The sequence below is a fragment of the Eleutherodactylus coqui genome, chromosome 7, assembly GCF_035609145.1.
Source record: "Eleutherodactylus coqui strain aEleCoq1 chromosome 7, aEleCoq1.hap1, whole genome shotgun sequence".
Lineage (NCBI taxonomy): Eukaryota > Metazoa > Chordata > Amphibia > Anura > Eleutherodactylidae > Eleutherodactylus > Eleutherodactylus coqui.
In genome coordinates this window covers 179,226,127-179,284,722 of record NC_089843.1, presented here as the reverse complement: position 1 = coordinate 179,284,722, position 58,596 = coordinate 179,226,127, and the positions used below count along the sequence as shown (strand labels likewise).

Sequence of the window (58,596 nt, the reverse complement as noted above, 5' to 3'; positions counted from 1 at the left end):
AACTTGCAACTATAAAGCTTAAGGCTGCTTTCATATTTGCGGCGGGGTTTCCATTTTCCTGCTCCAGTCGGAGAACAGCAAAGTGGAATCTCTTTGCTGAATGGGTCTGTCTTATGAAAGAATCGAACAGCACCAAACAGACCCCGTTGACTATAATGGGGTCTGTTTGATTTCAGCTTGGCTGGCCGGCACTTTACTGGAAGAGAAAGCACTGCATGCAACGCTTTTTATTTTGCCATTTTGTGCCGAATCTGCAACGGAAGGTTCCAGAGCAGATGCGAAAGCAGCTTACGTCATACAATCTCTTCAGGAGTTTATCATACACAAGACATTTCAAGAAGTCCTCCTCTCACCTATGATAACATTATCCCATGGGCTGGGTGGTGCCAGTGGAGTGGTCGGAGTGTTAGTCAGAATAGTAGTCCAATACCCATTAAAGCCTTTGGCCATCTGCACATGGTCGCTGACAAATTTGAGAACAGCCGTATTCCCTGTTGTGTTTAAGGTCTGCGGTAATTTATTGCCACAGAACTGACCTGCAATGCAAATAAAAAGATGTAAACTATTCATCTGCCATAGATTAGATTACTTAGCAGGACATATAGGATGTGATGCCATGTTGAGATATGCAGCATTTGCTGCAGGGGTTTACAAAAACTCATTCACAAGCGGCAAAAAACAGCAAGCAGCTTTAGGCCATTTTTCTGATTTTTAGATCAACAATATATTGCATATGTTGTACATTTGCTGTGAATGAGTAAAAGCAAATCTGGGACGGGGGTGGAGCTAAGTGCCGGTCTGCCACGCCTCCTGCCATTGATGGCTATGAACAAGGGTCAGGAGAGGGCATGCACTTAGCTCCGCCCACGTTTCGCCCCTTGCCATCGATGGGAGGAGGCAGGGTGGATCAGCGCTTAGCCCCGCCCCCTCCCATTGCAGAGACTGAGCGGGGAGGAGATGTAAGCCTGCACGGGGAAGGAGAGGAGAACAGAGGGAGGTCGTTTAGCAGCCAAGCTGCTAAAGCCAAGCTCCCTCCCAGCCAAGCTCCCTCCCACCTACGGCTGCTGCCATGGGCTCCCATAGGAGCCTATGCAGCGCCCCGACGTATTCCAGCCCAAACATAGTTACAGAACTGTTTTGGGCTCAACATAAAATGCTTGGCGCTATATTGGCTGGCAGGGCGTTTTTATGCCTGGCAAATACACCCATGTGATTTGATGCATTGGAATCCAATGCATCAGATCACGGCGCATAAAACGGCCGGCCGATATGCACTCGTGGGAAAGAAGCCTCAGGCCACTTACTTGGTCATATGAGGGCTCATTCACATGAACATAAACATGTGCATGTTTTTTACGCACCCAATATTTTCAGTAAGTTCATTCACAGCTGCATATTTTTCAAGCGTTTTTTGGCCATGTTAAAAAAAATGGTGCTTTGGTGCGTATAGCCCGTTGAAATCAATTGGTTTGCGTAAATATGTGGTAAATGCACAGGAAACCTGCATATTTGCTATGTACTTCCACAAAAAATCAATGGGATTTCTTGCATTTTTAAAAATGTGTGTAAATACAGAAATATGAAGAGTATTCACGGACCAAAATATGCAATACGCCTATGTGAGCAACCTCCTAGGGTCCTAATATATGAGGCGTCCTGTCAGGCACGACAGTTTGTCCCAGCAATGATCGTCCCTATGCTTTTGCACAGGAAGATTCATCACTAGTGAATGGAGGTGTACCGGGCCGGGATCGTTCCAGCCCACCCGTCTCTAATTACAGTAAACAAGCAGTTGTTTGTAGATGGACCACAAATTCAAACGCCTATTTACACGGGCCAATTGTCATGCATGCATGCAGAAACTGAACAACGAATGAGAAGCAAACATACAATATTGTCGCTCCGTGCCCTGTTGTGGTGGTTGGTTGTATATGGGACAACTATCACCCACATTCACTGCATCATCGTGTACGCAAATAAGTGAATTGTGACAATAACTGGCTGGTGTAAGTGGCCTTTTGTTGCAGAGGCTCTTGCCAATTACCGCTGGGCATTGTAACTGGCAGCCTTTGTGAGCAGCCCATTCACAAAATACAGGCAGCTTAAAAGAAAAAAGGGCTAAACTCTGCGTGGACACCATACTTACCAAGTTTTTTGGCCCCAGATTTGTCTCCATCAAAAACTTCCACAAAATCCTGACATCCTGTTATCAAGTTTGCAGCCTGCAGGCTGAAGCTTGTAAAGACAATGTGGATAGTCTTGCTGGGGTCAACTGTTATTTTCCATGTGCAAGCTGTGCTACTTGGATAAGTGGAATTTGGCCAGTTTGGTGACATAAACTCTCCTTGGTCAGCACTGAAATGACCTCCGCAAGTTGCAATGCCTGAAAAAATGCATGTGTATTGTAAGAAGTTCAATACAAGAAGTACAATTAACATTCATGTATGAATTACGATTTATAAGAATTAGAGATGAGCGAACGTACTCGGTAAGGCCAATTTCGCAATCGAGCACCGCGATTTTCGAGTACTTCACTACTCGGGTGAAAAGTACTCGGGTGCGCTGTGGGTGAGCGGGGGGTTGCAGCGGGGAGGGGGGGGGGGGAGAGGGAGAGAGAGAGGGCTCCCCCCTGTTCCCCGCTGCTACCCCCCACTCCCCTCTGCAACCCCCGCCCCACAGCGCCCCGAGTACTTTTCACCCGAGTAGTGAAGTACTTGAAAATCGCGGTGCTCGATTGCGAAATCGCCCTTACCGAGTACGTTTGCTCATTTCTAATAAGAATGTAGTTGAATAATTCAAAGAATGGTGTATTCTACTTTCGGCATTGATCGGGTCTGGCACTCTGCGCTTCTGCCTAGAACCTTGAATGCCTGCCGCGACCAAATAAATCAGTCAATGTACTCACCGGCAGAATAATGAAGGATGAGGCTATCTTATGTAGGTATTTATTGTCCTGTTACTTCCAAGTGAACTAATTAAGTGAATTCTTATGAATAAATCAGTATAAATATATAGTCAAACCACTAACTGGGTTTACTTAATTTCACACTAGGTGGCAGCAGATTCTCAATATCATATCCTAGCATAGCAGTTGGAGGATTTTTTGCTTTAAAGGTTATGGCACCATTGAACTCATTTTTATTGCATTTCATGTACTTTTACAAATAAGGAAGATGGAACAATACCTCTGCAGCGCCACCTACTGGATGGCAGCAATTCTGCAAATCAATGTTCGACCCTTTATAGGTCTTAACAAAAATTGGGAATTGAAAACCAAGCCAGAATACCATACACAGACTGCTGCTTCAGGGGGGTTTACCCTCCCGACTCACGTCATAGGTCTCTCACTAGCAAAGCCAGAATCCTACTGGACACAAACAGTTGTCTGTGTATGGATTTTGGCTTGGTTTTCAATTTCTAATCATTGTTAAGACCTGTATAAAGGGTTGAACATTGATTTGCAGGAATGCTGCCATCCAATAGGTGGCGTGCAGAGGTATTGTTCCATATCCCTTATTTGCATATTACCCAGAGGAGCATGCATGGCCTTATAAGTCTACCCACTCACCTTCTAGGTGCTCTCCTCAAGGAGAGTCAATACCCTTCCCGACTTTCACAAATACAAACCGCTCAATGCCATTCTGATATCCGCTTTATCTGTAGCCCCTCTCATCTGTCATCAAAGCTTATCTAAGCTTAAATCTAAAAAAAGTGTAAAAAGGCCCTTACACTTACTATAACAAACCCCCTGATGGCATATCTATAGAGGACCTATGCATAACTAAGAACTAACTGTTTGAAGACCATTGAGTATTTAGGTCAGTGTGAGAAAACCAAGATTGGCTTTGGCTTACAATATTAATGCATAATACTGCTGCATGAAAGTGGCCCTAAGTGTCACTGCTGCCCGCAGCATCCAGTAAGATTTCGGTTTTTCTAGGGTGGCTTTGAAAATGAAAGACCTGATTGGTTCCTTTGTGCACTACGGCTATTCAAGAGCAAACTCCCTTCAACTAATGTAGAGATTGACTTGTTCTCTGCACTAATCGTATGCAACCTATTTATACACTTGTAGTTGTCGGTGAAAGAGCATGCCATACGTCATGATAAATGTTAGGGTGGGACAGCACCCACACATGCTTCACCAATTCAGTTGTTTTCTTGTAACTGATGAGAAACCCACAAGTATAATTCAACTTACTCGGTATTGAAGCTGGATCTATAAAATCCCAAGTTGCTTTAAATCCGACATCCACCAACCTGTTGTTGGATCTGAAGTGCACAGATAACTTGTTGCTGAAGCTAACTAGATCAGCTGGCACAAAGTTTCCACAGTGGGCACCTAGAAAGGAAAGGATAAGCAGTAAAATTGTAGCACGTCCTATTCTGCTGCGATTCACAGATGATAGTAGGACATGCAATGTCCACTCTCCCACACATCAGGGTGCTGTCTGGTGCAAATCATACTCAACAATCTCCGGCTCAACTTGAACATGGCCATCCGAATACGGCATAAAACGTCATTCATAGTATTGTTTTCCTCCTTTGTGGTTGAGACGCCATTGTTAGGCTTATTAATGAAGTGATAGTAATGCAATTTTACAGTATTAACTTCATACCATGGTATCTCTAAAGATTGAATCAAAATCTAGATGTACTGCTATGCACACAAATGTATTGGATGATTGGATGTATAGCTATGCACAAACCGGTAAAGGTGTGGCAATAGGAGTCGCAGGGGTTGCAATTGCATCTGGGCCCCCTCCCCACCAACACCACTGGACTTCACTCACATGAACTTACAAATGAGACATTTGTGCTGCCTTCTTCCTATTAATGACTCCCATCCTTTACCAGAAGGAGACGGCTAATACCACTGGCCAACCACTACTGGTTACATAACCGGACAGGCAGTGTGAGTGTACCCCTGCTAGTTCTCAATCAGGAAGGCTGTGTGTTCTTAGTGCTCTACAGGATAGGTGATAAAATTATGATGGGGAAGGTTGAATGGAGCGGTGACTGAGCAATATTATTATTAGTCCACTATAAGAAAAACTAATTTAGTTGACTTACCTACAATCCCAAATTCATCCGATATAGCAACCCTGTCATTGGTGCAGGCATTACTTTCCTCAATAACAAAGCCGTCAAAATGCAAATGAATGACTTTATCAGCTGGGGCAACAATATTCCAAGTACAGTTGGCATCATTCTTGTATGTGGATGGGTACTGCATAGAATTAAAGTGCCCAGTTGGGTCAGTGAGGTCCCTGGCATTGCCACAGCCCGATGCTGGAGATTTAAAAATGTACAACTTACTCAGTTAACTTAACAGATTTACAAAATGAGTATTCACATGGGGAAATTAATCTTTGAAATAATAGAAGAATAACAGCAGTAAAAGACCACATGCTCCATCTAGTCTACCCTTATAATATTTTTTTCCCTCTTAGGATAAATACGAATGTGCTTATCCAAAATAGGCTTAAAGGGTCACTAACTTTTCAAACATTTCAACTTTCACCTCATTTAGCTAAAATTACGTTTTAGTGTTAAAAAATCTTTCCGAAGTGCTGTTTTCCTTCCCCATAGCTTGATGTCCACTATCAGCTAGCTCTTGATTGACTGGTGGGTGCATTAGGACTGAGCAGAGTCCTGCTCACTGAGCTGCATGCAGAGAGCAAAGAAGATGGGGAAGGAAAGATACTCACTGCTACAAGTTGAGCTAATGGTGAAATCTTCTGCTGTTTTGCCATACTCCAAAAATAAGGCTTAGCTACACTATAATGAAGAAAAAAAGCAATACTCACCTAGCAGGCATTGTCTGGGTCCCTCTCGCTGGTCTCTGGCAGGATTCCGTGCAGTCCTCAGCGCCGACAGTCATTGAATGGCTGTTATTGGTTCTTCGAGTGCTGGCTCTGATTAGCTGAACCGTGGTGCTCGAGAACCAATCAGAGCAATTGCTTGCTGGAGGCAGGGGTTTTCAAACCCCCATTACCAGCAAGCAATGCTCTGTCAGCACTGAGGACTGCATGGAAGCCTGCCGAGTAGCAGAGACCGCGAGAGGGGCCCAGATGGTGCCTGCTAGGTGAGTATAAGACACCCCTCGAAAATAAGACCCTGAGCCTCTTTTGGGGCAAAAATTAATATGACAGGGTCTTATTTTCAGGGAAACACGGTATATAGCATACATGCAATAAAATGGGGAACAAATCTGGATAGCTCTACGGTCATATAATGGCCTAAAAGAGGGTTGCTTATCATGTACACACTAAACGGCTTATTCTGAAAATTTGGTGTGGCCTGAATGTTCACCTGATGTGAGCCTAATCAAGCATTTATGAGATGTGCTGGAGAAGTCCATTCACATCCCAAATCCTGCACCTACAATTTCCATGGAGCTTCGGGTCCCTAACCAGACAAAATTGCTCAACATCCCTTCAGACATCTTCCATCCACTTGTGAAATCAATGCCATGTTCAGTTGCTGCACTAGAGATGGGGTCCTACACAATATTAGTTTCTGTCCCATGACTTTTGGCACATCAGTTTATGTCCTTCTATATTTAAATAAATATAGTATTTGACTATTAAAATAATACTTGTAAAAGTCCCCTGGTGCAAGCACCGAGTCGTGCCCGACTCCTAGGGTGGCGTCACATTGTGACGTTTTCTTGGCAGACTGTTTTTGCGAGGTGGTTTGCCATTGACTTCCCCAGTCATCTTTACACCCCAGCAAGCTGGGTTCTCATTTTACCAACCTCAGAAGGACGGAAGGCTGAGTCATCCTTGAGCCGGCTACCTGAACCATGCGGGGATTGAACCTGCAACTGTCAGGTTGTGAGTGAGAGCTTAGGACTGCATAGTGCTGCCCTAACAATCTGCACCCTACTTACATTATATCAAATAAGGCTTTATTCATTGGTAATGAAAATATGAAAATAATGTGGAGGCTTGAGAGCTATGCTGAACACCCTTTTACGAATAGATACCATCAAATCAAGATCGAGCCTTTTGACTTTAACCCTTTCCTATCCAATTTGTATCCTGGTTTTCCTAGGGGGCTTACTCTTTTTCTACCGTTATACAATGGTGCTATCTGCTGGCTAAAGCTAGTACTGCATGAGGTGACCTGTTGAATAGGCTCCGACAGCAGAGAGGCTGCCAATATACAGTAAGAGAACCCCGATGGATGTCTTGCAACATTGGAGCTGTACAGCCTTAAATCATAATGTCTTAAGACGTCAGTGGATTGGAAAGGGTTAATGGAGTAAGTCAAGGTTCTTGCATTTTTCAGCAAGAATAGCACTGCAAACTGCACTATTATGCCACCAAAAATACTAGAAAAGAGAGAGAAAACCCCGATGGAGACTCTGAGTGCTAGTATGAACAGGGCTGAATTTATTTTTGGATATAATATAAATATTGTAATAGTTTTGTAATTCTTGTGATATGACATTTGTTTTCCTTTCTCTAGACATCACTGAAGGTAAGAATTCCCTGGAGCTAGCTCTGCAATGTAACTCCTGCAGGTGAAGATATGCTACTTTGTCTCTAGAGAAGATCCTTTCATATTATGTAAAAAGCTGCTCAACCGACAAACAAGCTTCATCAACACAGGGACAAAAAACATTCAGCCACAGATGTGAAATACTTCCATGGATGCTGACGGGAAAAGACATTGTAGCAGAGAACACTGACTTGCCTCTTCTAATTGAATCTGTCAGGCTAGTGCTATTTATATCATATGTGCGCACTAGGGAAGAAGCCTGCTCCCATATGATTCATGCAGCAGAGACCCAAAGCAATGTTTCATATGCAAAAGTTAAGACTTTGTGGTAATAACTCCCAAATGGGATTTCGAACTTTACAAAGCATGATTCCAAACCGCTCCCCACAAAAACAAGATTTCTGTGAAATGTAAAAGGTAGAAGAATTTAACACGCCATGTTTGAGTTGTTCATTTTTGTTTTTTTTATCTGTACTTTCAAAAAAAAAACAACAACATAACTTTTTCATTTATACATCCACATAGCCAAATGAGAGCTTGTGCTTTGTGTGACAAGTTGTATTTTTCAATAGTACCATATAATGTATTGAAAATCTTTAAAAAATTCTAAGTGGGGTGAAATGGGAAAAAAGCCACAATTACACTATCTTTGGTTTGCGTGAGGTGTTTTCTTTGTTTTTACAGCATTCACAAAGCTGTAAAATTGCATGTTAACTTTATTCTGTGGTTCAGTATGAGACCAAATTTTTAAACAGATGTAGCAAAATGTAATCCGACTCTGATAAATTGATGCAACAAGTTATCGTAACACAAGAAAAGTAATTGAAAAGCTATTGAAAAGGCAAAAAAAATTTCTGTCACACTTTATATATTGCATTAAATGCCAAGTTAAACTTTGCTATATCTGCAGTTTTTTACATAAAACATTTTGCTTTTTGTTTTCATATTCTGATATTCAGAACTATATTATTTTGATAACTATATTATATTCATAACTATATTATTTTTCTTCTAACAGGACATGTTGGGCAAGTTGTTCTTTCTCTTGATATCATTTTGGGGTACATAAGACCCTATGAATTTTTTTTATGGGCAAAGGTGGGTGTTAGACTGTTTAATATTTTTTGAAAATATAAAAAAAAACAACTAACTTATTTTAACTTTTTTGATCATTCCTATAATACTTTGCAATCTTCAGTATTGCAGTATAGGGTACATTTTTGATAGACTGAAATCTATGGCAGGACTGGGAGCCTCCACTAGGCTCCAGGCTGTAGTGGCAACCAAATGGCATCCTATCATCTTGTTGGGGAAGGGGAGCGATCAGTGGACAGAGAGAGTCCTCATTCTCTGTCCAGCCACTGAAACTAAATGGTTAAATTGATAGGATCAGAATAATCTCTAATACTAGCCACTGCAAATGGGTTTTGACTGTTTTACAGATCGCACCCGCTGCCTGATTTTTAGAGTTTCATATCAAAGTCAAATTCTTCTGCATAGATACCAAATGTATCATATGATACCATATGTTTGCTCATTTATCATCTGGTCCCTGGGATGTTTACATGGGGCAATCATTGGGAACAGATGATTGTTTGAACATCTATTCAGCCAATCACTGGGCCTTGTAACAGCCTTTTGTCCACTCATGTTGAATGTAGTCAAGAACCCCATTGGAGTATTTGTTTCATCATTGGAAGACTGATTAATAGATGGCAGGGCCTAATAGGTTTCCATACATAGCCAACCTGGAGGCCATTGTTGGGCCACTTGTTGCCACAGCAACTCATCAGCACCTCATAATTGCATTGTAAGGACTGATGGGGTGACAGAGGGAGTCCAATCCTTAGATGCTGTCATGGCTATTGTAGAATATATGTGACACAGATACATTACACAGGATGGGTTTCCCAGCTACAGTTGTGATGCATGTAGCCACAGCATGGAACATATAGGTGATATATTGCAGAGGTTGGGAGTGAGACAATTTTTATATGTAGTAGTTCTCAGCTGTTTGGGATGCCGCATGGATGAAAGGAGTTTTATTAATTAATGTACATTTACTAATAAAAGTTAGACAGTACCAGCTAAGACAGACAGTCTTAAAATGTGCCAGTTCATCACAGAAACTCATGCTAGTCTGAAACAGTCCTGTCTAAGTTTATACCACCTATTAGTAGGCTTAGATTATGCCAAAAATTGCACCAAAATTTTGGAATAATTTTTTAGCAATTTTGCCCACACTCCCTTTTCAAAAAGCTTCTCCCTTTTTTGGGCGAGTCCAAGAAAGTGTCTGAAAGTGTCTAAAAACTCATAGCAAATGTGGCGTAAAGCATGTAAGACGATTTTTTGGCACAATTTGTGCTGGGAAACTCACATTTTGAATAGTAAATCTGCCCCATTAAATTTAAAAGTTTTCCCATTCTTAAAGAATTTGAGAACTAACTAAAATATAACCTTTAAGAGCCGTGTCAGACATCATATAAGACAACAGAGGACTAACTATGATTCCTAAGTTCAAAGCATCAGAAAAATGATATAAATGAGCACCTACTGTAAATATCGTATATATTCTTTTTGATGATTGTATCTATCCAATCAAGGTGAGCAGATGTACGGGTGAAAACACTGGGCTTTTTATTCATAATACAGCCAATGGGTCCAAAACTGGTGATACCATGAACTTCCCAGATTGAGCTCTGAGTAGTAGAGGGGCAAACGAATGGTCCTCCTGAATCTCCCTGGAGCATTGGAAAGAGAGAGTCAAATACATTATTTTAATATATTCTAATTGTGAAACAGACAAAACACGATATACAAATGATCTATTAAGTTTTTTTTATATAGCCAAGAGTATATAGCACCAGTGGCCTAATGGGTAAGGCACTGGGCTCCTAAACTAGGGATTGTGGGTTTGAGTCCCATCTGAGGTGTTTGTGATGGAGAACTTGATAAAAGAGTTCAAAAGGGGCCTGGATGTCTTTATTGAGTGTTACGAGTTAATTAGTGACATGTTATAGTCACTAATTATTTCAGAAGGATCACCAGATTGAAGTCGGGAATGTTTTTCCCTTAAATGGGGAAAATTGGTTTCTACCTCATTGGTTTTTTTTTGCCTTCCTCTGGATCAACATTGGGGGTAATAGGCTGAACAAGTATGTTTTGACCTAACATACTATGTTATGTTATAATCTATATATAATATAATATATTCTCTTAGAAGTATTAACTTAAATGTTGCGTACTTTTTTACCATCCTGTTGAAAATTTTTTCAGGAAATTTTAATTAGCTGTAAATTACATAAGTAATGGGACCTGGATGAGAAATGTCTGGGCTCCTGTATAGTAAGTGGTCAGGGCCCCTTCCCATATCTACCAGCTACCACACTGAATAAATGAGAGATAAATACTAACCTGACACACAGACTTTAACTGTTCTGGAAGAACATAGCCAGCACAGATCATTGACTGCTTTATTTGGAACCACCAATATTGAGGTGTTTTGCAGACTTCATATGCAATAACAGGTAGCGCCACCTGATTTAATCCTTCAGCCACTTTTGGTGCCAATGAATTTCCTACATGAATTGATATTACAGAATTCTTACATATATATCCTCATTTACCGACCATTTTATTTATTTGCTCTACTGTAGAACAGTATTTTAACACATGGAATGAATAATATATAATGATATATACTCATTATTCTTGATACTTTGGTAATATTACCTGTCTCATCTCCCCATCCAGTTGCATGACAGCGGTAATGTTCAACTAAAACCTGATCGCGTGGCGGCAGACAAGCAAAATCGATATAGTCATTGGCCACCACTTCTCCATCTAGCCTTACCAAAGCAATGTCAAACTCTAGCGCTGGTATTTCTGGATAGACAAAACCTTCATGACGGTAGATACCAAGAACTTTGTAGCACTTTTCTGTGGGTTCAACCAGAGTTAAGTTGTGTTTCCCAACACACATTTGCCAGCGATGCAATTCATCTGCATAACTTAAAATATTAAAAAGATTAAATAGTGCAAACTATTGAATAGAGAATCTCAAATGTAATGAAAATGTTAAATAGCTAGACAAGTAAATCAAAAATAAACTGAAGACATCAAGGAATACATATATTACCCTTCTAAGAAGAGTTCAATAAAGTTGTCCATTAAAGGGGTTTTCCAGGCATTGACGACATATACAGAGGTCAGAGCGGAAACCACTGCTTCGACCCCTGCGTAGGTGTGGGCACTCATAATTGCAGGCACAGCTTTCATTGAAATCAATAGGACCCCAGCCTGCAATTTCAAACACAGCTCCCATTGATTTCAATAAGACCTGCCTCTGCAATTACAAGCTCTGGCCACTACACAGAGGTCAGAGCAGCGGTTTCCGGTCCCACCCTGGTGTATTTAACCTATCAAAATAGTGCAATACGCTGCACTATTTCATCCTGGATTTTGTACCAGATCTGTGTCAGAGAGCTTCTCACACGGATGTGAACATAATCTAGTCTTATAGTTTAAGTACGATAAAGTTGAAGGTTCTAGCCTATAGAAAAAATCCAAGAACATTTAGATACATAAAGTTAATAAAGAGGTGCTCCGGGAGATTTTACATAAAGCCAAAATGACAGTAAATAAAATTTAAAAAATTCTTCTTTATACATTACAAATTTTTGACAGCGTGGCTTTAATGCTGAAACATTTAGGCTGCCTGTCCACAGGCGTATTTTCATTGCGTTCCCCGCGGGGAACGCAGTGAAACCCTTTCCATAGCATTGCTATGGAAAGCGCAGCCCCCCTGTCCACGAGCGGAGAACCACAGCGATTCTCCACTTGTGGCCAGCAAATTGTAGCATGTCGCACTTTGCCGCGATTCTCCGTGGTAAGCCTATCTGTCAGATAGGCTTAGTGCGGAGAACCGTCAGCTAGCTCCTACTCCCCAGCAGCGGAAGATCTCCGCCGTGGGATATTGCTATGCCCATGGACGGCAGCCTTATAGTCTGTCTCATGAAGAGAATGCTGCCGTTGGCGGCACTGTGGGTATCAATATGCCATTTATGGTCGGGGGACTAGCCATCTGTGACAAACGTCAGCCATCTGTGACAAACGTCAGTTGGCTGTCCACTTACTTCAGGAAAGACAGACTATAGCACCAAAATAAGCAAATGAGACAGGAGTTTAATGCCCGCATGGTGTCTAAGACATTTACTACTGTCAATTCAGTGGTCAATGCTTAGCAGCAAAACAATCACCTAAGGATTGTTAGGTTGTGCAGCTGGGACATGTGGCTCTACAGGTTTCCATAAGCACACCTTCACAGCTGAGGGTTAATTGAGCTGGCAGAGTGTGGTATTCACCAGCCAATCCCCCTGGTCTGCACATAAATACCAGCTTCTCTTGTGAGAGAATGCTAGTGATTTGAAGTGTCTAGTTTGAAGTGTCTCTCTTACTTTCCCTGAAGATGGTCTGGACACCTGTATTATATGCAGACCCCCTCTCCCCTTTCCAGGTGCAGCCTCCAGACATCTGATTTCTTATGTGTGTGTTAGATGGGTTATGCCTGACACTGTTCCCGGTATGTCCAACTCTTTCCTATTGGTGTGAGGACACTTGCGCTAGCAACGTGTTATCTGAATGCATGGGAGCTCTGAGTGGGATTTCTGTGTTGGGTTTCTCTGTCACCCAAGGGTTTTGCTTTTATGCATAATGTGTGATGCGTGTCTGTGCAGGTGGCTGGACATGTGTGTGAACAATGATGTATTAATTGGGTCTGTGGAGGTGCCAGGCAAGGTGTATGAACAGTCCTGTTCTATCTTGCGTGCAAGTCCCTGGGGTATTTGTGTGAACAGCGACATGTTCAGTGTCTGTAAGTTTCCAGACATCAGGTGTCAACAGTCCTGTTCTGTGAGTTGGTATGAGCTGCGCCCTGTCCTGCTGTGGATCGTTTGCCATCCAGGGGTAGGTAGTTCCCTAGGTTCCAGCACAGGGACGTCCTTATCAGGAAGATCGCCCTGCTTACAGGCAGGTTTTCATGTGGTGTTTATCTCCTTAGAGTAGGGATATATTATGCCTGCCCATGAGTTCAGTATGCAGTCCTACGTTTGGTGTTCAGTGTGCATTGTGTGTGTGCTTCTGGCGTTTGTGTGAACGCCACCTTGCATCTATGCTGAGGCTTTGTACCCTGGCAGTGCGCGTAACAAGAACAAGAATATTGGTGTAATTGACAGTTTTTAATAAATAAATTTACTTTTCAGGAAACACTAGAATTATCTTTAAAAATGATCTTGAAAGCAAGTTTATATGAAATGAATGATAACCTTACTTAATAAAGCAATGGGCTGCAGTAAGGACCCAATGCTTGTGAATCAGAGTGCCTCCGCATGTGTGAAAGAAAATGGTTTCATTCCGAGAACTTGGCCAAACCTGAAAATGCAAAGCATAGAAGTAGGGAATCAAATATATTCTGGAAAAGGGTCTCTACATAAGTAAGAAGAAGGCAGAAGCAGAAAAGGGCTAAAATGCACAAAATCTATTGAGATAAGAATAAAAAGGCTATTCTATCAGGAACAGGATAATTTCATCTGAGCCCGTGAGTAGTGAAATGGGTGCAACTGGGGTTTTTTGATAGTCTTTTTCCTTATTATTCTTGAACTATCAGGTTTTGGAAACACTTGAAGAGTTTGGATTCCAAGAGAAAAAAACATGTGTAAGACTTCTTCCAGTTGCAACTCACCTCAGCACACTATTCCTATTCTGCCGCTACCCCCCTTTAGTGCCCCTTCATAGTAGTAGCGCCCCCTCTGTGGCAAAGTAAAAATACCCACTCTGTGCACCCACAAAGTAATAGTGCCCCCTCTGACTCAGCTCTGCACACTATTTCTAGCTTAAAGGGGTGGTCTCGCGAAACCAAGTGGGGTTATACACTTCCGTATGGCCATATTAATGCACTTTGTAATGTACATCGTGCATTAAATATGAGCCATACAGAAGTTATTCCACTTACCTGCTCCGTTGCTAGCGTCCTCGTCTCCATGGTTCCGTCTAAATTTGCTGGCAGCTTGCTTTTTTAGACGCGCTTGCGCAGTCCGGTCTTCTGCTCAGCGCGAGCCGCTTCAGTGTGTTAGACGCTACAGCTCTTCTGCGCATGCGCAGACGAGCTGTAACCTCTCGGGAGCGCGCTGGAGCAGAAAGGTGCAGAAAGTTCAGCAGCCCAGCCGAGCGGAGACGAGAAGCCCAGCCGAGAAGCCGCCCATGTAAGTCGCCTGTCCCCGGAGCCCACCGCCTGCCCCCGAGCCCGCCGCCGTGCTGCCGGAGCCCACCGCCTGCCCCCGGAGCTCACCGCCTGCCCCCGGAGCTCACCGCCTGCCCCCGGATCCCACCGCCTGCCCCCGAGCCCGCCGCCGTGCTGCCGGAGCCCACCGCCTGCCCCCGGAGCTCACCGCCTGCCCCCGGAGCCCACCGCCTGCCCCCGAGCCCGCCGCCGTGCTGCCGGAGCCCACCGCCTGCCCCCGGAGCTCACCGCCTGCCCCCGGAGCTCACCGCCTGCCCCCGGAGCCCACCGCCTGCCTGCCCCCGGATCCCACCGCCTGCCTGCCCCCGGATCCCACCGCCTGCCTGCCCCCGGAGCTCACCGCCTGCCTGCCCCCGGAGCTCACCGCCTGCCCCCGGATCCCACCGCCTGCCCCCGAGCCCGCCGCCGTGCTGCCCGAGCCTCCCGATGCTGCCCGAGCCTCCCGCCGCCGTGCCCCCGATGCTGCCCCCGATGCTGCCCGAGCCTCCCGCCGCCGTGCCCCCGATGCTGCCCGAGCCTCCCGCCGCCGGGACACACACACAGACAGACACACACACACAGACAGACATATATATAGACAGACACACAGACAGACAGACACATATATATATATATATATATATATATATATATATATATACACTACCGTTCAAAAGTTTGGGGTCACATTGAAATGTCCTTATTTTTGAAGGAAAAGCACTGTACTTTTCAATGAAGATAACTTTAAACTAGTCCTAACTTTAAACAAATGCACTCTATACATTGCTAATGTGGTAAATGACTATTCTAGCTGCAAATGTCTGTTTTTTTGTGCAATATCTACAAAGGTGTATAGAGGCCCATTTCTAGCAACTATCACTCCAGTGTTCTAATGGTACAATGTGTTTGCTCATTGGCTCAGAAGGCTAATTGATGATTAGAAAACCCTTGTGCAATCATGTTCACACATCTGAAAACAGTCTAGCTCATTACAGAAGCTACAAAACTGACCTTCCTGTGAGCAGATTGAGTTTCTGGAGCATCACATTTGTGGGGTCAATTAAACGCTCAAAATGGCCAGAAAAAGAGAACTTTCATCTGAAACTCGACAGTCTATTCTTGTTCTTAGAAATGAAGGCTATTCCATGCGAGAAATTGCTAAGAAATTGAAGATTTCCTACAACGGTGTGTACTACTCCCTTCAGAGGACAGCACAAACAGGCTCTAACCAGAGTAGAAAAAGAAGTGGGAGGCCGCGTTGCACAACTAAGCAAGAGGATAAGCACATTAGAGTCTCTAGTTTGAGAAACAGACGCCTCACAGGTACCCAACTGGCATCTTCATTAAATAGTACCCGCAAAACACCAGTGTCAACATCTACAGTGAAGAGGCGGCTGCGAGATTTTGGGCTTCAGGGCAGAGTGGCAAAGAAAAAGCCATATCTGAGACTGGCCAATAAAAGAAAAAGATTAAGATGGGCAAAAGAACACAGACATTGGACAGAGGAAGACTGGAAAAAAGTGTTGTGGACGGATGAATCCAAGTTTGAGGTGTTTGGATCACAAAGAAGAACGTTTGTGAGACGCAGAACAAATGAAAAGATGCTGGAAGAATGCCTGACGCCATCTGTTAAGCATGGTGGAGGTAATGTGATGGTCTGGGGTTGCTTTGGTGCTGGTAAGGTGGGAGATTTGTACAGGGTAAAAGGGATTCTGAATAAGGAAGGCTATCACTCCATTTTGCAACGCCATGCCATACCCAGTGGACAGCGCTTGATTGGCACCAATTTCATCCTACAACAGGACAATGACCCTAAACACACCTCCAAATTGTGCAAGAACTATTTACAGCAGAAGCAGGCAGCTGGTATTCTATGGGTAATGGAGTGGCCAGCGCAGTCACCAGATCTGAACCCCATTGAGCTGTTGTGGGAGCAGCTTGACCTTATGGTACGCCAGAAGTGCCCATCCAACCAATCCAACTTGTGGGAGATGCTTCTAGAAGCGTGGGGTGCAATTTCTCAAGCTTACCTCAACAAATTAACAGCTAGAATGTCAAAGGTGTGCAATGCTGTAATTGCTGCAAAAGGAGGATTCTTTGACGAAAGCAAAGTTTGATGTAAAAACAATGTTATTTCAAATACAAATCATTATTTCTAACCTTGTCAATGTCTTGACTCTATTTTCTATTCATTTCACAACGCATGGTGGTGAATAAGTGTGACTTTTCATGGAAAACACAAAATTGTTTGGGTGACCCCAAACTTTTGAACGGTAGTGTATATATATATATATATATACATATACATATATACACACAGACAGACATATATATATATATATATATATATATACACAGACAGATATATATATATATATACACAGACAGACAGATATAGATATATATATATATATACAGACAGATAGAGATATATATATATATATATATATATACACAGACAGATAGAGATATATATATATATATATACACAGACAGATAGAGATATATATATATATATATATATACACAGACAGACAGATATATATATATATATATATATATACACAGACAGACACACACACAGACATATATATATATATATATATATATATACACACAGACAGACACACACACACACATATATATATATATATATACACAGACAGACACACACACACACATATATATATATACACAGACAGACACACATATATATATATATATATATATATATATATATATACACAGACATATACAAACACGTGTGGGTATATATATATATGTGTGTGTATATATAATGTGTGTGTATATATACACTCACGAATACGCGTATGCGTATACTCGTACACACGTATACTATATATATATCTCTCTATATATCTATATCTATATATAGATATATAGAGATATATATATAAAAGATGTGTACACGCATATATACACACACACATTATATATATATATATATATATATATATATATATATACACATACACATATATACACACGCATATAAAAAAACACGTGTGGGTATGTGTGTGTATATATATATATATGTGTGTGTGTATATACACTCACGAATACGCGTATGCGTATACTCATACACATATATACTATATATATCTATCTATATATATAGATATATATATATAAAATGTGTACACGCATATATACACACACATATATATTTAGGTGAAAAAACTATTTCATCTAAAACAGTGGAAAGTGAATTGCAGGGAGGCATTACAGTACCTTCTGCTGAGAATTCAGCATTGGACAGCTCCCTGCTATTACGAAGCCTGGGTTACTTGTGCAGGGGGAAAGGATCAGCACTGGACAGCTCCCTGCTAATACGAAGCGTGACCGGCGTCTCGGGAGCGAGTACGTCGGGCTGAAGCAAGCGCAGGGAGAAGAAGCGGCGGCCATCTTTGGGAAACTTTTTATAAGTTCATGAAACGCCAGAACTGTAAGTAGGAACCGGCTTTAAAAGCCATTTACATTGGTACTTAGTAATGTATGCTGAAGAAGGGGGACTGGGCAAAAAAAATATTTCACTGCTGCCTCGAGACATCTCCTTTAACACTACTCTCTCCCTCATAGTATTAGTGCTCCCTTTATGGCCCCACAAAGTAATAGTGCCCTCTATGTAGCCCCAAAAAGTAACAGTAGCCTTCTGTGGCCCCACAAAATAATAGTGGCCCTGTTGACTCACCACTGCACACTACTCCTATCCTGCCACTACCCCCTCTTAGTGTCCCACATTGTATTAGTGCCCCCTCCAAAGTAATAATGAAGTGAGATGAAAGCACTTCAGAGCGAAGGCCTGAATCCAAAGCACTTGCGTCAGCGGCATGTTCATATTCTCAGTACTGCTTCTGGTAAAACCATGGACACAAGTATGATTATACCCTGCTCCATCACCCCTACCTAGCACAGTCAGCGGTTGTCCATTAGCAAAATTACTGATAGACTCCCTTTAAAAGTGTGCTGCCGCTCAGTATCAGATAATTGGCTACAACTGTAATTGCTTCGTGACAGCAAGTAATAATGAAGGAAGAGCTTCAAACACTTGCTGGCTCAGTGAGACATTGTTATGATGCTGTTTTAAAAAGTAAAGGCTAACCCTATACTATGCATATGCCATAAATGACTAAGGTTGGAATACTCCATTAAGGGGTTAAACAGTTATGGCAATTGGTGTATTAGCTGTGTCAACCAAAAAACAACAAACAGAATACAACAATATAATAAATATCTCTGCACTGGCATTTTGTGATTGTTTAGCAATAATACATGACATTATGTAGATTACATATACTTTCTCTCAGTCATAACAGAACATAATGTATGATGTACACAGTGCAGTAAACTGAGTGATTATATTACCTGTCATAAACTTTTAAAAGTAGCTTTATCATCATGTCTTCAAAGGCTGAAAGCAGTTATACTTCTGCTACAGCTTATTAATACAAATACATCACAAGTAAGGCAAATAGACCTGCTTTGTACTCATACATATTGGTTACAAATGAACTGAGCCTTGTTTTCCTTCAATTTCTCTCTCATCACAATAACTCTTAGAAGCGATCACAGTATTTATCACTAACTAGCTTCTTTTGATCATGCCTGAAAAATATCATCAATTTGGATGGTATACTGAAACTAATAAAATGTAAAGGCTTTGTTCACATGGGACTGATACACTATGGAATGTCCGCTGCGAAGTTTCATAGAATCATAGAATGGTAGAGTTAGAATGGATCTCCAGGGTCACCAGGTCCAACCCCCTGCTCAGTGCAGGATTCACTAAATCATCCCAGACAGATGTCTGTCCAGCCTTTGTTTGAACAGTTCTATTGAAGGAGAACTCACCACCTCCCGTGGTAACTTGTTCCACTCATTGATCACCCTCACTGTCTAATATCTAATCTGTGTCTCCTCCCTTTCAGTTTCATCCCATTGCTTCTAGTCTTTCCTTGTACAAATGAGAATAGGGCTGATCCCTCTGCACTGTGAAAGTCCTTCAGATATTTGTAGACAGCTATTTCTGGCATACAATCCACAGCATTTTGAAATCCCAGCTAAAAAATTACGCAGCGGACATTCCGCAGTGTATCCATCATGTGTGAACATAACCTAAAAGTGATTTTCCCCTTTCAGCCCTAACACTTATATAGATTAATGCTTGCTAATCCTTCCTGGGGTTATGCAGAGAATATGAGTCTTATCAGGGTCACACACTTGTATACTATTTTCATGCTCTGTATCCTACCTGCATGGACACTTGCCATGGCCAGGTGTGAGGTACTGCGGGTTCTCCGTTGACAATTCTAGATTGAATTTGGGGAGGAAATATGGGCTGTCCACACTTATTTGGCCATTCTGAAAAAATAAAATAAAAAACAAAGAGAAAGGGTTATTTTGGGGTCTATACAATTGATGACCTATCATAGAGGGGCTGTACCAGAATTAACTTTTATCACCTATCCACTGGATAGATGATAAAGTCTGATCAATGGAGGTCACCTCTTCTCATCACTTCATCACTGTGGCTCACTGCACCCACCTACAGTGACGTCAGATTGTATGGAGTGGTAGTCGTGCATGCGCAGTCACTGCTTAATTTATTTTATTTGACATTGCCTCAGATCTCTGCCTATTCACGGACTCAACGCACCGTGCGTGTGTAAAGTACATCGAGTAAAGCCGTACTAAATGTGGTACACCACTTGCGTCACATAACTTCTCTATGCGCCTAGCACCTCTGTGAAGTGCCCTGCCATTCTGGTACATGGCTATCATTAACTCTTGCATAAACTTAACCCATGACAACTTGTCAAATTCATCCATCATAGTCCACAAAGTGTGCACACACCGGTCTCACGTGTCTGGCATCTTGATACCAGTTGACGTCGTCCTCTTCCAGGACCAAGTCCCATTTGGGAAGGGAGCCTCCCTCTCCTTCCATACAATGTGTGTCTTTTGGCCTTGTTCATCAGGCCCTCTTTTACGTCCGGTGGTTTAGTGCCCTGCCATGCCTAAATACCGGTCTCTGCTCAACTCTATGACCGCAGCCTGGGGACAGCACATTGGACACTACACTTACTGGTCGCTGCCATGTCCTCTTTCTGTGGCTTCTGTCTACACTCTCACAATCTGTAACTGCTGCTCACAGGTTCTCTGCTGCATCTCTTTGCAGCACACACATTGCTCTCTGTCCTGTGCAGCCCCTTCTTCCCTTATGCCACAGCTGCAAAAGCTTTTATACTGTCCTTTAGGCCTGCTAACTACCTTGCAGTACCTGGCACTGGGGCAGGCTTAGCTCTGCATTATGTCCTATGGAGCAGGCTGATCTTTTGGCCTTTGATGTTTTAGCCACGTCACTGCCTGCATCATCATAGGGGCAGAACACCTCTCTGTAGCCTCATGCACAACCCAACAAAATGGCGCCCATAGCACTTGTCACAGCTCTCGTTTGTCCCCTTTGGCCATGGCTCTTGCCAACATAAGGGACCTCAATGCTTACTAGTGCTTATCAGTGCTTCTCAGACAGGTGCTGGCAGGAGCTAGTAGTCTCTTGTCTTACTGCTTTCCCTACTAGCCAGGTACCCAACCGGAGGGGGGCAGGGCTTAACACTCGGCACTTCCTGATTTCTTCTTGCACGCTCTGTTGAAGAGCTGTGTATGCAGCAATAAGTTGCAAACAACTGAAGCCCTCAAAGACGTGATATGGAGGGATGAACCTACTATTACCTACATTAGCAGATGTCTTCACCAATATGTAGACTCGCATACAAAATTCTTGGATGCTAGAGGGGCCATTTTCAGCATATGCTCTAGGCTGACCTTGTTTTGCAACATACCATGTAAATACATATACATTTTCAATGGTGGACATATAAAAATTAAAGAGTTATTGAGGGATGTTTGGGTTTCTTAGTGAAAGCATCACTCTGTATTTCAGTCAATATAAATAAAGCAGTGTCAGATTGAGCAATATATGGTACCTATTTGGATACTGTCCCATGGATTGGGGGCTCGAGGTGCCTCTGTTGGAGGTGCCTGCAAGGAATTAGTGGTCCAGTAGGCTCTAAACCCGTTGACTCTGTGAAAAGGTCACTGGAGAACCGGATTGTGAGGATGTTACTCTCACTAGTGATTCCAGCTGGCAGTGTAGTTCCACAGAAAGGACCTACAAAAAGTGAAAAGGATCAATAATAAGATATAAAGGTTCATGTAACAGATGTTTATCTTGATAGTAGTCTCAAGGCAATAAAATGCATAGAATATTACATTATACTTTTGCAAAAGATGACAAGGAACGCTGCGATATCGTTGTGTTTTTTTAACGCAATTGTCAACGGGACTTTCTAATGTTAAAAACACAACGCAAGTTTGTTCTTTGCAATTTTTGTGTGACGCGATTATTTTAACATTAGAAAGTCCCATTGACAACCGCGTTAAAAAATGCAAGTGGGTAGGAGGCCTAACTCTTCTCTGAACTTACTCCAGTTTGTTGATGCCTTTTTTAAATTGGGGTGCCCAGAACTGGACACCATATTCCAGATGAGGTCTGAGTAAGGAAGAGTAGAGGTGGATAGGGGGAGTAGAGGGTGAGTTGCACCTGAAGGACCTGGTGCAACTCACATGAGACAGAGACAATGCACATTCCAGGAGGGTCGTATGTCCTATTTCTTGTCCATGAAACAAACAAGAATAGGGCATGAATGAGTTTTTTCACATGAACCATCGGATTGTGTGAATAAACATCAATGTTTATAGCCTCATAGACTATAATAGGGCCATGTGCTGTCTGTGGAATTATATGGACAGCACATGGTCTAAAAGTATGGCCATGTGCACCTAGCCTAAGCACCAATATCTGCCTATAAGGGGAATCTCACTTACATTAATTAAAGTTTTTGTTAACTTTTTGTTCTAAATACCACGATATAAAGGAGGATTTAAAGTCTCCATTAGGTTGATTCTTGATTTACTGAAAATGTAATTTTCTAGTAATAAGACAGCTTTTTGGAATTTTGCAAAATGACCCGTTACAGACCAATACAAACATACCAGCTCAGACGAGTAAAAGATGGAAATGTAACAAGAAGTGTTGCTGCTGGATGACACTTCCAAACTTGCTATAATCAAATACCGTATTTATTGGTTTTCCCATTGCTCTCTTCGTATGCTGCCACATAATCATAACACTGCTTATTTATTATGCCAGCATCTTCCAAGTCAAAGTGAGTGAAATTGACGATAATCTTTTTCCCTTCAGGTACTTGAAGATGCCATACACAGAATCTGTTAGGTGCATAATTATTAGGCCACTTTGGGCTTTTCATCACTCCATTCTCCTCAGTGGATCCACCACCACATGACTGGATTTCTGCAAAAAATATATATTCATTTTCTAAAGTAAACCATAAAATGGACATATGGGAACAGTCAAGCAAGATAATATTGTGTATCCAAATATCTATGGGGATAAGCTATGGGGATAAGCTTCTGTGTAGAGTTTCTATGTTCTCCTAGTGTTTGCGTAGTGTTTCTCTGGGTAAGGCTGCATTCAGACGAACGTATATCGGCTCGGTTTTCACGCCGAGCCGATATACGTTGTCCTCGTGTGCAGGGGGGGGGGGGGATGGAAGAGCCAGGAGCAGGAACTGAGCTCCCGCCCCCTTTCTGCCTCCTCTCCACCCCTGTGCACTATTTCCAATGAAAGGAGGTGGGCGAGGCTAAGCTCCGAGAATTAGCCCCGCCCCTCTCTCCCCATTGCAAATAGTGCAGAGGGGCGGAGAGGAGGCAGAGAGGGGGCGGAGCACAGTTCCTGCCACTGGCTCTTCCATCCCCCCCCCCTGCACACGAGGACAATGTATATCGGCTCAGCGTGAAAACCCAGCCGATATACGTTTGTGGGAATGCAGCCTAATACAGTCTCCTTTTATTTTCCCAAAATATACTTATAGGTTAATAGGCTTTCTAGGAAATTGCCCAATGGTTTGGTTTAAAATAGGGAAATTAGGGTGGTTGCACATCTGCATAGGGGGTTCTGTTTTCCTGCTCCGTTTGGGGGCCAGGAAAGGTGAATCCACATGGCTGAACAGCTCTGTCTTAGGACGGAACCAAAGAACGCCAAACGGACCCCATTAGTTATAATGGGTTCCGCCCGCTGTTCACCAACTTTTAACTGGAAGAAAAAGCGCTGCATGCAGCATTTCTTCCAGTATTTCATTCCAGATCTGCAAAGGGACCTCCGACCGGAAGTTCCAACACCAATGTGAAACCACCCTTTGACTTTGAGCGCCATTGTCTATAAATACTTAGTGATTACACAGTACAGCTCTGTAGATTGGCACTATAGAAGTGAAAGTAAATTGATAACCAAACAGATTTATCATGTAAACTTGTGGATGTAACAAGTTCCACTGATTTAGTATACAGAATATGATGTGCATCAGTATTATTAGAGTATGGAGGTATAAACTGGTAGCGAGCTTTGGGGACATCATAAAACTGTAGTGCTGAAAAAGGGAGACATCTGCTCAAAACTTTGGGATCATTTTATCAGACTGCCCTCTAAGAAACACTCCACCTTTTTGTCTTGGTTGATCTTTTTTTTTTTAAACTTTGTCTTTATTGAACAGGTCATGACAAACACTTGGCATTACAGTGAATTTGTTGGGTATCTTCTCTTTACATGGATGTGCTGTCATAGCCTGCCTTTTTTATATTATTTATGTTAAACATAACAAACAAAACATTAAAACAGGTAATTTACATACATTAATTCAAACTCTTGACCCATTATGACTACAGATGTTTTTTGGTCTACTGACCTGTATCTTGAAGATCTTCAAAATCGTGGAGTTCCCGCATGGCTACGGCACGACCTAGATGTGTCACCCAGAAGGGTATGTCCCCTGTTATCATTTGTTCCTGGAACCAACAAGTGTAATAGAAGCAGTCTCTTAGTTTGTCTTTTACCCTTTGTGGTAGTAATTGAATAAAACTCCCCCAGGTTTCAAAAAAGGCTTGTACCATCTTTTCCTTGAAAAGTGATGTCTCCGCCCAGTCCATCTGGAACAGGAACGCTAGTTTGTCCAGGAACAGCCTGAACGGGGGCCCTGTTGGTTGGATCCATGTTTGTAAGATGGCTTTTAGACCTGCCGCTGCTATGAAATGTAGTAATTTCCTAACGCCTCTTGAGCACCGATATGTTTCAGGGTCTAAGTACCCAAATATTGCCCATGTTGGCTCTTGTGGGCAGAAATTCGTCAGGTGTGCTTTTGTGTATTCGCTAATTCGTGTCCAGAAAGCCTGTATTACGGGGCATGTCCACAGGCTGTGGTACAAGTTTGCATGAGGTGCCTGACATTTGAAACATTTTGAAGTGGCATAAATTCCTATATGGAATCCCCTGCTTGGGGTTATGTATGACCTGTGGGCAATTTGTAGCCTCATCTCCAGAAACCTTGCCGATGGTAGGTATCTGTGTGCTGAAGTCAGTGATTGCATTATCAGTGTTGGGGTGAAGTCTGGGTTATCCAGGGCCCATTTTCCAATCCCCAGGTCTATGTCATCTTGCTCTCTTATGTTTCTTATCGCCCTATACAGCTTGGAGATCATGCCCCGTGGCCCTGTTTTTTTAGTTATCCATGTGTGTCCTGTCTGTGCCCAATCGAATTCTCGGAGTTTTGGTATAAGTTCCGTGATGTAGTGCCTGACTTGTAGGTATGAGAACAGCGGAATTTGAAGTTCCGGGTATTTATGTTTCACTTCGTTGTATGTCATTATACGTCGTTCCCTTATGTGCAGTAGTTTTTCTATTGAATCTATTCCCTGGGCCTCCCATTCGGCGAAGATGTTGTGAGGGTTACCGTCCTGAAAGTTGGGGTTATTTATTAGTGACAGGTGTAATGATACTTGTGGTAAAGCTTGACTGTCTTTATGTAGCTTGTTCCATGACTTTCAGGCCGTTAATATCAGGGGGTTCTTTTTGATTTTTCCTGAGAGTTCTGTATATGGGCTATGTAGTATATTCTGGAGTCTAATTGAGCCAGCCATTTCCTGCTCGAGAGACTTGTTTGTGAAATATGACTTGGAGTAAATCCAGTCATGTATGATTCGCGCCTGTGCTGCTAGATTGTAGTCTCGGATATTGGGTAGGTTGATTCCTCCGTTTTCTCTATGTTTGTTCAGTGTTTTGAATGCGATACGCGGTCTTTTTCCCCCCCATATGAATTTCCTATATAGATAATTTTTTTTTTTTTACGTCTTTTGACTTTAGCAGTATGGGTAGTGAGTGTAGTATATATAATAGACGTGGGAATTCTATCATTTTTATTAGGCTCGCCCTCCCCAGAAAAGAGATCGTGAAATTTTTCCACGTATTCAGGGTTGTCTCTAGCTTTTTAATGTGGGGTTCTATGTTCGTGTTATATAGTTTGGAAGGGTTCCTTGTAATTTGTATTCCCAGGTATTGTATGGCGTGTTTTTCCCATTTGAATGGGTATTTTGTCGCCCATGAGGGTTTGGCCGGGCCTCTGAGGAGTAGGGCTTCTGTTTTGTCTAAGTTTATAGTGTATCCCGAGAGTTTGCCAATTCTCTCGATAATTTGTATTAAAGGTGTTAGTGTTTCCCTGGGGTTGTTTACCACCAAGAGCAGGTCGTCTGCAAATGCCTCTGTCTTTATTTTTATGTCTCCGCAGTTTGCTCCTGTGAAGAGCGATGTCTGTGCTAAGTGTCTGAGTAATGGGTCTATCGATAAATTAAATAATAGTGGAGAGAGCGGGCAGCCCTGTCTAGACCCTCTAAATAAATCTATTCTGGGGGTGTTGAGTCCATTAATTGTAAGGGTCGTGGTAGCGTTTGTGTGTGTTGTGTCTATGTAATTCCTAAATGTCTGTCCGAAGCCCCGTCTTTCTAGCAGTGAATTTAAGAATGGCCAGGCCATTTTATCAAAAGCTTTTTCTGCGTCCAGACTCAGCAACATCGTCGTTTGGCTTTCAGGGTTTTGTGCTACGACCGTCGCCGCTATGGCGGTTCTGATGTTTTTTATGGCACTTCACCCTTGTGTAAAGCCTTTCTGTGCCAGGTCTAGTATGGACGGAAGAATTTGCTGAAGTCTGTCTGCTAGTATCTTGGATAGGAATTTGTAGTCGCAATTCAGTAGCGCTATTGGCCTGTAGGACTTTGGGTCTGTTGTGTCCTTGTTTGGTTTGGGGAGCAGGATCGTTCTGGAGTTGCCAAAGTCTTCTGTTTGTGTGTCATTTGTGTATATTGTGTTGTAGAGTTGAGTCAGTATTGGCACGATGTCTGTTGTTAATATTTTATAATATTCTGTCGAGAATCCGTCAGGGCCCGGTGTTTTTCCCCCTGGTGCCTTCGCTATTGCTTCCCGTACTTCTTCTTCCTGAATGTCGGCGTCTAGTAAGGATTTTTGTTCTTCAGTTAGTTTTGGTAGGTTTACGGAGTCTAGGAAGTTGTTTATGTCTTGTATGTCTGTTGGCTCTGCTCTATACAGGTCTTCAAAATATTCTTGTAATATTTGGGCTATCTCGTCCTGTCTCGTTGTGAGGTTGTCTCCATTGTTATGTCTTAAAGTCAGTATCGGTTTATGTGGTTGTCTTTCTTTTGTCAGGTTGGCTAGCAGACGTCCTGTCTTGTTTCCCCATCTGTAAAATTTGTTTTTTGTTAATTGGGTTTGCCAGTGCGCATGGGTATGTACGAACGTGTTTAGTAAGTGTTTTGCTGTGGTGAAAGTTTGATACTAGTTATCGTCTCGTGAGTTCATGTGTTCTTTTTGTGCTGTCAGAAGGGAGTGGTGTAGTGTCTCGAATTCGGTTTGGAATTTTTTCCTTCTGTGAGATAAGTAACTTATGACGTGTCCCCTCATTACTGCCTTTGAGGCTTGCCAAAATAGGTTTATATTGTCTATGTGTGCCCTATTGTCATCTACATAGTTGTTCCAGTTAATTTTTATGTATGTTCTAAAATCTTCTGACTCCCGTAGATATGAGGGGAAGCGCCATATTTTGGTTAGTCTTCGCGGTGCGATCAATTGCAGTCTCATTGCTATTGGCCCATGATCACTAAGGGATATTGGGTGTATTACCGATTCGTGGTGATATTGAAAGATGTTGTTTGAGATTAAAAAGAAGTCTATGCGTGAGAATGAGTGATAGGTGTTAGAGCAGCATGTATATTCCTTATTGGTGGGGTTCAGGAGACGCCATGGATCGCATACGCTGAGTTGTTCTTTTAGTGTTAATAATGCATGTGTGGTTGCTAGTGTTTGGGTGGATGGCCCTGTTCTGTCCAATGCTTCATCTTGTGTACTATTGAAATCTCCTCCCATGATTATTTTGTCATTTAGATACGGTTGTAGCTGCTCTATTAATGTGGTGTAGAATGTTGATTGGTTTGTGTTGGGAGCATAGATGTTCACCAAGGCATAAATTTGCTCGTCCAGGTTTATTCTTGTTATCAGGTATCTGCCCTGCGGATCAGCTATGTTTTGTAGTATCGTGTGTGGCATGTTTTTCCTGATCAGGGTGGCTACTCCTCGTGACGCCGATGTGTGTGAAGCCGTGTAGCATGCTTCTATCCATGGTGCTCTTAGTTCGCCCCTTCCCTCCTTTTTCCAATGTGTTTCTTGTAGAAACACTATGTCGGGTTTGTATCGTTTCAGGTGCGCAAGTACTTTTTTTCGTTTGATTGGCGTGTTTAGTCCATCTACATTCCAAGATAGTGTTTGTATCGTGGTGGGTGTTTGATAGTCGGTTGTTTCTGTGTCTATAGGCATGTTGGTGTGTTTGTATTGGTTATAGTTACCGTTACTTTTGCCTCTTTATCGTTGTCACATCCCTCGGTCCCAGCGAGCCGCGGATGTGACTGAGTGTTGGTCGTGCCGTGCCTGCGGGGTCCTCCGATCTTCCTATTGGTCCGATCTTCCTATTTTCACATGAGAAACATGTGAAACTTAATAATAAACATATAAGCATTTAACATTAAATTCGCCTTTCACGTGGCAAGTGCCACATCCACGGTGTTTGGATCAGGGTTGTTGTGAGGAGCAACAAAACAATTCCTTTTTTCTAACTGTTTCAACCCTGTTCTTCATTTTCTTCCATATGTAGATGTCTTCTTGCTTCCTCCGGAGTGTTAAATATTAAGAACTTGTTGCCGTCTTGTATCCGGAGTTTTGCTGGATACAGCAGTTGGAAGCGCGTGTTTTGTTCATGCAAGATTTGGCAGATCGGGGTGAACAGTTTGCGCTTCTGTGACACCGCCAACGAGAAGTCTTGAAACAGCAGGATCTTTGCCCCTTGTATTATCAGTTCTCCTTGTCGTCTGTAGGCTCGTAGAATTGCTTCTTTTGTTGTCCAGTGCATATATTTTGCTATCACTGGGCGAGGTCTGCTTCTGTTGTTACGTCCATCCCCTGGTGGGCCGAGTCTGTGGGCTCTTTCTTTTGTTAGGGGGTCATTGGGTAAATCAATCTGGAGCGCTTGTGGTAGTTCCGTGGTTAAGTAGGTTATAAGCTGGCTGTTGGATATTGTCTCTGGTATTCCCACGAAGCGAAGGTTATTGCGACGGTGTCTATTCTCCAGATCGTCGATTTTTTCCTGGAGCATTTCGGTTTCTGTCTGGCTTCTTTGTAGCACGGTTTCTAGCGTTGTGATAGTCTGTTCTATGTTCTGGTTTTTTGTTTCTAGTTCTGTCAGCCTTTGGGTGTTGTCTGTTATTTGTGACATTGCTGAGTTTATGGATTTGTGCAACGCCTCAAGTCTGTTGTCAAATAAAGGGAGAAGCATTTTTGAGACCTCTTGTGCCACTAGTGTCGCCTGCGTCATTTCCGCACTGTTGTTCGTTGGTTGTTCGTTAGTTTGTGTAGAAGAAGTGTCCATTGCTTCGTGGTCAGGGTTTGGTGAAACCGCGGCACGTGGTGGAGTGTTTTTTAGAGGGGATGCAGATTGATGCGCGGTCTTGCTTTCTTTTTCCTTGATGTTTTTAACGGGTCTACTTTTTTGTTTTCCTCCTGCAGTTGTTTTGTCTATGTCTGACTGGCGTGTTGCTCGTGCTGGGGTGCCTGCGCTTCTTTCGTTTAGATATTTGTCCATTTTTCTTTAATGACTTCTCGGTGTCAAGTGTTTTGTGCGAGTTTGTTGTATCAGAAGTTGTTTGCTGTATCCGGATTCTTGGTGTTTTATTGCGGTTTATTTTTTGTTGTGGATGTGGCTTTTTGTCCTAGGTCTATTTGTTCATGTCTTTTTTATCTAGTGTCCTTATGTCAGGTCCCGGCTTTTTCCTTTGTTAATTCTGTCTCGATTTCCCTTTTTCCCGGTACTTTTTTTGTTTTGTTTTGTTTTTTGTGGGTATTGTTTGTACTTAAGATGGGCTTTGGGGGAGGGCTATGATTTCCTGTAGTCTTTAGCTCCTTTGTTTGGGGGGTTTGAGTCTCCTGTGCAGGTGTTTGGGGTTTTCCCCTTGCTGTGGCTTCTGTTGGGCTCCTCCCCCTGGCGTTTGTGGTGGGCGGGGCTTGTCCCTGACGTCACGGCCGCAAATCTTGGCTGCGGCTTCAGGCGCCGCTAGGCCGCAACTTTCCGACCGTTCTCCTGCGAGGTCGCCATTGCGGGGATGTCTCTTGGGCCGTCCGGACACCTCCCAAGGCTTCACTTCCTGCCTGGCACTGAGTGGGGGCCTTCCCTGCTGGGGAGCGGGGCCGCAGCCTCTGCCGCCGCCCGGTCCCGGCTCTCTGGCGTCCTCCCGGTGTGGCTCGCTACCCCCGCGGGGGCTCCCGTGCCTCTCCGCTGCTCCCCAATGCCCTCTCCTGCCTTGCGGCCCGGTCGGCGGTGGTCGCGGCTCTCGCGGCCGGAAATCTAGGCCGCGGTCTCAGGTGCGGCCTAGGCCGCGGTGCCACGAGTGCTCCCGGTGCGGGTCGGGAAGGAGTCGGCGGGTCGGCGCGTCTCAACGGAGACCTTCTGGGTAGGTAGGGCCCGGTGGCTTTTGGGCTCAGGGTCTCTCTGCTCTTCCCGGCCGCGTCCCGGTTCATCTCCTTTTTCCCGCGGGTCGGATCGGGTGGTTCGCCGGGGGCTTTCCGAAGTCCCTCGGATGTGGGGGTCTTCTGCCTAGCAAGCGGGGGTGATGTCTATTCCCCGCAGCTGCTGTTTTTTTCGGACACTGGAGGGTCCCGATGGGTCTGGAAATAGTGCTGGCAGGAGCTCTGTGAGGCACGTCCTGCTCCCTCTGTGTCTTGTGCGGAAGTCCTCTTGGTTGATCTTTTATGTAAACTGCAGGTTTATGATTTGTAATGCTAAGTTTAGTACATGTACACATTTGAAATGAAGCCTAATGACTTACATGGTTAGTCTGTGGGAGGAAAAATATGGAAAGTGTGTACAAACTCCATGCTGATATTCTCGTTACAGGATTCAAACCCAAGACTTTAGTTTTAGCTATAGAACGATTGTGCCAGCAAACCTGCACATAATATCAAAAAGCCAATTTTTGTAGATTGCTCTATAATCTTACATCTGCACTTTTATCATCCTTCTCCATTTATTACCTTCTATGTCTTCAGGGTGGACTTCCTCCCATTTTACCTCAAAACCACGATCACTTTTCAATTTGTCTGTTGAGAATTTCAGGAAAAGCTTGTTGCTGGAGCTGATGATCACTGGAGGCTTCAAAAACCCACAGAAACTGCCTGGAATGACAAAACAGATTAAAGTGATATCCTGGATGCTCCATAATAGTCAGTAATAGGACAAATAACCAGCCATATTATGGCAGAGCAGAACAGGGACCCCTATAACAGGTCTAAAAATATGTCAATAAAATACATGCCTATGAAACCGCTCTAAATGATGCTTTACCACGTGGCTGACTTGGTGCTAACCCCTCCAAAATTGTGCCCAGGCAACCTTGTATTCTGTTATCGGCTGCTGAATTTTAAATGACCACAAATCACTAAAAACACAAATGCTGTGGGTTGTAGTTATATGTGTTTGCCTTTTTACAAATTTAGATATTAACCCTTTAAGGACCAGACTTTTTTTTAGAGATTTTACCCATGTGGTGATTTTACAGCCATATTTCTTTTTCTAGGGTCATTTTCTTTTGTATATACATATTTTTATTTTATTCTGTAATTTTTTTAAACTTAATTCTTGTAACTATTTTTTTTTACCATAAATGTCCATCATGACGTCTGATAAGACCTCTGGGGGTCAGTCACATTTTTTTTTCTTTCTAATTTCACACTTTTCCACTGTAGCTGGGGCATCCACAGGAGCCCCAGTTACACGGGAAAACACACCCCTGTGGTGACAGTAGTCACTGGCAGAGCTGATCTGGGTCTGCTAGGACCCTACAGTTCTGCCGTGGCAGGGAGCACCCGGTAGTTACTTGATCGCTGGGTTGGCTAGTCGAAGCGACACTTCCACCTTCTCTATACATTACCTAGCACTCATTGAGCTCTATGTAGTCTGCAAGAGAGAAGGTAGAAGCATTTAAAAACTGCTTTTACCTTCTCATCCGGGTCTTCAGCTCTGACTAACAGCCAAGGACCCAACCTTCTTCCGCTACATTGCAGAAGCAGGAGCTTTAATCCCATGCCATATTTTTACTATTGGCCGGGATTAAAGGGAAATGTAAAAATGTATGTGTTATTTGAAAAACTATTTTTTGTTATTTTTATGAGGCTGGATTACAATAGGAGGAGGCCTGAAAAGATCATACTGCTACACAAGTAACTTTCATCCGGAGTGTTAAGGCTCCTTCACGTGGGCATGTGTGTTTTTGCACGCACCTCAGTATAGCGCATTTTTGCCGCGAATGAGGTATATGGGAACGAACCCATTACCTGCCCTTCCTGTACAAGCTGATTTTTCCTATCCGGTTATTAAAATCACAACTGAATGGAGAGAACTGTTTGTCCATTCAGTGTAAGGTAGTCTTTGGTATCCTTCTCTGCCATTCACCTTGAAGGCCACAGGCTATTTCTACCTTGCGGCTTATCAAGTGCCGACTTTCCATGCAGTCTAGCAAAGGCCTGATAGTTACTAGTTCAGTGATCCTGTCCAGCCAAGCACAAGCAGTCAGGCTTCCATGTGCCTTTTTCCATTGGAGTTGATGGCTCAACTGTTCCCATAACTGCCATAAGTTTGCATGAGAAGGGCAACAAGCATGCAGGCAGCATCTCCAATATATTTATTAATTGAGTTTATTCTGCCAAATTATTATAATTTTTTTTTTACCTTTGCTTACCTAATAAATCAAAGCTGTCAGATATTTCGAGCTTGTCTCCAGTACATTGTCCTGTTTCCCCATCCATGGCAAGCTCGATGAATGTCAGTTTAATAAGCAATCCTGGAGTAACAGAGATGGTCCAGTTGCAGTAGAGATCAGCAGGATATGTGTCAGGGTAGTTCATGGAGTAAATAAGACCTTTGCGACCATTTTGCAGAGCATGACTTCCACAGCCGGAATCTGTGGGTAGCAATGAAAAGGAATGTATAAAACATTAATAATATAGTTGGTTACTATTGACATCCAGGCTCCTGCTGTAACAGCCAGTAGCAGAAAAACCTCAGATCCTGGCACCGTAACGCCTTACATGCCACAACCAATAGCAACTGCAGCATGTAAGCAGATGACAGGTGTAGGGGGCTCCTTCTGTTGCCCATCAGCCCCCTGTAATGCGATCGCAAAGTACCAATGGATTCCCATGGCAGATGGAAGTCTGACAAAGCCCTCCATGTCTGCCATGTAAATCAGCCTATTAGCCGGACCTCCTGCAGAGTCTAATAGAGTGCTGTCATAGGCTTAGTAAAATGCACTATATAAGTAATGGAGTGTATTCTTCTAGTGATAGTACAATCTTATCTTCAAGTCCCCATCAAGGACTAAAAAATAGCATAAAAATTAAATAAAGTTACCGCAATTTAAAGAAAAAAACTCAAGTTAAAAAAAAATATGCATTTTCCCTACAAAAAAACCCATTTAAAATGGATAAAATACCCCAAAAATATTTGAAAAAAGCAACACATAATAGGTATAACTGCGTTTGTAACGACCCGGACAATGAAAATATTTAGTCATTTGTCTCGCTTGGTGAACGTTGTAAAAATAGTTTAAAATAGTATTGCTGGAATTGTCATTTTTCTTTTATATACCTCCCAAAAAATGCACCAAAAAGCAATCCAAAAGTTACATGTACCTCAAACGGGTACCAATAGAAATTATAACTTTTCCCGCAAAAAATAAGACCTCACAGAGCTCTGTGGCTGGAAAAATAAAAATGTTATGGGTCTTAAAATGCGCTGATGCTGATTTCATTGTCTTTCTTTAAAAACCTGTTTCTATTGTGCAAAAGAGGTAAAAAATGTAAAAAACCCCCCTAATTAATAAACATTGCAAGAAAATTATCGTATTATTTTTACTGAATGGTGAACGCTGTAAAAACAATACCCAAAAGTAATGGCAGAATTTCTACAAGTTTTTTGCTTCTCCCAGCCCCCAAAAATTTAATAAAAGTTATACAACACATTATATGTACCCCAGAGTAGGGCCATTAAAAAATACAATTTGTCCCCCCCAAAAAAACAAGCCATCATATGGCTGTCAATGAGTTCTGTCTCTTGCAATGTAATGATGAAAATCACTTGGGCCTTAAGACATAAAATTGGCCATCACTAAGGGAATAATAGAGAACTGGACAATCATTTAGTTTTTTTTAACAAAACAAGGCATCTAAAGGCTATGGACATTTCCAAAATCATTTTTTTCATTGCTGTAGTGCATCTAAAATGAAAAAAGAAGTTGCAAATAGTCTGTATTAAAATGCACTACTATATCGTGAATACAGTTCCTCTGCAGAGTTATGTATCTCCATAGTAACAGACTACATACAAACCCTGTGTAGTCCCATCCTGCAGTCATATGCTCTTCCATGTGCTCTTTACTTCTCACATCTCCCACAGTATTATCACTCTCTATCTCCACTATCTTTCACTTTGTTCCATCTCCACTCTCCGTCGGTGGTTCTATCCCAATTGCTGCATAGTTTTATTTAAGAAAACAGGGCAGCAAAAGTTTAAGAAAAACTGAATCAAGTAAATATTTAGTTACCAGAAGGAGTTTCTGTTGGAACAACATCACTTTCAAATGCGATATATTTAGCATGGAATAATCCTCGCACACCCTGCTGATTTGCTTTGAAACGAACTAACACTGAGTTTGATGAGGCAACCACAGGGTCTGGGATTTCTTTTCCGCAAAACTGTCCTGTAAACAAAATGACATCATTATAGGATGAGCCAAGCAGATTGATATACATATATACCCCGTTACCCCGAAAATAAGACCTACCCTGAAAATAAGCCTTACACTGATGTTTCAGGATTTTGGGGGAAGATGGAAATATAAGCTCTACCCCGAAAATAAGCCCTAGCTGCATTACATAAAAAGGAATACATTACTTAGCAGGCTCAGTCCAGACCCCTCCCACAGCTCTCTGGAGTCCCGACGCGCTTCTTACTTTCCTCGGACGTCCACAGAAGACTACTTCCTGGTCATGGGATTCATAAATCTGACCTCCCGGAAGCTCTGATTGGTTCTCCAGCACTGCTTTGCCAATCAATGCAGCGCTTGATTAACCAATGTGAAGGCTGTGATTTGTTCCAGGGCACTACATGAGCATATGTAGCGGCACTTTCTGAGATGGCAATGGTAAATAGGGCATTAACCAGTAGTTATAGAGCTAGGGGTATAACATTTGCCATGACAATACTATTACTACTGATATCACAATATTGATTGCAGTGAAAACTTTATGATGCAATAGAAGGAACATACCCAATTTCTGAGATCCTTTTCCATCACCATCATAAATTTCCAACACTTCGTTACATCCAGAAGGCCCAGGAAGTTCTAACTCAAATCTTGTAAAGGACAGTTTAACTCTGTAGCTAGCATTAACTGAGATTTTCCACTAAAAAAATGAGAGCAAAATGTAACATAATTCTGGTACCACGCGTAATAAATATCTATAAACATATTTCTGGCTGCAACACTTTAGAGGGAAAAATCAAAATCAACATCTATGTATTAATACTTGTGCACCAACAGGTAGATTTTTCAAACATAGAGGCCAGTGGCCAATTCCATATAAGCGTCTTTTGCATCCATGCCACCATTTTTATAATGGACGCAAATGTATTTGGTATTGCATGTTCAAAATACACAACATGCAATTGTTTTAACTATCCTTTGAAGCTTAGATCGCTATACATTTCTGTTTACTTACATGAGGCACATAGTTGCCTTACATTATAAAATCTACTTTTAGATAGCGTAAAAGTTTACATTATCCTTTATGGTAAAAAGTATTTATGACTTTAGTTCTTTACCAGTAATGTTTATGTTTTTTTATTTTTTAGAGGTTTTTTTTACTTCGCCTACGGCATTTGAGCTTGTGATCAGTTGATCACTTCTACAATACTTCCATATTGTAGTATATTTTAGTTCTAATGTTAGTCTATTAAGCCCTGCCATAGGCAAGACTAAAAGGCAATGTGTTATCAGAAAAGCTTCTATTGTATAAATCAAGGTTTGATGTTCTGCATATTTTTAAATAATTTTTGGTGATTTTTTTTAAACTTTTTGATATGATGGTCTGTATTTGTATTTTATGAGGTAAAGCTTAAGTGTGACGTTGATAGTCTTAAAATAATGAAAATACTCCCTGCATGGGAACTTAAACCAACATACTGGCAGAGTGATAAGGGGCAAAACTTTATAACCTACCATTTGCATTTTACGGTTTGGAACTTTGTTTACTCTCTGCACCTTGGGAACTCTAGAGAATTAATTTTATTCTGCGCCAGATTGTCCAAATTTTGAATTTGTAATATTTTCATTCAGCCCTAAGCCGTCCCATAGGCTGTAGTCATCTAAGTGACATAGAGCAACCAGGGAGATCTCATCCTGACTATATGCCCGGGAGGAGTCTCCCATTATCCAGAGATCCTTTGGAGTACCATCCCCTGAGGGACACACCACCACCCTCACCATCCATGACTCCTACAATAATCATAGCTCATCTACTCTCCTTCCTGTACAATGACCTCGGCACCAGTCATAGGATATGTCTAGAACAGTCTCCCATAGACTTTAATGAGCCCCCTTCTGTCCATTGCGTGAATGGTGCATGGTATTTGTTGTAAAGCATCTCTAAATGCTGGTAACTGTAGCAAGGGCAAGATGGCAACTCCCATATTTATGTACTGACAATAGAATTTAAAAAATTACAATCAAAAAATAAAAACATCTTGGAAAAATTGAAAAATTTTCACTTTCTGGTTTAATTGGTAAAAAAATATAGTTGATACATTCCCTATACTTGGCAGTCTGGGAAGCCATCACTAGGCCCATTGGTACCCAACAATCACATTGCATTGACTGCGTATACAAGCAGTCAAATGACCATGATTAGAACCAGAACCGGTTCTGCGGTTTCAAAGAGCTGGCACTCACCAAGTATGCAGCGGGCTCAGTTCCCACGCCTGCTTCATAACCACCCTGCAAGTCTATGATGTACATATACGTCACAAAGGATGAACAGGTTAAACCAGTACAGATCCCAGATCAGACCCCTAAGCAAACATAGAGCCTTTAAATAAATGCAAACCTTCAAGAGCCTCTGAACTAATACAGACCCCAGGCTGGTCTTCTCCTTTACATAGACCCCATACCAGACCCCTTGATACAGACCCCAGTGCTGACTACCTCTCAATAAAGACCCCTAGATCGGACTACTTTTAAATACACCCCCTGACCAGATGTACAGGTGAAAATTCACCTGAGCCCGTTCATGCTCTCTTCTCCATTTCCAAGTGCTGTCAAAGACCATGACAGGACAGGAGTCTCATGGATATTCTGTGAGAGTTGGCAAATATAGCTTTAAAGGGAGCCTGTTATGACCTTCAATCCCCCATTTAAAGTAAATTATAGGTCTCAAAGGTAAGGGAAGTGTTGTTTAGTAGTCACTAGTCGCCCCATTTCAAAGTTCTGTCCCCGCAAAGTTTCTGTGTACACTGTAACTCTCTTCAGCCTGCTATATGCGAATGCTCTCTCATAAAGATGAATGGCGGGGGCACAGTGCTGGAATGGGGTGCCTGGTAAGTATGAAACAGCGCACCCTGGACAATGTAGTTTATGGTCATGAGACTACTGGTGATGAGACTACCGGTGATTGCTGGGTGATGGGACTACTGGCGATTGTTGGGTGATGGGACTACCGGCAATTGCTGGGTGATGGGACTGCCACACCAGCGCACCCTGGACAATGTAGTTTATGGTCATGAGACTACCGGTGATTGCTGAGTGATGAAACTACTGGTGATTGCTGGGTGATGAAACTACTGGTGATTGCTGGGTGATGGGACTACTGGCGATTATTGGGTGATGGGACTACTGGCAATTGCTGGGTGATGGGACTGCTGGTGATTTCTGGGTGATGGGACTGCTGGCACTTGCTGGGTGATGGGACTGCCGGCAATTGCTGGGTGATGGGACTGCCGGCGATTGCTGGATGATGGGACTACCGGCAATTGCTGGGTGTGGTATTCGACTTCTCTTCTGCAGTCCTTAATCATAAAAGCAAGTACATTTTTCTCTCACAGTCAACTATAATTCTTAAAGTTACCTTGAACTATCTAAAACTACAAACTACTTATGACTTTTAGGTTGGCTACCCGGGTAAGCCATCCTCTTGCTATTCCTGGTAGATGCGGCCATCGTCTCGCTGCTCCTGTGTGAATAGTCTTTTACTTTCCATCAGCACTGCAGGGGTTGTCCCGCAGCAGCAAGTGGGGTTATACACTTCTGTATGGCCATATTAATGCACTTCATAATATACATCGAGCATTAAATATGAGCCATACAGAAGTTATACACTTACCTCCTCCGGTGCTGGCGTCCCCGTCTCCATGGCGCCGACTAATGCTGTCTTCTCCTTCCATTAGACGCGCTTGCGCTGTGCGGTCTTCTGCTCTGTTCAATGGGGCCACTCCGGCGTGCTCGCACCGCCGAGGTCTTCTGCGCATGCGCAGACCAGCTCTCCGGCGCGAGCACGCCGGAGCGGCCCCATTGAACAGAGCAGAAGACCGCACAGCGCAAGCGCGTCTAATGGAAGGAGAAGACAATGTTAGTCGGCGCCATGGAGACGGGGACGCCAGCATCGGAGGAGGTAAGTGTATAACTTCTGTATGGCTCATATTTAATGCACAATGTATATTACAAAGTGCATTAATATGGCCATACAGAAGTGTATAACCCCACTTGCTGCCGCGGGACAACCCCTTTAACCCCAGTGCTCTCACCTGGCTGCAGGGTATTGGCCATTACCTCCATATTTAGCAGCACTGAGGATTCTCCCCTTTGCCTAAGTATTGGTGTTATTTGTTTTCTGTTCCCAGCTAGCTATTCTGATCTTGATCTACCATGTACCAACCCTTGGACATGTTTACCGGACTTGCATGAACTCTGCCTGCCTTGACTCTTGGACTTGTGACCCGGATTTCGTTTATATACTGCCTGCTCCAAAAATAGGTCCTTATCCAGACTCTGTGCTTTTGCCTGTCTTGTGGGTCCCTGGAGTAGTCCCTGTGGGTCAGCTGCCAACTACACTGGGACTACTCCAAGAGGTAGTGGCCTGGTCGGTTTCCCCGCAGAAAAGGCAAGATCCCTGTACAGGGGTTAAAGGGTGAATACCAAAGGTCATGACAGGTTCCCTTTAATGCTGCAATGACTTGGTGTCAGTGGGATTACAAAGGTAAAGGACTTGTGATTCTGCTCCTCTCTCACAGACCTTCCGACTATTTCTAGCTGCTTGAATGCTAACATGTTAGAAGGTACTTTATAAGGTAGTACTGTCATTACTCAATGTCTTCAAAGACAATACAACTTTGCTACTGAGACAGTACTCTGCTACTTACTGACAGTAACACTGCTCTGACACCAGATACTGCTATGCTACACTGATTAGCATGTGAAATACTCTATACCGCCTCAGGGAGAAGAAGGAGCACCAGAGAACAGTGGAGATATCAGGGAGAGTAGATGCATGTGATGTATGATGTCCTTTGCTAAAAGAGGGGAAAACGGGAGCATGGTCATGTAACTGAATGTAAAACTGGCTCACAGACTTTAGAGTTATTACAGCTACAAACACTACATTCTAAAGTAATAACCTGCATTTAAACTATTTGCAAAGAAGTTATAAAGATCAGAAAATACATTTAACAGCATTGAACATCCTTGTAAGAACCCAGCCTAAGACAAGTTCTTACTTGTAGTTCTAGGTTACCTCATCCCAAAGACAATAGTATAACTTTTACTAAAGTATACTGCTTGACATCAGTTTGAGAAAGACACCCATGACTAGCATCAGTCTATTAATATAATTATGTGTCTACTGTATAGGAATTATTGTGGGATAATTATATGTTAGATTGGATTTTCACTTTCCACTTTAGTAAGTGAATGACCTAATACAGCTATTTATCACATATTTCATCCTAAGTGATAATTACGTTAATAGACAGCCATTGATGTCAGAATTGCAAGTCTTGAGTGATTTGATGGTAATTGTTGCCTTATTTCCAAAGGACATAATTAAACTGTGAAGGCTGCACCTCATCTCAATTACCAATCCAACGCCAATACCCAATGTAAGCTAATACTATGTTTCAAGAAAATTCTTTAACACCCTCAGATGGACAGAAGTTATTACCTGGTACAAGTCATAATTCTTGTTGTTATACGTACTCGGGGACTGAAACTCTCCTGTGTTGCCTTCTAAATATCCTCCACCTCCCACAATATCTGAAACAGTAGGGAAAATATTCTTAATTATAAAAGCAAGTACACTTTTCTCTCACAGTATCAACTATAATTCTAAAAGTTACCTAGAATTATCTAAAACTACAAACTACTTATGACTTTTAGGTTGGCTACCCGGGTAAGCTATCCTCCTGCTGTTCCTGGTAGTTGTGGGCGTCGTCCCGCTGCTCCTGTGTGAATAGTCTTTTACTTTCCATCAACACTGCAGGAGTTAACCCCAGTGCTCTCACCTGGCTGCAGGGTATTGGCCATTACCTCTCTTTTTAGCAGCACTGGGGATCCTCCCCCTTGCCCAAGTATTGGTGTTATTTGTTTCCTGTTCCCAGCTAGCTCTTCTGATCTCGATCTGCCATGTACATGTGTCTCTGCCTGCCTTGACTCTCGGATTTGTGACCTGCCTGCTCAAAAATAAGGTCCGTATCCAGACTCTGCGCTTTTGGCTGTCTTGTGGGTCCCTGGAGTAGTCCCTGTGGGTCAGCCACCAACTACACTGGGACTACTCCAGGAGGTAGCTGCCTGGTTGGTTCCCCTGCAAAAAAGACAAGATCCCTGTACAGAGATTAAAGAATGAATGCTGGGGAACCACCAGAAAATGCCCAAAGCCAAACCGGTTAGTTGGCACAGTGGGTACACACCTGCTGGTCATATCAATGCAGCAGATAATGGTGTAAAATAGAAGAGTTAGCCATATTCACCTTTCCCATGGCTTCCCCCCTACTGTCTCCACCGGTCCGCTGGAAGTGACAATCACTGGGGATTTGTGCATGAACGATGTTTGGCCACAGAGGCCAATGATTGGCTGAACATTCACATGAGCAATGACTCCCACATAACTGCTTGCTGTCATTTTCGAAATCGTTCTAGCAGGAACTGGATGTGGTGGTGCTAGATAGGGGAGACAATTGAAAAGGCAAATATGACTTTTATTTTTTCTATTTTACACCAATATCTGGTACCTGTAATTTTATTTTACATTAGAAACCCCCTTTAAATTCTTTGTCCATACTAAAGGTGCTTTTACATAGAATGATTATTGTTTGGATTCCAATGGTCCAGGAAGAACCTGAACGATTATCGTTCAGTGAAAATGCATGCCCAAACTAATCGACGAATGAGAACTTCTTCATTTCTCGTTTGTTGTTGAGTTTATGCATGCAGAAAACTGAACGACGGATCATTCTTGGAAAACCAGTAATCATTCACTTATGGACGACTGCCTTCTTACTGTGAATGGAGGTGGGCTGGAATGAACCGCACCTGCTCTGCCTCTATTCAGTCCTTTGTAAAAACACAGAAACGATTATCGCTCGGACAACCTGTAGGGCATCTGTTGCCCGACAGATCGTTTAAATGCACCCTTAGGGCGAGCACCCACTGGCGTTTGCGTTGGTAGTGCGTGAAAAACGCAGCGTTTTCGCATCTACGCGTTTGCGTTTTTCGCTGCGTTTTTTTAACGCAAAACGCGGAGAATGTCTCATCCTAAAACGTTGCACAGCGTTTCTATACCAACACACATAACAGCACCTGTGAAGAATGCCCGCCCTTCCACAGTCTTCATTACTGTTGTCTGCAAAAACGCCACGCGACGCGCGCGAATTGCGTTGCGTTGCGTTTTTTCCGGGAGCATTGAAAACCATGTGAGAAGTTAGATTAAAAAAAGGAGCCAGAGTGAAAGGACAGCAGCGAGGCGATTTTGCGGGGCGGGGCGATTTTAAAAACGCCAGTGGACATGAGCACACTTTATCTCTATGCCTGTGCAGGAAAAACGCAAAACGCAAAACGCAGGTAAAAAAACGCCAGTGGGTGCTCGCCCTTAGGCCTCTTTGTCCTATGAGTGAAGCTGTTTTTTACTGTACTTTTTTTGCGCGCGGGACAAAAACACACACTGATTGAAATGGCTGATTTGTCTACTGAGTTCCAGATGTGTTCTTTTTCCAGCGGAATTACAATGTTTCATGAATCTCCTTGCGTATTGCATGTGCATTTGTGCACAACCTATTGACTTCTATGTGGACCTTTAATGCGCAAATATGCAGAAAGATAAAGCATGTTTTTTTCTTTTTTTGTGCAACCAAAATATCGAAATGTGAATTAACTTATTGACATCTATGGGTATATATACGTCTGTGTGAAGCCAGTGTGGTTCCACCTTAGCTTAATTTAAATAAAACACACTTTTACAATATGTGTCCATCTGAATCTTGACTTGAATTTCATTAAGAACTCCAATTTCTCATAATACAAAATTGATAGAATCTTGCACCATCCAACAGAAGAACACACATGTTGAGAGGTGGCATTACCATTTCCTGGGATTCTGTGGTCATTCCCCATGATCAAACTTTCAGGGTATTGATTTATGAGGAAAAAGATGTTTTCAGACCAACCTTTCTTTTGATACATAGGTCACCCAAACATGAAGTGATCATAGGGTTTCCACTGTTGAGGCCCCCTTAATCAGTTTTAATTCACATGAGAGCCGGGCAACAAATGTCCAGTTTCCCTGCACCAGTACCACAAATGCGTAATTCTGCTGTCCGTGTGATGCTTGGACAGGTCACATCCTCCAGAGATGGGGATGCTCTTTGTAAGGTACTCAATGGGTTATTCAGCCTTTAAAAATTGATGGCCCATCCTCAGGATAACCCATTAATATCTGACCGGTGGGGGTCTGTCGTTTGGGCTTCCTGCTGATCAGCTGATTGAAGATATCTCAGTGCTCCTGCGAGTCAGCTGTTCTGAATACTACAGTGAATAAACGGGACAAGCTTGTAAATACTGCCCACTGATCAAATATTAATGGACTATCGTGAGGAGAAGCCATCAATTTTTAAAGTCTGGATAACCCTTATTTAAGTTCTTAATGGGGTATTTGAAAATGGCTTTTCATAATTCAAGTTGGTCCAAGTTCTTGAATTTTACATGATAGCCATAAAAGCAATAAGAATGTTTTTGGTTCCTACATTTTTCACCAAGCAGATGTAGTGCCAAAAGCATTACTCACAGCTGCCATAACATGCTGAGATGGATTAAGCTTTGCATTAGCACGCAGAATGAGCTAATGTTAAGAACACTACCTATGTAAAGGGCTATTCCCATCTATTAACATAGGTATGATTACAGGTTTACTTCACTATAATCAACTGCAGTTCCAGGTAAGGCGTTCGTTACCATTAATAAAAGTGACTGAAGACTGCTAATTAATCTCCTTGAGAAATAAGTAGTGGTGTCCACAATTACTGCATGGTGTATTTACAGGAACACAGGTATTTGACAGGAGAAAGAAAGACAGTTGTCCCTACAGTGCTACCAAGTTGTATTCCTGCTGCTGAATTATTGTTGGCCCCATTAATTGTCCAGAAAGGTTTGTACTTTTCATACTGTATCTTTTTAGGTTTTGTACCCCGCTCCCTGGTTCCATTTTTTACTCTTTAGACAATACTATAAACCAGTATTTCCCAAATTTTTCAGCCTTAAGGCATCACTTGGAAAACTTTTTACAATGGGGTACCCCTACCCAAAAGGGGTTGTGGCCAGGGGGCAAGGCTAAGAAGTGGATTGTCACAACGTATGATTTTACCTTCAATATTTCGGGCACCCAGAAACCTCTAGTTAGTGCGGCGCCGCTGGCCACATGAGAGCTCTATTGCTTTGTCCTAAGGAGCTGTACAGGCTCCTTGCATTGCCATATAGGCTCCACTTAATGGTTCCCTGCTGTCTACATAAGCCTATACTGTGAGCAGTAATGGTTGTACAGATAGTCCCCGACTTGCGAACATTCGAGTTACGAATTTCGCTAGATACGAACTATCTGTACAGCACAGTATGATGTAATGCTATGGCATTACATCATACTGTGCAGGGACCGGACAAGCTTCTATCAAGCCTGATAGAAGCCTGTCCGGTCACATCGCGGTTGCTGGGCAGCCGGGGGCCTTCTGAAAGGCCCCAGGGCTGTCCATGCAGAGCGCCTAGCAAGCCATGCGCTTGATAGGCACTCTGCATAGGCAGCCCTGGGGCCTTTCAGGAGTCCCCGGCTGCCTAGCAACCACACAGCGTCCCACGATCTCATCATGGGACGCTGTACGGGCCCCCTGAACCTCGGGTGCAGGCTGTTTCTTACAGCGGGCACCCGGCGGCAGCAGTTCTGACGAGCTGCGCCGCTCGTCAGAACTGTTAACACTTTAAATACCGCTGTCAGAGCGGTATTTAAAGTGTTAACAGTTCTGACAAGCGGCGTGGCACGTCGGAACTGCTGCCGCCGGGTGCCCGCTGTAAGAACAGCCTGCTCCCGACGTTGTATGGAGCGGGATCCACCCGCGATCCCCTCCATACTACCATTTGTTCGACTTGCGAACAAAACGGACTTGCGAACGGGCTCCCGGAACGGAACCTGTTCGCAAGTCGGGGAGCACCTGTACTTCAGCACCAGGAAAATTAAAAGCAAGCCTTCTTTATAACACACACTTAGTATGTGTTAGCTCATAGTGTGGGCTGTACTTTTTGCACCTGGAGACATGTTCATTTGTGTGCGGCAAACAAAGATGCACCGATTGAAATGGCTAATTAGTCTTAACAAGTTCCAGATGCGCTTTTTTCAGCGGAATTCCGCAGTCTTTTACTCATCTTCTTACCTATTGCGCACATGTTGACTTTCATTGGACCTTTGATGTGCAAGTACACAGAAAAAGAGCGCATGTTCTATTTCTTAGGAAGGGAGGGTGGGGAGGAACGACCGAAATGCGGGTGCAGAATACGGAAATGTAAATGTACCCATTTAAATCAATGGGTTCTAGTCTCTGTGTATTCTGTGGGCAAATACACCCATGTAAAGCCGGCCCACTGTGGGCTGCTGATCGCCATGCACTATCTTGGCATATATGCGCATGCCATATGTGCCAAAATAGAACATGCTGTGACTTTTATTGCAGACGTATTTTGCGTGTGAGCGGCAACTTTGGAGTTTATGGCAGATCGGTACAGCATATTGACTAAAAAGCCAACACAGATTAACAAGCAAGCGATTTTTGAGATGTGCATATCATAATAATAATAATAATAATCTTTATTTGTATAGCGCCAACTTATTCCGCAGCGCTTATCATGTCTTTAACCACATACTAATAAGGTTTATTTTTTCTTCTTTGGCGCTGGAGTACGACCTGTCTTGGATTACCCATTAGCTGTCGCAGTTTCTTCTTTGTGCATCGGTGCGCTGATTCATGGCTCCCTTGTGGTCTTATTTACATGAGGTTTTACTGTTAAAATCACTATAGTTCTTTTTCCTTTGGGTACTTTTACACGTAGCGATAATTGTTTGCCCGAGCGAATGGACAAATGATGTTCAGGTTTGCTTGTTCGCTCAGGTGGTCTATTTAAATACAAAGATAAATAGTTTTTTTTTTGCACAGGATCATTCAGTTTGCTGCACCAGTGAATGAGAAGACTGAACCGAATGATCAGCAAACGAGCCAACGATCATTCTCATGCTTGCATTGTTCAATCGTTGGCCGTGTTTACACTGAGCCATTAACGTTCAGTGATTTTTTTTTTTTACAAAAAAATTACAGTATAGTTTTTTTTAAAAATCCCTGCTTTTGCGACGCTGTCGCTAGACGATGACGCTGGTACGCTGCTACTTTTCCGCAATTTCATTGCAGAAGAGCCACGGATCAAACTGCTTCCATTGACTTGAATGGAAAGTGTCTGCGTGGGATGCAAGCAAAAATGGAACACGTTGCAGATTTTCCTTACACGCGCAGAAATTGCAATTGATTTCCATTCTTGTGCAGTAAGAAGCACTTTTCCATAGCATGTTATGAACGATATTTGCTGCGGACACAGATTCTGCAATGCAAATCCATTCGTGCACAGTCGGCCTTAGTGTAACATGACTGATAACAACAATAGATTATATTAAACTGCACAGCAAATACAGATTAGAGAGAGGGTTAGCGCCAAAGTGCAATATACATAGATCTGAATTCAAACTCGTAATCCAGGGATTTATTCCTTTCCCACTGCTTTATGGGTTATAATCGGCTCCATTTAGAGGGGTATTCCAGAAAGTGGTCTTTTTTTCAGTTTTCACCCATTGACTGGATACATGAAAACTGATAGATCGTGGAGGTCCATTGGGGGCCAGTTTTCCACACTCCTGGTCACTATTTTATCACTGCACATGCGCAGCTCCGCTCCATTTATTTCAGTGGGGTTGACAGAAATAACCAAAGTATACAGCAGGGAAGTGGGGCAATAGGGACTCTTGTCGGACCCTCACAAATCTATCAATTTTCACCAATCCAGGGGATGGCAGAAGTCTTCAGTGTGCAAATTGGGGTAGATTTACCTCCTGTTGCACACATTCTTTTAGTGATTTGGTGATATGCTTTGGGTCATTGTCATGGTGAAATTCCTCTTCATCTTCAGCTTTTTAGCAGAGGCCTGAAGGGTTTGTGGCAAAATGGACAGATATTTGGAACTGCTCATAATTCCTTCCACCTTGACTAAAGCCCCAGTTCCAACAGCAGAACAACAGCCCCAACGCATAATGCTGCGTCCACCATCTTCACTGCAGGTATGGGGGTCTCTTGGTGATGCGCACTCTTGGCTTTGCACCAAACATCTTGACCAAACACAAGACCATAACACATTCACCTACACACTTTTGGCAGACATGGATATAATCACATACACAGTGTTGATCCATAGGATGACCTAGAGTCGGTAACAGCTGAATGGTTAATCATCATGTATGTATATATATATATATATAGTATATAATTAAAGCTCATGATATTCTGTGACCTTACAACTATACTGCAATCAGGTTAGTGCAGCGAGCTGAGCACTTTTTTTGAGAGTGAAAATTTTTCAGGTGACAAACATGAGTCAGGGGTTTCTAGTGGCTTATACTTTGTAAGTAAAAGTAATGATTACATATAGATTACCTTTTAATTACATGTAAATAATTACATGTGTAAGTCTTCAGTGTGCAGATTGGGGTAGATTTAGCTCCTGTTGCACACAGCCGTTGTATCCATAGCCATGGAACAGACATCCTGCATACTAAAGGTTTCCTTTTTTGCGTATGTTCGGTCAGTATTTGTTGGCACACCCTTTACCTCTGTATTGGAAAGTGTAGTTATCTATATTTTCCAATACAAGGGCATCACGTATAAAAGATATGCCAATTTTTTCTTTTACAATGACTGGCATACAGTTGTATTATTGTCTATCTCGGCAGATTCTCTCTCCATATAGACAGGCTGCACACATCAATCTTGGTAAGACCAGTCTTATTTACACAAACAATACCAGTTATGACTCCGTACATGATATCTTGCTGCAGGGATGTGATCCCATTCTGGCAGTTCAGGGCATTTGTTCCTGTTTAAAGGCTTTTAGCAACTCTCAAGAAATCTGATCCCATCCTTGTAGCTAAAACTACAGATTGTGCATATAGTTGGAAAGGTATATTAACAGGTGGCAGAAACTGCTCTTTACCTGCAAAATTGTATGGTAATTAATTAATAGGCTCTAATTGCTCTATGATTTTAGTTATATTTGAAAATCACAGCCACATGAATGTTCAACCATCCAGGTTCCATGCGGTCTTATCCTAATACAAACCGCAGGAGCCGTTACCAGTTAACTTTGTGCTCCTTCAGTCCTATGTGTATGCGCAGTAAACAACCATAGAGTTGCCTACATGGGCTACTGGAGGATGCAATTCCCTTTGGTGTCTGGAGGAGATGGGTGCAGAATCACCAACTGATAACGTAAGTTACTGCAAATGTGAATGATTGAACAATTCTTGTTTGAACGAGCCAACGATGTATCTGCTGTATAAACATTCTGCACCAGCGAACAAGCGTACTCTGAGTAGGGAAGGGTATCGTTTCTCCTTAGGGAGAGCATCTAGGAGGTGGGTGAGGAGACTTATAAGGCAGTATTCCTACAAGTCAATGTCAGAATTTCTAAACAAACCTTATAACAATGACTGGGAATTGTGAGCTAAAGCCAGAATAACTATGCATAGACAGCTGTTTCGGGGGTTTTGCCCCCTCATCAGTGTTAAGTAGGTTTCTGGCTTGGCTAGTAAGAGGCCTATAGACATAGGTCAGGAATGGTATAATTTCTCCTTTGGGAGAGCACCTAGAAGGTGTGAGGAGACTTGTAAGGCCATTCATGCTCCTCTAGGAAATATGCAAATGGAGAGATTGAACAATACCTCTGCACAGTCGCCTATTGGAATGCAACATTCCTGTGACTCAATGTCAAAATGTTTAAACAAGCCTCTGACATTTTTTGCGTCACATCTGTCTCCTGAGATCTGTGGTTTTACAGGTGCTCTGAAGTTCGCCTGCTCAGGTGGTGGGGATTGTGCTGGGTGGACGTGTGTGTATCTCCAGTCTGCCAATCACTCTAGGTCAGTACACATAAAGCTGTCTTCTCAGGTGTGGGTGTGTTCAGCTTTCTCTGTTCTTATTTCTCTTGCTGTGTTATGTGTGCAGGTTCCATATATGGTGGCAGCAAGAAAGATTTGTGTCTTGTGGTTTTGTTTGGTTATGTCACTGGACTCCTGATTAGTGTAGGCACTAGCAGTATTGCTGAGAGCCATGACGTGGCCCACTAGCTTCCGTATTTTGGCCAAAATGTCCGCAAATACCAGGCATTTATACCATTAACATCTGCTACTAGTGTTTGCATATTTGCTGCTCTATGGTGTGATTATGGCTCTGTGGGTCTTCTTACTCTGTCCAGTTGTCGCTGTTGGTGGTGGCATATGTATTTCTCCTACCATGGGTGTGACGGTTTTATGGGGCTACAAGGGCCCAGACCTTTGTAGAAGATAGTGCGAGGTGTTTATTGGTGGTTGTTTCACCTGGTGTTCCCTATCCTTGGTAATGTTCGTGTGGGCCCGGTGCTCACTAGCCTACACAAAAGTAACAGTTTGCCTCTTGAAACAATAAATCGTTTGGTGTAAATGGACCCTAAGCAATAGAAATGCTATGTGCAGTCAATTTTTAGTTTGTAAACAGAATGTAGACATTAGTGTGCTTACCTGTTATGCTTTGAGGATCTACAGCTTCATATTTGGCATAAAATCCTTTATCGTTGTTTTCACCATTAGTGATAAATGTCACAAAAATTCTGTTCCCAACTGAAACTAGTGGCTTGGGAAGAGTACGCCCACAGTATGTACCTGAAAAAGTCAATATAGTAGTGCAGATTTATCAACAATTGCAGTTCTGGTGTTTAGTACAAAATTCATTTTAGAGACCTTAGCAATATTTTAAATTTATCGGTAAGGCGATATACTCGAGAGAGCATCAACTTTTTCGAGTACCTGCTGGCTCGTCCCTGAAGATTCGGAGGGGGCCGTGGGGTTGAGCGGGGGGTTTGCAGAGGGGATCGGGAGGGAGAGAGAGAGGGATCTCTCTCACTCTCCTCCCCGCTGCGCCACGCCGCCCCCGACCCCCGCGGCCCCCCCAAATCTTCAGGGACAAGCCAGCAGGTACTCGAAAAAGGCGATGCTCTCTCTCGAGTATATCGCCTTACCGAATATGCTCGCTCATCTCTATTTAAATTCATAAATATGTAATACAACTATGGCCGTGGCTCTTTTCACACTACAATTTTATCTCTGACACTGGTTCTGTCTTGGTTTTTCCTATTCTATGCAGAAAACTACCAGGACGGAAACCTGGTTGGAACTATAGGGTTTATTATGTGAGGCACATACCTCTTTGGCCTGTGTTTTACATTGTTTTCAGCCTTGTCAAACTTTTTATCTGGATAGAAAAGCGCTGTCCTCAGCCTATACATGGCTGCAGCTAATAAAGTCTACTGGATTCACATCTACACTGCTCAGTACTTCTCTCTGAAATGTTTTCCTTGATGTTGCTACTTATGAGGCTGTGCTATAGAGAATAAGATATCCTGTTTTGCTATGTGTGTCATGTATAGCACAAAGCCATCTAAGCAGCTAGTTTCGACCTACCAACTCAGGACAGACTGAACATTAGTCAAACAGTACAGCCTGCAGAGGGGAAAACTGATGATAAACGCTGGATACAAGTCATATAATGGTCAGAAATAGTGTAATTCTTCATGTACACACAAGGCGGCCTATTTTAAGAAATAATCTACAACGTTAGAGATGCTTTAAAGATGAATCCTTAAAACTCAATATGTAATGTACAACTTATAAAACAGATTTTTTTTTAAATAGAACTAAATCACTCTACTTACCCAAGACCCCAACATTATCTTCTATAGTGACATGATCTTCACTACATAATATACTGGTTTCTGTATAGAATTCCTCAAACCAGAAATGGACAACCTGCAAAAAGGTGTTAGAAAAATAAGTTCACTCATTTAATTTCAGTAATCACATTGCTTAGATTCGGTGCCTAAAAAAAAGATGATGATCAAATTCTGACTACATCATGGCTGTCTTTTATCTCCATGACTTCCTATATTCTTTGCTAGAGCTGAAATAAAGATTATAGTCAGGCCTAATGCCTCCGGGTGGGTCGGATTCCATGGGCGGGAGCCAGCCGTAGAATTCCATTCTGCCCATGGCAAGAGGACATTACTTACCAGTCCAGGTCCTCTGCTTGGAGTGTGGATCTTCCGTCTTCTCCTCTGTGGATGGGCGCGCCGGCATGTGGGCGGGCAAGCCGGCTGGTGTGTTACCGCACATGCACAGTGCAGATTTTTCTTTCAAATCTCCTGCTTTCCAGCGAGATCCGCGCAACATCTGCAGTGACAGCTGTGGGTGTGTTGTGGATCGGACAGCTTACATTGACTTCACTGGAAGCTGTCCCTGAGGGATCCGCAGTAAAATGGAGCATGCTGCGTTTTTGTTTTCTGGACCAAAAGGTCTGCAAAACGAATCCGCATGCTTTAATTATGCGGGCAACTATGTCTCCCTATGAGCGGCTTGATTTGCGGATATCCCGCACGGGTGTCCTGTGCGGGGTCTGCAAATCAAACCCGCACGTGGAAATGAGGCTTCAGGCTATGGTCCCGTTAAGTTTGATTGGAGACAGCTCCTCATTTCTCTTTACTTTGATCTGATTGTTGTGTAACCGAAATTACGAAAAGTAAAGGACTTACTAAACTAGATGTGCCAAAATTCTTTTGCAAATTGGGCCAAAAAATGTGCTCTGACTGTAAATTTATTATGAATTTTAGATACTTTTGGGCCATAATTTGACAACTGTGAGAGCTGTCTATAAAATGTTGATTGGTTGTTGAAAAGCAACACATTTATTGATCAATTAATGGCACAATATGTATGGCAACCGTGAGTTGGTTTAACATGTTAAGTGGGTTGCGCTGGTTATATCAAGTCACATGTGTGAAATTTAGTGCAACTTGCTCCATTGCTACCATCTCAGAAAAAGATGCATCCTCTGGTAGTATTGAATCTTCCTCACTATGTGATCACGTTGATAGGTCTAAACCTTGCTTAGAAAGACTAATAAGTAGATGTAAAGGCTATGCACACCTTTGTACTTTTTAAAGCCCTTCACAGTTTAGACATAAATTAAAATCAATTCCTTTTAAAAAGGAATTGATTTTAATTTATGTCTAAACTGTGAAGGGCTTTGACAAAGAAATTAGACTTTTTGCTGCCTCTGTGACTATACCTATGTACTTTTTAAAATTAATGTGTTCTGGGAAATTAAGGCTTTTTGCAATTGGTTTTAATTAAAAATTTGTTTGATTTCTATGCTTGTATTGTTTTTCAAGGCACTGCTGACTGGAGGACTGAAATCTTAGCAAATTCTGTCAATCTGAGTAAACTTGGTCTGACTCCTCCCCTAGCCTGCTCACCTGTTGTGAATTTGCATTCATTGCCTTTCCACTGAGCTATCACAGAGGGCTGTATGACAGCACTCGAGATGAGCGAACATGCTCATTTAGAGCATTTACTTGTTTTTTTTCGAGTAACTGCCTGATCGGGCAAAAAGTTTGGGGGGGGGAGCGGGTGGTTGCGGGGGGGGGGGGGGGAGTGGGGAGGGAAGAGAGAGAGATCCCCCCTGTTCTCCCCTGCTACCCCCTGCTCCACCCGGCCCCCCTCGAGTCTTTTTGCCGGAGTAGGCTGTTACTCGAAAACAGCGATGCTCGATCGAGTAATTGTCCTAAACGAGCATGTTCGCTCATCTCTAGACAGCACCAGAGATGGTGGAGGAGATCAGGAGGACATAGGGCAGAGAAAGCTATTATTAAAAGGGGTGGAACAGAACCAGCAGCTTCTAGAAGAGAGGATAGAGAGAGCTGTGTAATACTCAGTGGATTTGATTATGCTACACAGCCTCTAGAAGAGAAGAGGTTAGGAGGTTGCTGAGCTTATGCATGTTTATGAGAGAGACCAGCTGATCAATGCTGGGAAAGCCCTCAAACAAAAACTTCCATGTAGGAGAGCCTGCAAACCAAGTATGAGACTTTCTAAATGCATGGGAAGAAAAACTCAATGCAATAAGGCCGCCTGCACACGGGCAGAAATCCCGCGGCGGTATTTCCCGCGGTATTTCCGCCGCTGAAAGTCTGCATAGGAGTGCATTACAATACGCACTCCTATGCAGACGGCCGCGGCAAATAAACCGCGGCATGTCCTATTTTTGTGCGGGGCTCGCACTCACCCGGCCGCCGGCTACGGTCTGCGCATGCGCCGGCTGCGCGGCAGCCGGCACATGAAAGAGCCGGGGCCGCCAGGCGCGGGTGAGTATGCGCTCGTCACTGCAGGCTCTCGGGTCGGGTCCCGCGGTGAGAATTCTCGCCGCCGGATCCGACCCGCTCGTCTGCAGGCGGCCTTAAACAGATAAATGCATCATTTTTTTTCTACAGGGACTTAGTAAGATATGTGTGTTTCCATAGTCTTTATACTCATAAGGTAAAAGTCTCAGGACATCACATATAGCTATATGTCACAAATATTGGTCAATATATAACAGGATGATATAAAACATCTAATGCACTAGGTTAGACCAAGGACCACTTACTTTGTTATCTGGAACTGTGATCTCCCAAGCACATGTTTTGCTGTTCTCATAGTTTGATGGATAATTTAGACTAGAAAAACTTCCTGAAGATCCCGAGAGGTAATGGATGGAACTGCAGCCTGCTGAAATTTTGCAGAAAATATTAATAGTTACAGCTTATGCTCAGCGTTGCTGAATATGTTGGCGGTATATGAATAATAGGAATAAAAATATGTTTTGAAACAGTCTATTTTCCTGTCATTTGGATATCCTAGGATAGACTTGCCTTGTTATAGTGGTGTTGCAGCTATATCTGATGGGAATAATAACTATAATTTTATGATATTTATTATATTGACTACCTGATAATCTTGGGCCAACTTTCACAGTTCAGAGTACTCATTAGTTATTAAGTTTGTCCCTCTATTTTTATCATTACAGTACAAGGAGTACCTGGGGCCAAGTAAGGTATATTCAGGTCCTTTTAAGATAAGAAAAGACTTGAAATGTTTGGAGGACAAATGTAATGTTTCAAAGGTTTGTTTCAAGATATTATCTATTAACCTTTGAAATTATGGACACATTTCCGTAGAAGAAAATGTTGGAACTTGGGCTCATGACAACTACATGTATTACTTTTTAAATTTTATTTACATTATAGTAAATCCAAGGTGAGTCAGAGATCAGGAACCACTCAAATGTCATTGCAACATTTAGGCTGTTTTCTCACGGGCGAGAAAATGATGCGATATTTGTGCCTTGTGAGAAGCACAAATCTCTCACGAATATGAATCCTGTCATACACACGAATAAATCGTGGCATGTCCTATCTTTGAGTGTGACCATTGCATCGCATTGCCCATTGTTATCAATGGGGCCAGTGGCAGCATCGCACCGTGTGTTAATGAATGAGATGTGAGGTTTCCAGATTGAAAACATTGGGAGAAACTCTGTGTTCCTCTGCTGCGGCTGTCAGATCCTATCTTTTCTCGCTCGTGATACAATTAATGGGCGAGAATCCTGATAGTGAAAATGAAACCACTGAAATCCAGTGGTTTTGTTTAGTCCCTTTGTGCCGCCATGATTATCACAGCCGCATAAGAGGGTAAAACTACGCTCATTTGAATTTGCCCTATCAGTCATTAAATAGAGCGACGTCTATAATATAAAGGCTCAAACAGACCAGCGCATACGCTATTATGATTTTTTTTTACCATTCAAACTTCGTGCTATTGCTCGCAATTTTAAAAGTAAGCGGGAAGATAAGTTCTTTATAGACTTTATAGATCACCCCTCTCCATGTGCTTCTGTTTTGTATGGCTTCTTTCAGTTCGATCATTTGCATGTTGGTGTCAACTTTAATACTATCAAGCCAGCATGTTCTTTGGCCGCAAGATCTTCTTTTGCGGCTGACCACTCCAAACACTATCCATGTTTCTAATGAATTAGCTCGCATTATGTAGCCAAAGTACAAGAATCTCTATTTCATAATTTTGCCCTTTAATGAAAACTTTGGTTTGATGCGGTCTAGGACTGTTTTGTTCATGATTTTGGTGGTCCAAGGAGTTTCCTCCAACACCAAAGTTCGAAGGCCTCAGTCTTCCTCTGGTTCATTTCCCTCAGTGTCCAACTTTCGCAGCTGATTGGGAAGATGATTGCGTTAACTAGCCGGCATTTTGTTGCCATGCTTACATCTTTGTTTTTCTAGATCTTATCCATATTTAACATTGCGCTGTGACCTAGAACTATTCATTGTTTTATTTCGGGTCCTGATTCTCCATTGCGGTCAATTTTCGATCCACCGAAGGTAAATACAATAGATACAGTTTACATTTTTAGGTGTCATGAGCTCTTTAAAAATGGTGCCAATATATGATACATTTTTTGGATCCTTTTACTCCAGCTGACACATCGGTAAAGCCGCCTATAATGTTTAACATGTAGCTTCTCATTTGTCATTGCTCAGCAGAGACCTTCTATCTAGCAAGATATTAAATTCCACTTTATTAGTGTTTTTTTCTAATCTGTACAAGTCTGGAGTGTGAAATACATGTAAAAGAAGAATATATTGTTAGAAAATTCTGATTTACACTTGTAATATACAAAGTCAGTGACTTAACCTTTTCTGCCCAAACTGGTGAATAGTGGGGGGAGGAGAGGGGGTTGAGTATAGAGTTGACCCCTATTTCTTGGTGGCTGCCTCCTGCACAGAGTCTTTAATTTCCATCAGTCATTCCTAATGAAGTCACTATTGGTGCTGCCCTATACTTAATTATTCTCACCTGCCTTACATTTTATCTAGGTCATTGGTAAAGGAGAAATCATTTTAATGCAATATGACTACAAGAGCACTATTTTAGATGCTGGAGGCTCAATTCATGTGTTACCTGCTTCTTCTGCACCATAAAATGTGCAGTCAAGTGAATAGTGGTCTCTGCAGTGAAACAGAACAAAATAGAAAAAACAGAAAAAGGTCGTAGAATGGAGTGGAAAATTGGATTAATTAAAATTTGAAATGTAAAGTAAATGTCAAGTTCAGAGATACTTTGCAGCTCATACTCAACTGGCAGCTACTTCCATTTCCCTAAAAACATAATCTGTATTTCTAGGATGTTGTCTACGTTTTTATGGGATTGGGATATTTAGGGGAGCAGATTCCATACTGATATTATATTACGGATTAATAGTTTATCTTTAAAATACCATCATGTGATATTCTGTTGATATTCTCACTGCATGATAAAGGGTTTAAAAGATAGCCAAATCCATACATGAAGGCAACACAAAAGAGAGCTCTATCAGGGCCTAAACAGACGAGTGTGATACTCTGCGATTTTGCACGCCGCAAAATCCCACATGAGCTCTTGCCCCCTCTCCGCCCCTCTGCGCTATTTGCAATGGCGAGAGGCGGGACGGGCTAATTAACGGAACTTAGCCCCGCCCCTGCCCCGCCTCTTCCCATTGCAAATAGTGCAGAGGGGCGGAGAGGAGGCAGAGAGGGGGCGGGAGCTCAGTTCCTGCTCCTGGCTCTTCCATCCTCCCCCCCTGCAGATGAGGACGACGTATATCGGCTCGGCGTGAAAACCGAGGCGATATACGTTCGTGTGAATGCAGCCTTACCTAGTTATATGTTGGTAATATTTGAGCACTGTTTGGTAGTATGTGTTCTATATAGGCATGGTGTGGCACTGCTACGTAGGCAATGTACAATACATTGTATCACAGTGGCAGCATTATATAGGCTTGTTATTTAGACAATCTTATGAAAATGGGATTTGACCAATATATGGCACTATTATATGGACACTTAACAGTATCAGACTTACAGTTAGACATTATATGGTATGGATATCTGTCCATGTCTAGACTATGGCACTTTTTTACCTGTAAAATGCCAGCAGCTATGCGGAAAATGAATGGACTCCATCATAGTCAATGGGGTTTGTTCGCTGCTGTTCAGTTCCATCATAAGACAGACCTGTTCGGCCAGGAGATTCCCCTTTCCTGCTGCCTGAAAAGAGCAGGAAAACGGAACTCCTGCCACAGATGTGAAAGCAGCCAAGTTAACTAAAGTTGACTAAAACGATTTTTTTTGCATACTCTCTGTTTGATTTAAAAAGAACTGGAAGAGCATCATAATATAAACCAATGAGAGAGTGAGTGCACTAAATGCCCAAAAAGGCTATTAAAGAGAAAAGAGGGCAGGAGACATAACCAAGACACACTAAAATATCACCAAAATAATAGCATATATAATTCAATTAAAACACTGCTACATTTAAAAACATGCATTGCAAACACAATACCATACAGTGGGCCAGCCATACAAAAAACAAAGGTCCAAACCCCATGCCATACAATGAGGGATATGCAGTGAGTGCAACAATGAGCCCTATTATCTGTATGACCACAGGACAATATATGCATGAGCTCAAATAATTCACACCAATATCGACATGGTAGAAAAAATATATCAAATTACATAAAGAAAAAGTCTAGAAAAGTAATAAATGTGCAAACAAATAACTAATGTAGCCTCTCGATTTCCCTTAAACCGATTTTCAAGACTTACCTTCACTTTTTTGAGGATTTACAAAATGAAGCACTATTAATGCAACACAGGCCCCAGTCATCAACAAAAAAATGATAATTAAGAATATCTCAAGGGTTGTTAATTTTCTCGACTTCATCCTTCCTACGCTTGAAGCCCACCGTGTATGGACTCACTTCCCAGTGATGTCTGATGGAAGTGTGGATTTGGTGAACAATCATCAGTATAATATACTTGACTCTATCATTTTATCTATATTGCTGTGGACTCTGACCACGTTTCTGTGAAAATTCTGCATTGCAAAGAATTACAGTTTTCTATCCATAAAAAATTGCACTCAGGCTTGTTACTTTAATTATATATTTATTTTAATGGTGTGTGTGTGTGTGTGTGTGTGTGGGGGGGGGTTACCTGTTCCCTTTACTATTCCCTGTTTTCTCATCAATCTGCACGGAATACCTTATAATTACAAAGCAAAATCAGGTTTGTAGAAATTTATGCAAATGTATTAAAAATCTTAAACAGAAATATTACATTAAGGTATATATTTACACCCTTTACTCTGTACTTTTTGAGCCATTATGCTATCTCCTTGAACATGATGCTTACAGATTGGCATGGCTGTTATTTTCTCCAATTCTCCACTGCAAATCTTCTTGCTCTCTGTCAGGCCAGATTAAAGCTGCTCAGAGTATGAAACACTTCAGTCACAATGTGGTTTCCTTCCTCGCTTAGTTGTGACAAATTTTTTACCATTGTTTTGAGAAACTTTGTGTCCAAAAAAGCTAAGACAAGAAAGCTTGAAATGCACATAGCAACCTGTGGCAAATTTCTGACCACTC

The 58,596-nt window shown here is 42.5% G+C and overlaps 1 pseudogene; it reads right to left on the bottom strand.

Moving 5' to 3' along the window:
* Positions 1-333: 333 nt before the first annotated feature.
* On the bottom strand, positions 334-57,893 carry LOC136573558 (cubilin-like; annotated as a pseudogene).
* Positions 57,894-58,596: the final 703 nt, after the last annotated feature.